Source organism: Oncorhynchus masou, chromosome 11 (genome assembly GCF_036934945.1).
Source record: "Oncorhynchus masou masou isolate Uvic2021 chromosome 11, UVic_Omas_1.1, whole genome shotgun sequence".
Classification (NCBI taxonomy): Eukaryota; Metazoa; Chordata; class Actinopteri; order Salmoniformes; family Salmonidae; genus Oncorhynchus; species Oncorhynchus masou.
In genome coordinates, this window is record NC_088222.1 from 58489496 (window position 1) to 58561584 (window position 72089).

Genomic DNA, 72089 nt, shown 5'->3' on the forward strand with positions numbered 1-72089 from the left:
TAGTCATTTTAAATATGACTATTATACACATCCACAAAAGACATTTTGTGTCGGAGGAAACACCATACACCTGGTGACCATGTTACCGTGCGTGCGCGTGGCCGCCACAGGGCGATGGGACAAGGACATCCCGGCCAAACCCTCCCCGAACTCGGACGACGCCAGGCCAAATGGGTCTCCCGGGTGCGGCCGGCACGGGTCTCGAACCAGCATCTGTCGCAACACAATTTGCACTGCATTGTAGTGTCTTAGATCGCTGCGCCACTCAGGAGGCTCCATCTCCAAAGTTTTTGATGCTTATCAATTGTCTTGCACGTAGTATCAAAATACTTAAATACTACACAGGACTCTTAAAGAATTTCATTTAATTGTTAATTGTATTTTGTTGATTACAGAAACAATGAGAAAATAAGGAAAAATAAATAATGGAATGTTAGTTATATAAAGCAGCCAGTGTAATCATCTGCCAGTGAGTAGCCCCAGTTGGCTGAGCCTCAAGTAATACATTTGGACCAGATAACTCACACTGGAATCAGCCAGAGCCCAATCCCCGCATCCTAGCTATAAGTAATACTGCCGAAGGTGGCCCAGACTCGGGCCACATACCTTCGGCGGAGTCTGACTCTCAGCCTAGTGCCCCGAATCTCTGCTGGAATCGGCCTAGATCCACTGTGCTAGCTGGGTCTGAATTTACGAGCAGAATTTGGCACTTCAGATTGAATTTAAGAACACAATTTTGTAATTGGTTATACTAACTAGCTAACAAGAGGTTAGCAACAGCATCAAGTTCCGGTAGACTGGCAAAGAGCTAGTATGCTCAACTGAAAGGATACTGTTTGTTTACAGTACATTAAAATGAACTAATATTACATAGTATGTAGTATATACTCATTAAGTATGTAGTATACAGTATGTTAGTATGGGTATTCGAACAAAGCTCTGGATTACAAAACTTTCAATGGAGAATCTCCAATGAGAAGGTTTTTTAATCCTGGTCTGTATCCACAAAGCATCTAAGAGTAGGAATGCTGATCTAAGATCAGTTTAGCCTTTTAGATAATAATAGCTGTTATATAGTTTGCATGGTGCCCTAGTAGCAGCATAAGCACAGAACTCATGTTAATGTGTACATATTTTGTTATTTTGTAGGTGTTTTTAATTGCTGATTTTTAATCCGCTTCTTTGTTTTTGATAACATTCAAATCAAATTCAAATCAGAAGTATTTATATAGACCTTCTTAGATCAGCTGATATCTCAAAGTGCTGTATAGAAACCCAGCTTAAAACCCCAAACAGCAAGCAATGCAGATGTATAAGCACGGTGGCTACAAAAAACTCTTTAGAAAGGCCAAAACCTAGGAAGAAATCTAGAGAGGAACCAGGCTATGAGGGGTGGCCAGTCCTCATCTGACTATGCCGGGTGGAGATTATAACAGAAAATGGCAAGATGTTCAAATGTTCATAAATGACCAGCATTGTCAAATAATAATAATCACAGTAGTTGTTGAGGGTGCAACAGGTCAGCACCTCAGGAGTAAATGTCAGTTAGCTTTTCATAGCCGATCATTGAGAGTATCTCTACCGCTCTTGCTGTCTCTAGAGGCTTGAAAACAGCAGGTCTGTTTAACATTGAGTTTTCATAGCATATATCTGATGTTTTTGAGACACAGATTTTCAGATTGACTAACAGGTTAACACTTTTGTCATGGCTTGCTAGCTGGCTAATGTTTTTGTTTGAAAAAATGCATCTGGACACAGTTTCACCTGGCTGCCAATTCCTGATCTTCTGAGAACATAATTTGAGGAGTAGGCTGAAACGCGAGAGGAATGGGAGAGAGAGGAATACAGCAGTGCTGAGGCAGAGGGCTGGTAGTGAGGATGACTGCCCACGATTCACCACTCACTTTGTGTGGTGAGTTTTCTGGCGCCCAGAGCTGCTGAGGCATCACCCAAGTGGGTGCTACATAGAATGGAAGAGGAGAAGTCCAGTGGCTCTAAGACTCACGTTGGTTCCCAGACTTGCCCTCTACAACATCATCAGCAGACTCAATCACCATCATTTACCATCCTCTGACCAGCTCTCTCTGCTCAAGCCATGAACTGACCCTCCCCATCTTCGGAGGATGCAGCTTTCAAAGACTCTGCCTCTATTGGTTGACCTGTTATGATATATTGCTTATTTGTTTTTTGCTGTTGAAGCGCTTTGAGATCTTATGCAGAGCGCTATAGAAATGTAATTATTATTATTATGATTAAGATTATATGGACAGACCCTTGATCAGCATTCCTACTCTGAGGGTATCCACTCTTTGAGGATACGGGCCCTGGACAAAGCTTCATCTGTGTCTGTGAAACCAGCCTATAAAATCCAGCAAGTTTCAATAGCTTTTGTTCTACTTGGAAAATATACAAATACATTTAGGAAGATAGTTTATAGATGGGACAGATGATGATTTTCTACTTATGATATCTTTAAAAATATATTAAAAACACAGGAATGTTTGTAAAAGTTTAAATGTGTGCAAAATGTTGTCATAAGTGTCACCATGTTACCTCAAAATAACTAATCCATCTCTTTTCGAGGAATTGAGACATCACATTTTTTGTCCATTGAGATGGCAGTTGAGAGAGTCTGATGTCAAAGACTCACAGAGCAATGTGTAGAATATCATTAATTAATGCCCTTATGACATTACACAAGTAACATGAAATAACTACTTGTTAATTATGGATGTAATAATAATATGTAATAATATGGATGTAATAATGACTGCTATCCTAACCTAGTAGGTAACTTAAAAAAAACTTTTCAGTATCTGGCTGCATGATTTTGATTCCCCCTTACATCTTCCCTCGGCTTCAAGATAGATCACTCAACTGAGACTGCTCTCCTCTGTCATGGAGGCTCTCCGCACTGCCAAAGCTGGCTCGCTCTCCTCTATACGCTGCCTCCTCTCAACCCTCTCAGGGCTGGTCGTCTCCGGCTCTGCACACTCTTTGATTGCATCCCACCTGGCGGGCCACTCCTACCAGGTGATGTGGAGAGGATCTGTGTGTGCACCACGTACTCTGGCTACTGGTGTCCCACAGGGCTCGGTTCTAGGCCCTCTCCTCTTCGCTCTATAAACCAAGTCACTAGGCGCCATCATATCCTCACATGGTCTCTCCTATCATTGCTATGCGGATGACACTCAACTACTTTTCTTCATTCCCCCTTCTGCCACCCAGGTGACGACGCATCCCTGCATGCCTGGCAGATATCTCAGCTTGGTTGTTGGCCCACCACCTCAAGCTCAACCTCCACAAGACGGAGCTGCTCTTCCTCCCGGGGCACAGAGTATATAAACCTTGACGTGACCCTAGACAACATCCTGTCATTCTCTGAAAACATCAAAGCAGTGGCTTTATCCTGCAGGTTCATGCTTTACAACAGGGGTATTCAACTTTTACCGTACGAGGTTTCTGTTCTGGTGGGAGGTGTTATAGGAGGACAGGCTCATTTTAATGGCTTGGATGGAATAACTGGAAAGGTATCAAACATATGGAAACCACATGTTTGACTCTGTTCCATTTATTCCATTCCAAAAACATCTGAAACCGTAACTATTCAAAGAATACCTTAAATAATCCCACAGCATGAACTAACACTAGCACTTGAGTCGTTTCCCCTCTAGCACTGACTTTGCTGATAAGTACTTTTTGAGGAAAAATGTACTTACTATGACTGAGATATGTGTTTGTCCCACCTAGCTAACTTAAGATGAATGACTTATTAACTGTAAGTCGCTCTGCATAAGACCGCCTGCTAAATGACAGAAATGTCAAATGTAAATACATTTAAGTGGCATTTGAGTGACATCTAGTGTCAAATTGTTGAAGCTGCATAGACTTTACTTATATTCATCAAGAACAAAATTCTGCAGTCCTTGCTAAATAACCAGGTAGTCTAATATTTAACAAGCAACCAGATGAGTTGAAGTCAGAGGTGAACTTTTGATCATTGATTAATCAATATTATTTCTCGACCTTCTCAAAATGGATGAATGTGATGCCCATCATGACATGCTCCATCATGACTAGCTACACCTCATTACATCCGGTGGATGAGGTCAATCTTTCCCCAAAGATCCGCCATTTCAGCCTCTGAGTTTTATATTGCAAATTACTTAAGAGATTTATTTTAAAACGCCTTGACAAATAAATTATAGATTTCTGGTTGCCACAATTAATTCTTAATTAAGGGGTTAACTGTATTGTTTCGTGGGAGTCTGTGAAATGTACATAGATGTAACGGTTTAAAGCGGTATCGATGCCATGTTTTTTTCCCGGAGCGTGTTCCTTAGTGAACCAAAGTTTTTGTATGAGTTGAATCCCGATTGCGAATAGGGAGAGGCGAGGGGAAGGCCTTGGATACTCGGAGTGGATTTGGAGCCATGGCCGGGAATTTTGATGCCGAGGACCGTGCTAGCTGGTACTGGGGAAGGTTGAGCCGACAGGAGGCGGTTTCTCTCTTGCAGGGTCAGAGACATGGCGTGTTCCTAGTCAGGGACTCGATTACCAGTCCTGGGGACTACGTGCTATCCGTCTCAGAAAACTCAAAAGTCTCACATTATATAATTAACAGCATCAGCAACAACCGGCAATCTGGATCAGGTAAGATAGTTAGCTGGCTAGCTCGCTAACGTTACACCAGACAGACATAGCTAGTTAGCTAAGCTAAACCAAAGACCGAAGCTATTTGTTTAAACACTCTGGCTAAGCTATGGACATCTAGTTAACGTTAGTTAGATGTCTACTGATGTTTGCTAAGGACTGAATATACTGTATTATTATGTTGTAACGGAAGCAACCCTCACGTTACGTCGTTAGCTGTGGTGGTCATGTAGCTAGCGTGTGCTTAGTGAACTACATACTGTATATAAGACTGGTGGTGGCTGTTTAAAACAAAAACTGTAATAGTGCGTTTCCAAAGGTCTGTTTTAGTTTTGTCAGCTGGAGTTTTAGGTACTTTCTGTTTAGTAAGAACCTGGTAGACGGAGTGAAAGGAGTGGGTTGGGCTGATCCTGTGAATGAATGGACATGCTGTCACAATTGGAGGATGACTATTCCGAATGGTGTGTGTGGAATGCCTGTGTTCCTGCCCTGTTTTATTTATTTATTTTTACACAGGCTCAGTTCTTATGTTACCTCATTCTGATATCGTAACGACCATCTGCACTGACAGATGGGATGCTGCCAATATCAGAAGTGACTTTACGCAGCAGGTTAGAATAATTCATGTAACATATAAGGATTATGTTTATGGTTAGGGTTAGTGACGTGCAAAAAGTCTCCCTGATGCGACTCGAATATGCAACTTTGAAATTAGCGCATCCCATCTGGACATGCGGCTGATATCTCTGATAACTCGCAAACACTGATATGATAAAGCTTTGGCGATATCCAGATTGTTATACCTTCATACCCAATACAAGGGGCGCTATTTTCAACTGAGCCTTTTTCATCCGAAGGTTAGCAATGCTAACAAGTACATGTACAATCCCATAGAGAATGCTAACGAGGGTAATTGATAACATTTTATACAGTCTCTGACCTAAAGTATTTGCAGGACAGACATCCCAGCTCAAAGTTATACAAGTAACTAAAAAATGCTGCATGCAGAAAACCAATATTAGACAGCAAGTCTCTTGATCCAGGAGGGAATTATCTGCTGTTACCAATAGAAGCTTGATTATGGAAGAAGCTAACCACGTAATTTAGCTATACTAAACCAAAATATTAACGCAACAATTTCAATGATTTTACTGAGGTACAGTTCATATAAGGAAATCAGTCAATTGAAATAAATTCATTAGGGCCTAATCTATGACACATGACTGAGCATGGGCGTAGCCATTAGGAAGCCAGGCCCATCCAATCAGAATGAGTTTTTCCCCACAAAAGGGCTTTATTACAGACAGAAATACTTCTCAGTTCCATCAGCTGTCTGGGTGGCTGGTCTCAGACGATGGAGGTGAAGAAGTGGAGGTCCTGGGCTGGCATGGTTACATGTGTTCTGCGGTTGTGAGGCAGGTTGGACGTACTGCTAAGTTCTCTAAAACGACGGAGGCGACTTATGGTAGATAAATTAACATAAAATTCTCTGGCAACAGCTCTGGTGGACATTCCTGCAGTCAGCATGTCAATTGCATGTGCCCTCAACTTGAGACATCTGTGGCATTGTGTTGTGCTGCACATTTTAGTGGCCTTTTGTCCCCAGCACAAGGTGCACCTCTAATGTAAAATGCTGTATAATAGAGGTCGACCGATTAATCGGAATGGCTGATTAATTAGGGCCAATTTCAAGTTTTCATAACAATCGGTAATCAATATTTTTGGACACCGATCATGGCCGATTACATTGCACTCCACGAGGAGACTGCGTGGCAGGCTGACTACCTGTTATGCGAGTGCAGCAAGGAGCCAATGTAAGGTGCGAGCTAGCATTAAACATATCTTATAAAAAAACAATCATTTTTAACATAATCACTAGTTAACTACACATGGTTGATGATATTACTAGTTTATCTAGCTTGTCCTGCGTTGCATATAATCTATGCGGTGCCTGTTAATTTATCATTGAATCACAGCCTACTTCTCCAAACGGGTGATGATATAACAAGCGCATTTGCAGAAAAAGTCGTTGCACCAATGTGTACCTAACCATAAACATCAATGCCTTTCTTTAAAATCAATAGACAAGTATATATTTTTAAACCTGCATATTTAGTTAATATTGCCTGCTAACATGAATTTCTTTTAGCTAGGGAAATTGTCACTTCTCTTGCATTCTGTGCAACAGAGTCAGGGTAAATGCAGCAGTTTGGGCCGCCAGGCTCGTTGTGAACTGTGAAGACTATTTCTTCCTAACAAAACCCACTGTTCCTAGGCCGTCATTGAAAATAAGAATTTGTTCTTAACTGACTTGCCTAGTTGAATAAAGGTAAAATAAAAATATAAAACTAGGGAAATTGTGTCACTTCTTAGGTTCATTGCACGCAGAGTCAGGGAATATGTAACAGTTTGGGCCGCCTGGCTCGTTGCGAACTAATTTGCCAGAATTTTACGTCATTATGACATAACATTGAAGGTTGTGTAATGTAACAGGAATATTTAGACTTATGGATGCCACCCATTAGATAAAATACGGAACGGTTCCGTATTTCACTGAAAAAATAAACGTTTTGTTTTCGAAATTATAGTTTCCGGATTTGACCATATTAATGACCTAAGGCTTGTATTTCTGTGTGTTGTTATGTTATAATTAAGTCTATGATTAGATATTTGATAGAGCAGTCTGACTGAGCATGGTAGGCAGCAGCAGGCTCGTAAGCATTCATTCAAACAGCACTTTTGTGCGTTTGCCAGCAGCTCTTCGCAATGCTTCAAGCATTGCACTGTTTATGACTTCAAGCCTATCAACTCCTGAGATTAGGCTGGTGTAACCGATGTGAAATGGCTAGCTAGTTAGCGGGGTGCGCGCTAATACCGTTTCAAACATCTCTCGCTCTGAGAATTGGAGAAGTTGTTCCCCTTGCTCTGCAAGGGCCGCAGCTTTTGTGGAGCGATGGGTAACGATGCTTCGAGGGTGGCTGTTGTTGATGTGTTCCTGGTTCAAGCCTAGGTAGGGGCGAGGAGAGAGGGACGGAAGCTATACTGTTACACTGGCAATACTAAAGTGCCTACAAGAACATTCAATAGTCAAAGGTATATGAAATAGTCCTATAATAACTACAACCTAAGACGTCTAAACTGGGAATATTGAAGAATCATGTTAAAAGGAAAAACCAGGTTTCATATGTTCTGAGCAAGGAACTTAAACGTTAGCTTTTTTACATGACACATATTGCACTTTTACTTCTCCAACACTTTGTTTTTGCATTATTTAAACCAAATTGAACATGTTTCATTATTTATTTAAGGCTAAATTGATTTGATTGATGTATTATATTAAGTTAAAATAAAAAAATTCATTCAGTATTGTTGTAATTGTCATTATTACAAATAAATAAATAAATACATTTTTAAAAAATGATCAGATTAATCGGTATCGGCTTTTTGGTCCTCCAATAATCGGTATAGGTATCGGCGTTGAAAAACAGTCGGTCGACCTCTACTGTATCATCATATTCTTGATATGCCACACCTATCAGGTGGATTGATTATCTTTACAAAGGAGAAATGCTCACTAACAGGGAAGTAGATACATTTCTGCATGAGAAAATAAAATGAGAAAAAAGCTTTTTGTGCGTTTTTGAACATTTGTCTGAATTAATCCTACCAAAAATGAAAAATCCATAGCTAATTTGACGTTTTATTCCCGAGCATGTCTTAACTACTTGATTTTACGGAGTTTAGTGGTTGTTGGAACAGTATTTGTGAATTTTGAAATGTGCGCGACAATTAGCTAGAAGCTATTGTGCTTGCTAGCTGAATCAGCCTCAAAGGGATGCAACGCCAGTTCACACACTCCATGCTGAATACTCCCTCTAGCCTACAGGGCCTTCAGAAAGTATTCATAACCTTTGACTTATTCCACATGTTACAGCCTGAATTCAAAATGGATTAAATATTTTTTTCTCGCCCATCACACAATACCCCATAATGACAGTGAACACGTTTTTATTAATGTTACCAAATATATTGAAAATTAAATGCATAAATATCTCATTTACTCAAGTATTCATCGCCAAAGGTTATAACCACCTTTGGTGGCGATTTACAGCTGTAAGGCTTTCTCGTTAAGTCCCCAAGAGCTTTAAACACCTGGATTATACAATATTTGCACATTTATTATTTTCAAAATTCTTGAAGCTCGGTCAATTTGGTTGTTGATCAATGCTAGACAACCATTTTCAATTCTTGCAATAGATTTAACTCCCCAGTCCTTAATGATTACAAGCATAACCATAACATGACTGTGCTTGAAAATATTTATTTAAAAAATATTAATAATATTTCACCTTTATTTAACCAGGTAAGCTAGTTGAGAACAAGTTCTCATATACGACTGCGACCTGGCCAAGATAAAGCAAAGCAGTGCAACACAAACAATAACACAGAGTTACACATGGAATAAACAAGCGTACAGTCAATAACACAATAGGGAAAACGTCTATATACAGTGTGTGCAAATGGCGTGAGGAGGAAGGCAATAAATAGGCCATAGTAGCGAAGTAATTACAATTTAGCAGATTAACACTGGAGTGATAAATGAACAGATGATGTGCAAGTAGAGCTACTGGTATGCAAAAGAGCAGAAAATAGCAGAGCGCGTGCTACAGGAGGGAGTTGTTATCGTGACCAGTGAGCTGAGATAAGTCAGAGCTTTACCTAGCATAGACTTATAGATGACCTGGAGCCATTGGGTCTGGTGACAAATATGTAGCGAGGGCCAGTTGACTAGAGCATACAGGTCGCAGTTGTGGGTGGTTTAAGGGGCTTTGGTAACAAAACGGATGGCACTGTGATAGACTGCATCCAATTTGCTGAGTAGAGTATTGTAAGCCATTTTGTAGATGACATCGCCGAAGTCGAGGATCGGTAGGATAGTCAGTTTTACTAGGGTAAGTTTGGCGGCGTGAGTGAAGGATGCTTTGTTGCGAAATAGAAAGCCGATTCTAGATTTAATTTTGGATTGAAGATGTTTAATGAGTCTGGAAGGAGAGTTTACAGTCTAGCCAGACACCTAGAATATGTGGACAACTACAAATACCTATGTCAGAACCGTCCAGGGTAGTTATGCTAGTCGGGCAGACGGGTGCGGGCAGTGAACGGTTGAAAAGCATGCATTTGGTTTTACTAGCGTTTTAGAGCAGTTGGAGGCCATGGAAGGAGTGTTGTATGGCATCAAAGCTCGTTTGCAGGTTAGTTAACACCGTGTCCAAAGAAGGGCCAGATGTATACAGAGTGGTGTCATCTGCATAGAGGTGGATCAGAGAATCACCAGCAGCAAGAGCGACATCATTGATTTATACAGAGAAGAGTCGACCCGAGAATTGAACCCTGTGGTACCCCCATAGAGACTGCCAGAGGTCCGGACAACAGGCCCTCCGATTTAACACACTGGACTCTGTCTGCGAAGTAGTTGGTGAACCAGGCGAGGCAGTCATTTGAGAAACCAATGCTATTAAGTCTGAATATGGTGATTGACAGAGTAGAAAGCCTTGGCCAGGTCGATGAAGACAGCTGCACAGTACTGTCTTTTATCGTTGGCGGTTATGATACCGTTTAGTACCTTGAGCGTGGCTGAGGTGCACCTGTGACGAGCTGGGAAACCATAGAGAGTGGTACTCAGTAATGTGTTGTATTGGATTTGCCCTAAACATAACTTTTTGTCCTGAATACAGAGTTTTTTGCTTTGCCACTTTTATTGCAGTATTACTTTAGTGCCTTGTTGCAAACAGGATGCATGTTTTGGGATATTTTTGTTCTGAACAGCCTTCTTTTTCACTTTGACAGTGACAAAACGCTGTAACACAACAACATGTGGAAAAAGTTGTGAATAATTTCTGAAGGCGCTGTAGCTATCCACTGTAGTGAAATTCCAGCTAATAGCACAGTTCATGTTTTAATGATAATGCAGTTTCTGTTCTGCCGTGACTAGTTCACTGTTCAATCTGCGATGTTATGGTACTGGCTAAATGTTACAGTAGCGAGGCACAGTACCAGCTGTCAGATACATGTGATTTCTGAGAACAGTCCCATAACTTTAGTGCCATAGAACTTAATCGGCAAGCTTGCAAATGAGCTACCACAATGGCCATTCAAACAAGCTAGAAGTAAGCTTCTAACTGGAGGAAGTTTGCACAGCTCGTCGAGCATGGTTTGCCGTAGTAGCCAGCCCAGTGTATCATAGTGGAGTGATTTAGGAACTAGTGGAAGCGGATGAGCAAAATCATGTTTTTCAGAGATTAGTTCCACGATTTGTAATACAGATGGCAACTGCGTATCACGTTAAAATGATGCCACTTATCGGAAGACAATGGTGTGACGATTAGCTATGCTTTGAAATTTAATAAAACTATTGAATGAGTAGGCCTGTGTCTTCTTAGACCCAGACACTGTGGGTGGCATTGAAATGTATTATGACGACGACCCCCTTAAACAGATTTGTTTTTCTGAATAAACTTGCAAAGAAATTGTGACTGGGAGCGTATGCATGCTGTATGTGAAGACGTGGGAGACTTAAATACTAACTATTTCAGCTTGACTTGACTTGAGACACATTTTTTGTTAAGGCTTCATTGTCAGAATCTTTTTTTAGCTGTGAGGCTCTTCCGGGTGTCGTGTCTTTGGCTATGTCGGATTAAGTGATATGACATGCTGTTCTGTAAAATAATTTCTCTGTAATTAATATTAGTTTATTGAGCTAATCGTGTAAATGTAATTTATTTATATTTTACCTTTATTTACCTAGGCAGGTCAGTTAAGAACATATTCTTATTTTCAATGACGGCCTAAGAACAGTGGGTTAACTGCCTTGTTCAAGGGCAGAACGACAGATTTGTACCTTGTCAGCTTATGGATTTGAACTTGCAACCTTTCGGACCAATGCTCTAACCACTAGGCTACACTACCGCCCAAGTAACTAGAGAGTCGGGCACCACAAAATAATATTTATAGAGCTGTTATCTTCCGAATAAACTCTTAAAGACCTGGTAATATTTTACATCAATAGCAGTCAATATTAACTGTCATCTTAATTCAGTCTCATCTGAAAGTTGTAAATTCTTGGTTATCTGCACGAACCCTGGCTAACAAGTTGAACCAGCAATACAAAATTGGCTTTAATTATTTATTTACTCAATACCTAACTAATCACACAGAATTACACAATTAAATCATAACTTGATTACAAATGACGTCATAAAGGAAAAGGTCCCTAGCGGGCGGAACAGATATGACAGCTTGTTACACAAAAGAAAAGGGGCTGGGTTTGAGTGAAAGAGCGGGAAGACTGAGGAACAAAGGGCGAAGCTGTGCTATCATAAATATAGTATCTTATGCATTCTAAATTACCGCCCATTTGGAAAAGGAAAATGCAATAAATATTTACTCTGAGCTGCACTTCGGTAGGTTGATGGTAGATGGAAGGCCGTGTTGCCCAACCGAGTCCTTTGTCCTTTTGAAGAATGTCTCTAAATTGAATACGTTGTAGTAACGTCGTTGGATGATAGACGGGATACTCTCTGTTCCTTCCTAACGCTCATTTGCAGCGGCTGTTGCTAACTCAACGGCTAGGAGGTATCACTTCTGTAGTGAATAAGAGTTCAGAGTTCATACCATTCGCAGCCAAAGCTCACGCTGATGTTGGCTTCGTTCTGTAGTTATTATCTGAACCATTCTAACATCGGACCGTTGTCCTCATGTCCTTGGAACAGCAGGTTATATTGTCGTTAAGGGTTTTATATAGGAAGGGAGAGGAGGGCGTGTTTGAAACGTTTTATAGCCCATGTCCCTTCACAGGGGTGGGCCACTGATTGAGCAGAGCCCTATCTTATGAAAACCCAAATCTCACATTTTAGAAGCTAAAATCACATTTCATCCCATCACGAATAATTTCATATTCAACCATTTAAATTTAACAACAATTCCATATGAATCCGATAACTCTGATGTGTAGACTTTCCACTGTAAAGTTTGTCATCTTATCATTGATGAGAGTGTATCAGATGACAACCGAACTGACATCATATTCATTAAGTACCACCGCATTTGTTCCATTGGTCGGATTACCAGAATATAGTTCATTCCCCCCACCTTCTGATGTTCCCAGAATCTCTATGTTAACCAAGGGTTTTGCAAATGTAACATCAGTAGGGTACAGAGAGGAAAAGGGGGGGGAAGAGGTATTTATGACTGTCATAAACCTACCCCCCAGGCCAACGTCATGACACAGGAGAGTGGTTTTCTCCAGAATAGGGTAGGCAACAGCAGGAGGTCACCTCAGCTTGGGATAACTCTATAAAAGCATGAGACCTAAGCCAACATCAGGTTTACATAAACAGTTTCAACAAAATGAATTGCATCAATGTCAGACCTTCATTTAGTACAACACTGCCATTGAGGCAGAAGGGAAAATCACCCTTTGGTCCACCATGCGTTGTTAGATCAGCCGGGGTAATAGCATGACATAACAAACTGCTCCATCCTTTCCCCCTGCCTCGCCCGCCAGGTCTGGCCCCCCCACGGTTCCGCATCGGGGATCAGGAGTTTGACGCCCTACCCGCCCTGCTGGAGTTCTACAAGATCCACTACCTGGACACCACCACTCTGATCGAGCCCATCAGCAAGGCCAAGCATGCAGGCTTCGTGAGCTGTGCCGCCTCTGCATCAGGCGGTGCCCTACAGGAGGCAGAGTTTGTTCGCGCCCTCTTCGACTTCCCTGGCAACGACGAGGAGGACCTGCCCTTCCGCAAGGGCGACGTGCTGCGCGTGCTGGAGAAGCCTGAGGAGCAGTGGTGGAACGCGGCCAACCAAGAGGGCCGTGTCGGCATGATTCCCGTGCCCTACGTGGAGAAGTACCGGCCTGCCTCGCCCAACTCCTTGGTGGCTCCGGCGGCAGGGAGGCCTGGCGGGGCAGGAGGAGTAGGCGGAGTACCGGCAGGTGTTGGAGCCAGCGCTACCGACGGAGCAGCTCCCCAGCTGCCCCCACCTCTGGGGGAGCCGGGCCAGTATGCCCAGCCTGTGGGCAATACACCCCTGCCCAACCTGCAGAATGGGCCTGTCTACGCCCGTGCCATTCAGAAGAGGGTGCCCAACGCCTACGACAAGACGGCCCTCGCCTTGGAGGTATTGGTTCGCCCCCTTTCTTCACTTTCCTCTGTCCCCCTGTTCTCCACCCGTCTATGGTGCTCTCTCCCTCTTTTCTGTTTTCTTTTCTCTGCTCTGAGAGGTGCTGCTGCAATTGCTTACTCTTGTCTGTATGCATACATATGCAAATGCAGGCAGGCACACTCGAACATACGCACGTGCAAATACACACAATAATAACATACATAATGGGTCCATGCATAGTTTTCCCTTGATTTTTGTTGTATTTGAGTCGTACAGTACAAATGGCAATTCCTGAGCAAAGGTTGCAATCTCACGGTTGGTAAAGAGCGTTCCTGTGAAGAAACACACCCACTGGTATACTGTATGTCATGAGAGGAACAAGTCCCAAATGGCACCTGATTCCCTATGAAGTGAAATGCTTTTGGGTTAAAGGTTCTGCACTATGTAAGGAATAGGCCAGGGTGCCATTTGGGATGCACCCATGTATTTGCACTGCAGAAAGTGAAGCAGCATGGAGATTATAGATGGGGCATGGGTGTAGTGTGTAACACAGGCTTAGTAGGACTATAGCTTATTATTTCGCTTACAGGGTTTGGGTCAATCCCATCCCTGAGTGTATTTGAAGTGGAAACTGACCTGGGTTAGAGATTATAGTTGATTGATTAGGCTACTTTAAAGGAGTAATTATAGAACACCAATAAGGGCTTTTTATGAGCCACACATTACAGACCTCTGAAGGTCTTGTTTCTTTCCAATATATCTCTATATTCTAACCTGTGTGTGTTTCTGCAGGTCGGAGACATGGTAAAAGTGACCAAGATCAACGTGAACGGCCAGTGGGAGGGCGAGTGCAAGGGCAAGCATGGCCACTTTCCCTTCACGCACGTCCGGCTTCTGGACCACCAACACCCTGAGGATGAGAGCTGAGAGACACACTCAGTCTCACTCCTCACTTCACAAAATCCCTCTGTGATTTGTTTCTCACAAATGATAGAAAGAGCACACAGGATATATGGGCTGGAGTTGCAACTCAGCAGCTGTTGTTGCCAATGGGGCTGGAGTACACTCCCCTCCCTTCACATACACACACAGAATAGAGTTTACACTTCCACCCCAGTATTGAAGCCCTGATACACGACACACAGCAGCGTTTATGACCCCTCTCCCATGTTATCCACGAAATCCTCCTCTACACGCACACAATTCAGATACTTGTGTATATGTGGCTTCTCTCACAGACTCACCCTTTTGTAGTAACGGACTGTGAACTTGGCAGTGAGAGGAGTAGCCACCCTGGCTCCTAATTTTGACTCCCTCTTGTGGAGACAGGTGCTCACTGCGACTGAAACCGACTCACAGACTGCAGGAGTTACCACTCCACTACTCACCACAGGGGCTCTAACCCAGCCCCTCTCTGCTACAAACCCCCAAGTCCTCTTTTTGTACTGAAATGAAAAATATTATGATAGAATTATGACAGGTACAGCAACTGCCAAAAGAAAGGAAACACTTGAGTAAATGATGGATACAAAGTATATTGAAAGCAGGTGCTTTCACACAGGTGCGGTTCCTCAGCAATTCCTAAGCAATTAACATCCCAACATGCTTAGGGTCATGTATAAAATGCTGGGCAGGCCCGGTTGCCCATTGTTTTGGCTAACATGGCTATGCCCCCATCCACAGGGCATTAATGGTCACTGAATGGTTCGATGAGCATGAAAACGATGTAAACCATATGATGTGGCCATCTGTCACCAGATCTCAACCCAATTGTACACTTATGCGAGATTCTGGAGTGGCGCTTGAGACCACCAACAAAACACCAAATGATGGAATTTCCCATGGAATGGTGTCACATCCCTCCAATAGAGTTCCATCCAGAAACGTGTATAATCTATGGCAAGGCACATTGAGGCTGTTCTGGCTCATGGTGGCACAATGCCCTATTAAGACACTATTGACGTTTCCTTTCTTTGGGCAGATATATATATATATTAGTACCAGTCAAAAGTTTGGACACACCTACTCATTCAAGAGTTTCTTTATTTTTACTATTTTCTACATTGTAGAATAATAATGAGACATCAAAACTATGAAATAACACACAAGGAATCATGTAGTAACCAAAAACGTGTTAAACAAATAAAATATATTTTATATTTCACATTCTTCAAATAGCCACCCTTTGCCTTGATGCCAGCTTGAACACTCTTGGCATTCTCTCAACCAGCTTCACCTGGAATGCTTTTTCAACAGTCTTGAAGGAGTTCCCACGTTGCCTGCTTTTCCTTCACTCTGCGGTCCGACTCATCCCAAACCATCTCAATTGGGTTGAGGTTGGGTGATTGTGGAGGCCAGGTTATCTGATGCAGCACTCCATCACTCTCCCTATTGGTCAAATTGCCCGTACACAGCCTGGAGGTGTGTTGGGTCATTGTCCTGTTGAAAAACAAATGATAGTCCCACAAAGTGTAAACCAGATGGGATGGCGTATCGCTGCAGAATGCTGTGGTAGCCATGCTGGTTAAGTGCACCTTGAATCCTAAATAAATCACAGACAGTGTCACCAGCAAAGCACCCCCGCACCATCACAGCTCCTTCTCCATGCTTCACGGTGGGAACCACACACGCCAAGATCATCTGTTCACCTACTCTGCGTCTCAAAAAGACAGCGTTTTTGCGACTGCTTTGAAACTTTCTATGTTCTTGAAATTTTCCAGATTGACTGACCTTAATGTCTTAAATTAATGATGGACTGTAGTTTCTCTATGCTTATTTGAGCTGTTCTTGCCATAATATGGACTTGGTCTTTTACCAAATAGGGCTATCTTCTGTATACCAACCCTACCTTGTCACAACACAACTGATTGGCTCAAACTCATTAAGAAGGAAAGTATTTCCACAAATTAACTTTTAATAAGGCACACCTGTTAATTGAAATGCACTCCAGGTGACTGCCTCATGAAACTGGTTGAGAGAATGCCAAGAGTGTGCAAAGCTATCAAGGCAAAGGGTGGCTACTTTGAAGAATCTTGAATATAAAATATATTTTGATTTGTTTACCACTGTTTTGGTTACTACATGATTGGTTACTATGTTCTTTTATAGTTTTGATGTCTACACTATTATTCTACAATGTAGAAAATAGTAAAAATAAAAACCCTTGAATGAGTAGGTGTCAACTTCTGACTGGCACTGTATATATATCATTACATGCTAAATATTATGTTTAAATGTTTTTTTTTTTTTTGCCCTGTGTGTGAACAAACCCTCACGCTTTGTGTGGTCACTGTTATGCGTCTATCTGAAACACTATGATGACTGTCTGGGGAGGAAGGGGAGACATTCCTTAGGACTGTCAGGTATCGGGCCTTTGTCCAGTCCGCCTCATTGTTTTTGGTCATATAAGGAGGGTATACAGTGGCCAGACAATGACAGAAAAATGTAAATATACCAACACCGCCCTCTCTCCTCTTACTTTGATTTGCCAAGTCCCCTCCTCTCCCATCCTGTCAGTCTCCTCCACCTGTCATTTGTTACATGGTCTGATCCATTTCCTCCCGGACCTCCCCTATGCTAAAGACATTAGAGGCACCTACAGATTACAGTTGTGTTTTAGTACATAAAGGCCTTTTGGCAGATGGAACCTGTTAACGTCACATTTGAAATGATGCAGACTTAGTTCCCAGCACTGTGATGCATAAGTTCACATTGTCACACTGGACAGAAAGCCTTAATCCTTTGGTGTCTCCCCTCGTTTTCCTCCCACGTGGTCGTAGCAAACAGAGTAAATATACATACACGTTCTTAAGTTGACTGAATTCATTGTTTCTGTCAGCTACGTTTCAACTGGGAGCTCGAAGTTAGGTCTGGGTTGTATTCAGTAGGGCACCATGTTGAAAGTGTTTTAAAAAGTTATGCAACAGAAAACGATATTGAATGTTTCTTATCGGACAAGTTTGGGTAGTACCTCCCCGTTTCAAAACCTTTCCTCCCGACTGAACATGACCACGTTAATTTCCCTAGTGTCTCCCTTTCGTGCCAATCTATCATCCTCTCACCCAGTACCTACCCTCTGGGCACAGTTATGACACATCCAGCCGCTGGCGTGCCAGATACACCGCAGTATGCTAAACGTCCTCGTCAGATGATTACACTACATTGCTAAAGGACTGTGTGGGTGAAAGGCACATCGATCATAGTAACATGGGTAGGTATATTGACCAATCGAAGGCACATGTGAGTGTTTTAGGCCAATCATCGTCATTTGGGGAGGATCTGTTTATTTTGTCCCTTCTACCTCGTCTGAATTGTTTTAATTGATGTTAATTGTCTTTCCGAAATAGGAAAATAACATGACCTGAAGTGCCAGGCGCAGTTCATCTGTATTTTTGTGGAAATATTGGTAGATTTTATTTCCTTTTTTTTTTGCCAACCGAACAATTATAGTCCAAACACTCTATACCCTGTGGTATTATTGTGTAAATGTGCATAGTTGCTCAACTTTCCCAACAGTGTAAGAACCCACGTTCCTTCCAAGTCCATGTCTATGAAGCTGCAAGACTTTTTAATAATGCTAAGAGTTAGAATATTAATTACAAACCCTGTGTAGATGTTTTCTATGTTAAAGTTTACAAAGACACTACCGTTTGCTCTATTGAAGGCAGCACTGAGGGCAATCTGCATAACTTGTGTTGTATTTACGAGACAATGAACAGTTAAAATGTGTCTGTAAAAGTTTGAATGGTTTTATGCTCTGTATGTGATATAAACAGAGTTCAGTGACAGGAGGAGTAGTAAGGCAAGAGGATGATTGAACTATGACACACTACAGAAAGCACCAGGGTTGTGTTCAGTAGGGTACAAAGTAGCAAAATGTTTTGCGAAGGGGGTAAAACAAACAGTTCTTACTGGTCAAGTTCAGGTAGTAGGCTACCTCCCAGTTTCACTGTTTTGTTTTCTCCCTACTGAACCCGACCACAACCAGACTCGTGTTGCCCGGGTTAAATAATATTTCTATATGTTTTAATGAATTAGAAATTATGCAATCTGTATTTAGCAATGACAGAGATTTACACAAATAAATGAATGACAAACTCAAACTGAAAATATGACATTAAACTGCCTGACCGAGTTCTCCTATTGCATAACTTTGAATGATTTGTTTAAGTCAATACTGCAGATTGGGAAGGGTGCTGTGGACATGTACCTGACACCTCTAATTTTCCCTTTCTAGTTTTCTTCAACTCTGTTGTCAATACTGTTTGGATTTCTTGAAAGGAAACAAATAATTGATGTGCTTTCTGTTGGTCTTTGGCTTTTTAATGTTGTCCTCTGGTATGGCACTGATGGGTATGTATTTTACCATTATGTTCATAGTGTAAGAAGTTGTTGTACTTTGTTTGGTTAACATTGCTCAAATGTTCTCGAATATTTCCCACCAACACCATTCTGCAATGTGTTGCCAGTTGAGCCAGGTCATGTTGTGTCTGTTTGTACTTGCATGTTGCATCCAGTGACACCCGTCTGTCATCCAACCATCTCAGGCTTGCCTTGAAGAGACTGTCTCCATTTCATAGAAGGCCATGATCATATGATACTGTTTTGTCTAGTGGAGTATAGGCCAGTCAGGTGAAGCAACTTTCGCCCTTGGACCAACGAATACTTGGATTTTAATGAGTGATTTTTAAAATGGTGTCCTTTCACATTTTTCAACGTTGAATCCCTTTTCTGCACCTTATCTCTTATATTGCCTCTGTTACTGATGATTGTTTTTTATGCCTCATCATCAACTGTTTTCATCCTCCTGTATTTTTGTAGGTAATTCCACAGAAACTGAATTACGCTGAGACTCTGGTTTAAAAAAATAAAGAAATGTTATGCCAAACAAAAAAACATTTTATTTTTAAGTTTAATAACAAACCATACAACTATGCACAATGACTAATTTGAACAATTTGAACAGTAAATTACAAACCAAAAAATAACATTTACTGGAAAAACTATCTGCAGTTTTTCCTGTAAATATTTTTTGGTAGTAGTCATTGTGCATAGAGTTTGTATGGTTAAACTTTGAAATTAACTTTTGTTTGGTAAACATTTTTAAAGTAAAATCTCAGCGTAATTCCATTACATGATATTTCCCTATCCCAATTACAATTTTCCTTTCGTGCCATCCCTTTTCTTTTGAAGAGGACAGGAGTGGGTGAAAATATAAATAATTGATTTTAAGATGTTCCATTGTGATATAACACTATTATTTGAAGTTCACATTTTAGCTTTTATTTTCTGTAGCATGTAATGTGTTAATATCCTTAGTAAATAAAAACCTATTACAATTGTGTCAATTTGCTGTCTTAATTTGTGTTTGTCTCCATCCAATGCCTGATGGGACTGAGAAGCGGCACAGACACATGCATACACACACAATAACATACACATGGATTTAGTATTGTAGATATGTGGTAGTGGTGGAGTAGGAGCCTGAGGGAACACAGTGTGTTGTGAAAGTATTGTAATGTTTTTAAAATTGTATAAACTGCCTTAATTTTGCTGGACCCTAGGAAGAGTGCAGCATCTAATGGGGATCCATAATAAATACAAATACAGGCATTCTTAAATTTTGGGCATTTTTTTGTCACTTATAGACTATGTCTCTGCTGACTGTCACCCAACGAAAGTGAAGTGATACAATACACACTGAATGTCAAGATCTTATGTCAAGATCGCAGATTTTTAGAGAAACAACAAATGGCGGTACATATAAGTGTCTTATATCAGCTGAAAGCTTATATTCCCAGAGATAACATGAAGTGTCGTTTTGTTAGATAAAATAATGTTTCATATCCTAAAGTGGTCCATATAGCATGCACGATCGTTTTGTATTTCCTCTCGTTCAATTTGCAAAGAAAGAAATCTGAAAATCTCACCCTAAACGTTGTTTCAACGAGACAAATCACGTTTGAATCTATTCCTCAGATATCCTAGAAGGTCACAAGACTTCACGATTTCATTAGGCGTGTAGTATATCCTATAGGACACCATATTTGGTCAGAGAGCGACAACCTTCATGGCACGCCGATGACGCGGGCAGCCATCACTTGAACGACTGTATCTTTGCCAAATAAGCACCAATTGGGGTCAAACAAAACTAGCTAGATAGCCAATGAGCTGGGCTTTACGGGAGTATCCGGAAACCATGTACATGTCAAATTATGTGGCTACTAACCTTGTATGACAGCATGCCTTTTCATTTTGGACAAAATTATAAGGGTATTCAGAGTTATGAAGTTATGAAAACTGGTTGTTTTGCTAATGTTGAACTTATAATATGTCTACTAATACTGGAAAAGCTAAATCAAAGTCCAAGAATAAAGATTTGACAATATTCTTGCAGAAAAATGGAAAATGAATACAAATGTCTCCTTCACGATTTGCCCAAATGTACCTGGGGACTTCACACTAAAAGACTTGTAATTCAGTCATACTTTAAGTTATCCATCTGAAACTTTGCATATACACTATCGGAATTACAACCAGAGTGATGGCTAGAACTATGAGCTTTCTTTTGCATTTCAGAGATGGTGGTAGAAAAAGACTGGTTGGTTTTTTCTTTATATTTTCTTCTACCAGATCTATTGTGTTATATTCTCCTACATTCAATTCACATTTCCACAAACTTGAAAGTGTTTCCTTTCAAATGGTGCCAAGAATATGCATATCCATGCTTCAGGGCCTGAGCTACAGGCAGTTAGATTTGGGTATGTCATTTAGACAAATTTCTTCCTTAAGAAGTTTGTTAAGATCCCAGACGCTCAGTCTGAACATTACCATGCATTGCTTGCTGTATAGTTTTGGAAGCATAAGGATATCATATCAATGAGATACAATTTGTTATACACACCTTGATACGGTTAGTGTTCCCACACCGCCATATCTACATGTTACAGCGCTTGTTTACAGAAAACAGACAAGGAGGCGACCACCTGTGCTAATTAGTTATATAGCAAGCTCCCCCGAACACCTTTGTGTAAGTGCAACTCGCGGAAGTGTATTTTTGTCAGATGGAGACACCCATAGTTGTATGGATCTGTGCAAAACTGATACAGTAAGAGTATATTTTTTATTTTAAGAATTCTCGCTGATGAAAGACATGTTGCGAAAGGTGATTATTGACTTTTCTAAACGTTAAATACAGCGTCGGGATTGTAGTTCACATGAGGCAGTCATGGGAGAAGTCATGGCTGAGAACTAGGGGAAAAGCAAAAATCAAATCAAATTTGATTTGTCACATACACATGGTTAGCAGATGTTAATGCGAGTGTAGCGAAATGCTTGTGCTTCTAGTTCCGACAATGCAGTACTAACCAACAAGTAATCTAACTAACCATTCCTAAACTAATTTCTTATACACAGTGTAAGGGGATAAAGAATATGTACATAAATATATGAATGAGTGATGGTGCAGAGCAGCATAGGCAAGATACAGTAGATGGTATCGAGTACAGTATATACATATGAGATGAGTATGTAAACAAAGTGGCATAGTTAAAGTGGCTAGTGATATATGTATTACATAAGGATGCAGTAGATGATATAGAGTACAGTATATACGTATACATATGAGATGAATAATGTAGGGTATGTAAACATTATATTAGGTAGCATTGTTTAAAGTGGCTAGTGATATATTTTACATCATTTCCCATCAATTCCCATTATTAAAGTGGCTGGAGTTGAGTCAGTGTGTTGGCAGCAGCCACTCAATGTTAGTGGTTGCTGTTTAACAGTCTGATGGCCTTGAGATAGAAGCTGTTTTTCAGTCTCTCGGTCCCAGCTTTGATGCACTTGTACTGACCTCGCCTTCTGGATGATAGCGGGGTGAACAGGCAGTGGCTCGGGTGGGTGTTGTCCTTGATGATCTTTATGGCCTTCCTGTAACATGGGGTGGTGTAGGTGTCCTGGAGGGCAGGTAGTTTGCCCCCGGTGATGCGTTGTGCAGACCTCACTACCCTCTGGAGAGCCTTACGGTTGTGGGCGGAGCAGTTGCCGTACCAGGCGGTGATACAGCCCGCCAGGAGGCTCACAGCCCACCAGGATGCGGAATGCCACCTAGAGTTTGAAAGCTAACAATGCATACAGCCGACCTGAGATTATGACAGACTGATTGACTACCCATGGCTCACATGGCTGGTGAGAAGAGGTTAAAATCACTTGTATTTTTTTATTTAACTAGGCAAGTCAGAACAAATTTTTAAAAATTAGAAAAAAAGTAAGAACAAATTCTTAGTTACAATGACGGCCAAACCCAGACGACGCTGGACCAATTGTGCACTGCCCTATTGGACTCCCAATCACAGTCAGTTGTGATACAGCCTGCAATCTAATCAGGGTGTCTTTAGTGAAGCTTCAAGCACTGAGATGTAGTGTTTTAGACCGCTGCGCCACTCCGGAGTAGTATTATAATAACAGTATTGACTCCAGCAATGACAAGGAGTTGTGAACCAGAGCCATATACTAAAATATAAATATGTGGCCCTGATGTGTGAACCACCATTATTATATGCACACTACTTTATGGAGTCTGGTCATGCTGAGTGGATTATATTTAACTGAATCTTTTTAATACTGACCTGTGTTTCACATTGAATTTCCAACGAATTTTGGTTGACATACACATTGTCTTTCAATAGATTTTTGGTTGCCATATAATCACACCATAAATACATGAGATGAAATGGGTAGTGGCCAATAGCTTGCACCGGAGTGTGTGAGAAAGAAAGGTGAAGAGCGGGGATGTGGTGTTGGCGTGGATTGCGTCAATTTCCCGGATTGAGTTCGGACGCCATCTTTAAACCAGTGCTACCGGTAGTTAGATAGTGGGGACGCTGAGCTGCTGCTCCACCAGGAACCGCAGTCTGAGACAGACCCACGGTCAAGCCTCTCCTTCAGGCCGCACATTATCGACAGCCCGACCTCGAACACCATGGCAGATCGAGAACACTTAGTATACCAGGCCAAACTCGCCGAACAAGCCGAGCGATACGATGGTAAGGGCTAAGATTTACTGTCAATGCGGAGTATGTCCCTCATTCGCTTGTCTCCCTCTCTAGCGGGGGGCTTCGAGGAGCGGATGAGGTGGTTTGAAGATGGATTCGTTAACTAGCTTGTAAGAGATCGTAGTAGAGACATATCGTTGAAGATAGGGTTTCCTAACTAGTTAGTCATTGAACGTTAGTGGTTTGATTGAACAAATATATCAAGCGATACACATGTGTATTACTGGGTTTTCGGCTATTCAGTGATTGCATGGGCATGGGTGATATTCAGCCCATGCTATCTTGAAAGCCGTTGGTTGTTTCTGCTGGTGGTCCTGTTGTTCCGACTTCGTTGTTAGTTGTCAATGGATGTACTAACGTTAACGTAACTAGCTAACGCTCGTTAACAAGAGAGCATGACAGCTAACGAACGTGAGCTAAAATCTGTGGTAAAATGGCGGTTAACAATGGTTGCCAAATTGCAATAGCTACCGTGTCATGGGTAATGGTTAAGGTTACCTAACCATTTGTTCACAAATGTTGGTTATTTGATGAACTAGCTAGCTATTTTGACAGTAATGCCATTACACTAGAAATAGCGGCTTCGTTGCCTAGTTCGCTAACGTTAGTCTTGAAGCTACTTTGCTAGCGACTGCAGTTTTGCCAACAATTTTTCAAGGAAAGTATAAGTTACTTGAGTTTGAGGTTTAACGGTACCCAGAAATGTTGTAGTACTGCCACCAACTAGACTGAAATAGAACCCTCTTATACTTTGTTTGGAAAAAGTACGGTATTTGTTTCGCCCATATAAACCTTAACCAATTAATACCCCACCACCCTACTCCACTATTTAAACCTATCTAGTCCTACCTCTGGCTTAAAGGACGGAACACCAATACTCAACATACCCGGTAACTCTATTGACGGCAAATCATACACCCAAATACTTCTCTGCGTCTGCCACCACAACCTCTATTTTCTGCGACTTGTGTTCCATCCCTGCAGTACTGTTGATAACCATTGCTATGAACAAAACCAATCTTACTGAAGAATATATCCAGGGATGCCATGTCAAGTAAACATGTCGAAAACTATGACTATTCAAAACCTGCACCAAAGGCTTGAAAACTAGCCCCATTTGTTCCCACAGCAAGTAAGGAGTTGCCATATCTAAACCATTTTCCATAAGTTATCGAGCCAATTAAGATATCATTGTAACTTGTAACAACGTGAGAAGCTAAATTTAGTTTTCCTCAAAATAATTATTGCAAGCTATGCCATGGTGTAATAAAGGAATTTGAATATGTGACATGAGAACTGATGTCGCCCTTATTTAACTTGCTAGATAAATCCACATCCATTGATGGAAAATTAACTCGCTTGACTGCTATGATTAAGTAATACGGCACACGAGGGTATGGTATATGGCCAATATACCACAGTGGCCAATGGCCAATAACCACGACGCAATGCGGGGTGCCTGGATACAGCCGTTAGGTGTGGGTATATTGGCCAATATACCACAGTGGCCAATAACCACGACGCAATGCGGGGTGCCTGGATACAGCCGTTAGGTGTGGGTATATTAGCCATATACCACAAACCCCCGGGGTGCCTTATTGCTATTATAAACCGGTTACCACGGATTTCAGCCAATCAGCATTTGGGGCTCGAACCAGGTTTAAAATTGTAAGTTAGTCGCTTTTGTGCATTTGCATAACAATACATAAATCCGACAGGAGAGTTTGAGTGATGAATGTTGGACAGAAGATCTCAATCTCTGAGCAAGAAACACTTTTTTATTTTTTTTAAATCTTTTATTTAACTAGGCAAGTCAGTTAAGAACAAATTCTTATGTTCAATGACGGCCTAGGAACAGTGGGTTAACTGCCTGTTCAGGGGCAGAACAACCGTGTCAGCTCGGGGATTTAAACTTGCAACCTTTCTGTTACTAGTCCAATGCTCTAACCACTAGGGTACCCTGCCGGATGAACATAAAAAAATCTAATGTTGGGCTACTTTCCGGCAGTTGTGCTGATGTTAGACCTATAAACCTTTATAAATGGCCCATTTGCGAGATTGACTTGTCATTTCAATAGGCATAGGCTTCAGACTCAAATCTGGGTTTATGATTCTAATCAAATGTTGCCGTAGTTTGCTTCGATAAAGGCAGGTAGCCTATTGCCCCTGATATGTTCTTCATCTCATTTCAGGCGGTCTACAGTAGCCTAGACAAGATATAGGCAAGATGTAAACTGAACAATTCGCAGCTTGCTTAGTTCAAATTCACAGACAAATTTGTTCAACATGAATAGCGAAGCAATTTCGCAATAAGAAGTGCTTGTTTCCCCAATAGCCTGCTGGAATAGGCTACTGAGGATGGGGTCATGATTTAAATCACTGAATGAAATATTAATAATGTCTTAATGAACTGAATAGCCAGTGTTTATTTTTTACATTTGTTTTATCTGTAGCCTAATCTGACTACTTTTACCGTCAATCTAATGCGTTCATAATAACACAAGGCTAAGGTAAATTGAAGTTACAGGCAAAATGATTTGCAATGACTCCAGTGATATCATCATTTCAACATTTATTGTATCAAATGGTAGCCGACAATGGCATATACATTAATTGGCTATTTGATGGCCAACAAAGGCAAATGTATAATTCTCCACACACTGCCTGTCAGTTTAATTTAGGACTTTTCCCCCATAAAAAGAACCGTGCGAGGGTGTTCCGTAGCTTCCATTTAAAATGTCTACTCATGCAGCCCCCGAGACCCAAGAACTGAGCATGCATGAAGCACTTTGTTTGATCCCGTTTGCTTTAAGCAGTCAACATTAGAATGCAGTTTCAACCACCCCAGAGTAGATTTATATAATGCGCCCCAAAGTCATTTTCCAGTGCTTTGTCGCCATTATTTCTTGATGTGCATCAGTTCTAGAGTATTAATGTTTCATGGAAAAAGGTTTGAAAATAGCTGTCTCGAATAATGAAAATCAAAAGTCTACCTACAACTGGTAAAAAGTTGTCATAACGTGTGCACGTGCTGGCTGCTCTCTCGCTCATGTGCCTCAGCCAATAACTGTAGTGCTTTCTCAACACACACACCCCTCCGGCCCTCCCCTCCCCACCACTCACTCAGCAACAGCCTGTCTCACTGCCTGACAGTCAGGAGCAGTTCACAGTGGGGGAATTTTTTATATATATATATGAGATGCCGCAATGCAAATACCTGCGAACCAATACATTTTCACTCGCAACTTTTTCAAAGTAGCCCAATTAAGTGTGGAAACTGCAAACATAGCAACACTGTATATATCACTGGCCTTCTCTCCATATTGGTATAGATCTACTACTCACAAATCCTCTCAGGATCCCTCCCCCTGACCCATTACTTTCTTCACTGCCTCAGCATATGACACCCTCTGCACTACTCTAACCCTGGAAACCTCAACCTGCCTCTCTCACACTGGACATTTCTGATCCGAAGCCCCTTGGGCACCCCTACCATTAACACATACCTCTTCTTTTCCCAATGCTACTCATTCCTTTGTCTCATGCCTTTCTGCACACTTCTCACACATGGGAACCTCCCTCCTACACAGTGCGCCACATGCCCATAAGCTTGACACCTGTAACAACTAGGGATGCACAATATATTGGTGAACATATCGGCATTGGCCCGATGTCTAGTTTAACGCCGATGTCAAAGCTGACGTGCATACCTATATAACGTAATGACGCCATGTAAAATTTTGCGCTTCACTTGCAACATTCCTAACCTAGCCCACAATGTCTGCTGTGTAGATCGAGCAGTCATTTGAAAGAGTAAGACAATTTCAGCGACTTAACTCAAAGGCGAAATCCATTAATGGCAAGATAATGGTATTTATTGCCCTTGACAATCAACCGTTCTGATGTCTGTGATGTTGGCTTTTGCCGAATGGTCGAGCACTAGTGCACATTATCAAGTGTGCTATTTTTCAGATGTTGCTCTACCAAAGTTACACACTAATGGCGTCACTGCTAAAAAATAAACATTGCGTCACTGCTATTAGCATTATGACTGACATTTGAACCAGCGATATCAGCCCTGTGAGCATGCTGAGTCTGACAGCACAATGTGTCGTTGAGGATTTCGGACTGAGGATGTTGCATGTCGTGAATGTGCCGGTTTGTCATACCGCCGCTGCCATTTCAATGGCATTTGAGAACATGTTTGAAACTTGGAAACATGAACACACTAGCAAGCTCCATTCAAACAACTGACTCAAGATATATGCTCATCCACTGCGCCTGCAGCAGATGTGATACCCTCTGTCATGGCATTAAAACGCCTGCTCGACAAAGCGATTCGGTGGCATTCTCTCTACTGTGTCGCCACTATGCTCAACGCTATGTACAAGGACCGCTACTTCGATGCAGACAAGAAACGGGGTTTACGTAAAATGTTACATACGCAGCTGGACAAGATGGAAACGGACACAGTGACAGTGCGCACGGAGAAAGAAAAGCCATGGACAGACAGTGGTGAAGTTTCAGCTCTATGTCATGAAATCCTGGTTGAGAATTAAACGACTGAACAACGAAACAGCACAGCTCAGCAAGTAAGTGAAAGAAATAGGTTTTGATTATTATGTTTTACTGGTAATGGGGACATGCATAAAAGCCTCAACGTTTTGGTGTGTGTAACCTTTATTTAACTAGGCAAGTCAGTTAAGAACAAATGCTTATTTACAATGACTGCCTTCCCCGGACGACACTGGGCTAATTGTGCGCCACCCTAAGGGACTTCCAATCACGTCCGGATGTGATACAGCCAGGATTCGAACCAGGGCCTGTAGTGATGCCTCTGGCACTGTATTTGGCACATTATCTCATAGGATATTTCAGTTATACCGTAACAGCAATTTGTCTCATTTAAATATTTTTTTGTTTTGTTTGTGCTGGACTCCCAATCACAGCCTGGATTCAAACCAGGAACTATAGTGTTGCCTCTTGCGCTGAGATGCAGTGTCTTAGACCGCAGCGCCACTTGGGAGTCTGGAACGAAGAGGAACTGATTAAATAATTGAAGGTTAAGGTAGATAAACTTTTTAGAAAATATTTGTACTTCAAAATAATTAAAATAATAAATAATTATTCATGCATGTGGAGTCATTTAACAACAAGGAACAGATTTTAAAAAGTGATGGGTGCACACACTCAGCAGCCGCCCAGCAGTGCCGCCGTACAGCTGCGTTCAGCCGAGCGGGCACACTCAAACAGTGATGTCGATAAATCCGCTAAGTCTCTCTCTGGGGCAGCCTTAAAAAGTAGTGTGTGTGTGTGGAGTCCACACAGGTTTTCAAACCCAGATTTGCGGCCACAGAGCTCTGAGGGTTGGGTTTCCTGCTAGTTATCTTGCTATCTATTATCAACGCTAACAGTAAGCAAACGTTAAACTCAACATGCTAGGCAGCTAGCTAGTTAATGTTAATTGGCAGTTTTGTAAAATGTTGTAGCTAGCTATCTAACTACGATCGCACCAGCTAACTATGCAGCGATGGGTCTAACCCCCTACCATCAGGACAGCCTCAATTTGTCGGGGCATTAACTCTACAAGGTCTCAAGCATTCCACATGGATGCTGGCACATGTCAACTCCAATGCTTCCCACAATGCTTCCCATGTCCTTTTGTCTTTTCTTGATACACGGGAAACTGTTGTGCCTGGCACCTACTACCATACCCCGTTCAAATGCACTTCCATCTTTTCACTTGCCCATTCACCCCTGGAATGGCACACATACACAGTCCATGTCTCAAGCATAAAAATCATTCTTTAACATGTCTCCTCTTCATCTACACTGGACAAAAATATAACCCAACATTTAAAGCCCATGTTTCATCAGCTGAAATAAAATATCCTAGAAATGTTCCATTTGCACAAAATGCTCTCAGAATTTCTCCCAAATGTTGTTTACATCCATTTTTAGTGAGCATTTCTTTTTTGCCAAGATAATCCATCCACCTGGCAGGTGTGGCATATCAAGCATGATTATTACACAGGTGCGCCTTGTGCTGGGATCAATAAAATGCCATTCTAAAATGTGCCGTTTTGTCATCACACAATGCCACAGATGTCTCAAGCAGAGAAGTCGGACTTGGGTGACTGGAGACAAAACTGTTGGAAAACCATTCCAGCTGGTTGAGAGAATGCCAAGTGTGTGCAAGCTGTCAAGGCAAATGGTGGCTACTTTTTAAAGAATCTCAAATATATATTTTGATTTGTTTCCCACTTTTTTGATTACTACATGATTCCATGTGTTATTTCATAGTTTTGATGTCTTCACTATTATTGTACAATGTAGAAAATGGTAAAAACAAAAACCCTTGAATGAGTAGTTGTCCAAACTTTTGACTGGTACTGTAGGTCCATGATGTCTGGAAGCTTGGCCCTAGTGATGTACTGGGCCGTACGCACTACCCTCTAGTGGTTTACGGTCCGATGCCGGACAGTTGCCATACCAGGTGATGCAACCGGTCAGGATGCTCTCGATGGTGCAGCTATGTAAGTTTTTGAGGATCTGGGGACCCATGCCAAATCTTTTCAGTCTCCTGAGGGGGAAAAGGTGTTGTCGTGCCTTCGCTACTGTCTTGGTGTGTTCTGACCATGATAGTTTGTTGGTGACGTGGACGCCAATGAATTTGAAGCTCTTAACCTGCTCCACTACAGTACAGCCCTGTCAATGTTAATGGGGTCCTGCCCGGCCCTCTGTTTTTAAGGTAGTCCACAATCAGCTCCTTTGTCTTGCTCACATTGAGGGATCGGTTGTTGTCCTGGCACCACACTGCCAGTTCTCTGACCTCCCTATAGGCTGTTTCATCGTTGTCAGTGATCAGGCCTACCACTGTTGTCAGCAAACGTAATGATGGTGTTGGAGTCGTGCTTGGCAACGCAGCAGTGTGATGAAGCCGGTGACAGGTGGTCTACTCCTCAATATATCCTGATGAAGACAGCTTGGCTGTTGAAACGTTGGTATTACATTTTTGCATCTGAGCTCCTAGAGTGTGCGGCTCTCTTTTATTTTCAAGTTTCTACTCCGCTAGCCAGCACCTCGTCTTAATAAGTGTGCGTTTATTTTTCTTCTAGATCGGTCTACTCCTCAATGCCATTGGATGAATCCCGGAACATATTCCAGTCTGTGCTAGCAAAACAGTCCTGTAACGTAGTGTCCGCGTCATCTGACCACTTCTGTATGTAGCGATTCACAGCTTTACTTTCTGCTTGTAAGCAGGAATCAGGAGGATAAAATTATATTCAGAGTTCCCTATTGGAGGATGAGTGAGAGCTTTGTATGCATCTCTGTGTGTGGAGTTTGTGGTCGGGTTTTATTTTTTAAATGTATATATTTTATTTTTCTCTGGTTGCATGTGACATGCTGGTAGAAATGAGGTACAGAGGATTTAAGTTTGCCTGCATTAAAGTCCCTGGCCACTACGAGCACCGCATTTTCTTTTTTACACATGGCCACATAGCTTGTGCCAGCATTGGTTTGTGGTGGTAAATAAAAAGCTACGAAAAATAAGAAACTCTCTTGTTAAATAGTGTGGTCTACAGCTTATCATGTGGTCCTCTACCTCTGTCAAGCCGGCTGCATATTATCCGTGTCGTCGTTCAGCCACGACTCTGTGAAACATAAGATATTACCTTTTTTAATGTCCTGTTGGTTAGGATAGTCTCAGATCTTCCGTTTACCTTCCAGTGATTGCGTGTTGGCCAATAGAATGGATGGTAGAGGCTGGTTACCCACTCACTGAATTCTTACAAGGCACCCCGATCTCCGCCCCCTGTATTTCTGTCTTTTCAATGTCAGGGATTTGAGCCTGTTCTCAGAGCAGCAGTATATCATTGGCGTCGAACTCATTTAAAGAAAAAACGTTAGTCCAGTTCGAGGTGAGTAATCTTATTGTGATAACCCTAAGCTCTTTTTGGTCGTAAGAGACCTTATCAGCAACATTAAATAAGTTACAAACAATGCAAAATAGCACACAAAATAGCACAGTTGGTTAGGAGCCCGTAAAACTGCAGCCCCCCCCCGGCACCATTATAATTTCTATTGCAATGACTATTTCCTCAGTGGATGTCGCTACACATTTGGGCTCCCTATCCCCTATCATTGATGCCTGTTAGTGCCCAATTATGCTGAAGTGATCCTTCAAGCTTCTTTTTTGAGTGGATTCTGAATTCCTTTTGGGAGCCTTCCCTGTAGAATACCACCATCTTTCCTTGACAAGTGTTTTGATGTGGATCTTGACTCGAGTTGAGAATTGCCAGGGACCATACGAGATTATATCTGTACTCAGGTGCTGATATGTATTGAGATTCTATATGTATTACAATTCGATACTGTGATTTTTAAGATTCGATGTTCCAAACATATTGCTCACATATCTGTTGCAGAGTGACAAGAAAGCCATGATAATGAGTTTAGATTAGTCATAGAAATAAAAGTACATAAAACAAATTGCTGCCCTATTTAAAAAAAAAAAAAGAAGAAAAAAAAAGATGGAGAACAAGCTATGAAGGAAAATAAGTAGGCACAGCCAACGAGTGCAAAATAATATTGCAATATTGTCAAAACGATATAGCATCAATAATATTCCGACATGAATTTTTTTTTTTTTTTTTCACTCGTCTTGAAGATTTTTTTTCTTCTCCTGACTTATTAGTACTTTAATTATCTGAACTGTACCTCTCTGATGACCCAGTTCATAAATTATGCAGACTTATCTGGGCTAAGACTTTCCCATGACGATGAATGCAGAGGAAGATGCCTTAGTTTCATTGAATTTTTTATTTTCCCCATTTAACATGACAGCAGTATTGCTGGGAAGGTACACTTAAGTGCTGTAGTAGTATCTGAGAGTTTTCTAGATTTTGATATCAAAGATCAGCAGTGCTACACATAGGCCATGCAGGTTCTTCTCTGATCTTTTGCCCTGCTATGAAACAGGATACTGTCCCCTACCAGCTCTAGCCTACAACCTCCCCCCACCCCTCATGTCCTTACGCCTGCTGAAAGAGGTCAATCACCTGGAGGGGCCGGCCACCCAGAGCCAGGATGATTCTCCCCTGCTGTGGAACAGGCCACTCCTCCTGAGCCCCCTTTGGCACAGAGGAATGTGCAAGGCGCATAGTGCAGCTGGGCTTAAGCCAGACCAGAGACTGAAAGGTATGTGCCTATGCAGCCACCCTGACATGGGGACCAAGGGACAGGAGGAGACGAGAGCAGCAGTGTGCTACTCTCTTATGTAAACCCTCTCTCTCTCTCCAGCCCAGGCGAGTCATCCAGCCCCAGTGTGTGTGTGTGCAAATAGATCACACAGGAGCTGCCTGCTTAGTGGGGATCTTTGCAAAGACTGTGCTCTCTTACCTTTCCCTCGCTCCCCTCATTGGTGCGTATTCTTTCAGGAAGTGCACTTATACACTGCTTCCAGCCACACCGGGCTCAGCAGTCCTGGTCTGTCACTCAACAGACCTGAACACGTTCCAATGTGGTGTCATAATGGTGGCAGTAACACCCCTGCCCCCATCAAACCTCAGTCACGTCTGTTCTCTTCTTTCTCCAGAGACTGAGTAGTATTCTTCTTTCCTTGCTTGATGGGTATTGATAGAACAGAGAGTATATTTTTTTAGACATCGATTGCTCTTGCAGTCATTTAAAATGTTAATTTGATTTTGTCGAGTTGTGCTAATCAAGGTGGCAGAATAGCTGAGCACAGTAATGTATGAAAGGCAAGCTGGTGCGAGTCTTGTTCATTCAAACTAGCTGAGATCTTCCTTTTCTTCATGTGTTCTCGATCACCCATGTCCCCCACACAGACATGACATTTCTACATTAAACGAGGCACCACACCCTAATAGTGTGAACCCTCCATTCTTAAATAGAAGTTTGGAACCACCAAGACTCTTCCTAGAGCTGGCCGTCCCGGCCAAATTGAGCAATCGGGGGAGAAGGGCCTTGGTCAGGGAGGTAACCAAGAACCCGATGGTCACGGACAGAGTTCCTCTGTGAAGATGGGAGAGAGAACCTTCCAGAAGGACAACCATCTCTGCAGCACTCCACCAATCAGGCCGTTATGGTAGAGTGACAAGACCGAAGCTGCCCCTCAGTAAAAGGCACATGACCGCCCGCTTGGAGTTCGCCAAAAGGCACCTAAAGACTCTCAGACCATGAGAAACAAAATTCTCTGGTCTGATGAAACCAAGATTGAACTCTTTGGCCTGAATGCCAAGCAACACGTCTGGAGGAAACCTGGCACCATCCCTATGGTGAAGCGTAGTGGTAGCATCATGCTGCTGGGATGTTTTTCAGCGGCAGGGACTGGGAGACTAGTCAGAATCAAGGCAAAGATTAACGGTGCGAAGTACAGGGAGCTCTATGATGAAAACCTGCTCCAAAGCACTCGGGACCTCAGACTGGGGTAAAGGTTCACCTTCCAACAGGACAACGACCCTAAGCACACAGCTCACGGCTCACTGGTCTTCTGCTGCAGAGATACTGTAGTGCTGCTGCTCTTCCTGGGCGCTGACTGTCGAGCATTGAGTTTCTGCAGCATGCTTTGTGGAGGTCTGCCATTGGCTGCTGTAGGTACACTCTGTCTCTAGAAGTCATAGGCTCTATGTATATGGCACACACTGTTCTGCCTGCCTGTGCTCCGCATGGCCACACAGTGCAAGACCCCATGCTTTCTGGGGGTTCCCCCTCAGTCCCATAAGCATTGGTATACAGCAATGGTAGTGTATTGTGTAACTGTAAACATATAGGGCTAGTACGGCAATATGTTATGCCGTAATTATTACGAGCAATATTTCTGTTCTAGCTAAGGACTGTTGTAACCACTTACTGTATTATAACACCCATATTGGACAGCTGCACAGCTCCTGTCATTTTCCTTGATCTGATTTACTGGTGTATCATTAAATGTGAAAGGCCCCCACCTGCAAGTTGCCTCACTTTGATTACACCAGCACTGTAATGGTGTCTCTTGACTACTGTGTTTTACAGACAAAAACCAAAAGTTATTTTATAAAAGAAATCTCCCAGACTTGGACACTGACGCAGTACTGAATTCGACGACGTTCTATGAGGGAAGATTCTAGAATTCCGAGACACTCCTCTGGTCGCTGGCTCAGCAGCCAACTGGGCTCTACTCCCACGGCCACGCCCATCTAGTGTTAATGTAGGTCCCCCCCCCCCCCATCTACGCTGGCAACTCCCCAGACACTCCATTAAGAGAGCTGGTGATGACCGGAACCTTTCACGGTGTCCATCTAATCTCTTCATACATCTAAATATGGAAGAGAAATGTGCCAGGAGACCCTGTTCTATACAGTGAGTGTAGTTGGCCTATGTGATCCGTCCTGATAGTCATTGTGTATGAAAACCCAGTGAACCGCTTTGGATTGAAGATAAATCCAACAATTTGATAATTTCTTAATGGTATTTAATAAAAATGGTAATTTACCTTGACAATTAGATTATTACACAAAAAAAATCAAAAACGTCTGTCAGGACCAATCCAGTTAATAACCCAAATAAAACTATCAGTAATCAAAGTGCAATCTGTGTACGTACACCAACAGATATGCTAAGAATATGTACAGCAGTAAATATATTAGTGAGCTTTGTCGAGAATCCAGTATATAACTACAGGCTGTGTTTTTGGGTCCTGTGTTCAGTCGGTAGAGCATGGCGCTTGCAACGCCAAGCGTCGTGGGTTCGATTATAAGTGGCCCCTACTTGTAAGTCGCTTTGGACAAAAGCGTCTGCTAAATGGGATATATTATTATTATTATTATTTTTATATAAACAGTATTTATAAAAATGCAATGTACAGCAGTAAGATAGTGTTTCCTCTGCCTTCATTTAAGTGTGGCGCTGCGCCACGACAGAATCATTGCCACCACACCTATTTCTACCAAACATAGTTTCTGTGGAGCACATCGGCTTTTCTTGGTAAATAGATCATCTGGCTTCAACACAGTTATGAAGGTTACTTAGCTCTTTGAGCTGTGGCAGGCAGCCTGCAACTCGAGAAACACAGCGTACCAGGGACCAGTGCGCAATACAAAAGCTCTGTGTCGCGAAACACAATTCACTTGAATCACCTCAGTGTATCCGTGTGAGAAACTGCAAAAAAGGTATGTTAGCTTGTTTGTTTGACTATCATTAGCCAGCCAACTAGTTAACTACAAACTATCTGTAACCTAAAAACTCTACTAACATCATTTAATTCTAAGTTGAAGTCAGAAGTTTACATGCACTTAAATTGGAGCCATTAACTAGTTTTTCAACCAAAATGTTCTTGTTAACAAACTATAGTTTTGTCAAGTCGGTTAGGGCTTCTGCTTTGTGCATGACACGTCATTTTTCCATCAATTGTTTACATACAGATTATTTCATTTATAATTCTAGTGGGCCAGAAGTTCACATACACTAAGTTGACTGTGCTTTTAAACAGCTTGGAAAATTCCAGAAAAGTATGTCATGGCTTTAGAAGCTTCTGATAGGCTAATTGACATCATGTGAGTCAATTGGAGGTGTACCTGTGGATGTATTTCAAGGCCTACCTTCAAACTCAGTGCCTTTTTGCTTGACATCATTGAAAAAAAAAAAAAAAAATCAGCCAAGACTTCAGAAAAAATTGTAGACTTCCTTGGGAGCAAATTCCAAATGCCTGAAGGTGCCACATTCATCTGTACAAACAATCGTACGCAAGTATAAAACACCATTGGACCACGCAGCCGTCATACCGCTCAGGAAGGAGATGCGTTCTGTCTCCAAGAGATGAACGTACATTGGTGCAAAAAGTGCAAATCAATCCCAGAACCACAGCAAATGACCTTGTGATGCTGGAGGAAACAAAAGATACTTTTGTGTATATATATCCACAGTAAAACAAGTCCTATATCGACAACCTGAAAGGCTGCTAAGCAAGGAAGAAGCCACTGCTCCAAAACCACCATAAATAAGCCAGACTACGTTTTGCAACTGCCCATGGGGACTTTTTGTAGAAATGTCCTCTGGTCTGATGAAACAAAAATAAAGCTGTCTGGCCATAATGACCATCGTTATGCTTGGAGGAAAAGGGTGGTTGCTTGCAAAACGAAGAACACATCCCAACCCTGAAGCACGGTGGTGGCAGCGTCATGTTGTGGGGGTGCTTTGCTGCAGTAGAGACTGGTGCACTTCAAAATAGATGGCAACATGAGGAAAGAAAATTGTGGATATATTGGAGCAACATCTCAAGACATCAGTCAGGAAGTTAATGCTTGGTTGCAAATGGGACTTCCAAATGGACAAGGAGCCCAAGCATACTTCCAAAGTTGTGGCAAAATTGCTTAAGGACATCAAAGTCAAGGTATTGGAGTGGCTATCACAAAGCCCTGACCTTAATCCTATAGAAAATGTGTGGGCAGAACTGAAAAGCGTGTGTGAGCAAGGAGGCCTACAAACCTGACTCAGTTACACCAGCTCTGTCAGGAGGAATGAGCCAATTTATTGTTGTGGGAAGCTTGTGGAAGGCTACCTGAAACGTTTGACCCAAGTTAAACCATTTTAAGGGCCATACACTCAATTATTTGGTAGCATGTAAACTTCTGACCCCCTGGGAATATGATGATAGAATTAAAAGCTAAAATAAATAATTCTCCCCACTATTATTCTGACTTGTCACTTTCTTATAATAAAGTGGTCATCCTAACTTACCTAAGACACGGAATGTTTACTAGGATTAAATGTTAGGAATGGACTTTAAATGTATTTGGCTAAGTTGTATGTAAATTTCTGACTTCAAATGTATAATATTGCTGCCACAATTGAAAACTGTAAGGCCAGCAATTGAATATCCACAAGTAACATTATGTTGATGATAGAAACATGATTTTTCTAACGTTTCTATTCTAGCAAGTTAGCAAGGTAGTTTGTTTGGAACTGTATCATGTGAAAGAAAGATGCATCTGTCTTCAATTAGATGTTTTTTTCTCAGGCGAGTTAATTGAAATCTTGTTAACTAGCTAACGTCAAATCAGTCTTATTTTTATGACACTTTTTTTAGTGAGTTATCCCTTTTTTAAAAAGCTTAAGCTATCCTTTTTATAATAAGTGTGTGACTTTACTAGACCTAGACGAGGCAGAATCCCGGGAGTGAGTTCGGGATGCATGAGGGACAAAATTTAAGAGGAGAGGAAAACCAGGAGGTAGATGGAGTAAGGCCAAGTGCGCGCTACCGGCAATCCAGATGTGACATAAAATTGACAGACTGAAGCCGTGGCTATATAATACGCCACATGGTTAGTCAAATGTCCTTTTAATAAATGTAAATTTAAGGGCTAAAAATGTTTGCATATTTAGTCTGTAGCATTATGTATTTATTTCTGAGCCAACTCCACCAGGACCTCGATGGCCCAATGGGTTTCTGGGTGCATTCAACATCGTGGAGGAGAGGGAGAAGCCAGGTGGACAAGACCAGGGTGCAGTTCTGGGTTCAGAAAGGAGGTAAAAACATTTGTTTTCAAATGCTGTGATTAAACCAATGTTACATCCTGTGTGTTGGATCCACTAAAACAGCTATTAATCACTTATTTTCTGTTTTGCGCTGTAATTAGGTAATGGATCCATATCCTGTTGGCCTTCAGACCGGAGGTTCCAACACCGGTATATTCTGGGGGCCTTCAGTCTGTTGGGACCTCAGCCTGCTTTCTCTAGTGAGAGGATAGACACCTTTAACCTGACCCTCTTCCCCAAGCAGTTCTTGCAACCGCCAGAGGCTGCTGTGCTGCAAGAGTGGTTGTCTTACACGCAACATGTGTTTGTTGGAGCATTCAAGGTATGGCTTTGAGTGTGAGTCTTTTGAAGAGAACATTTTAGGCCAGTGTTGCCCAACCCTTTTTCCTGTTGAACGACCACTCTTCTTTAATGTTGAATATCTTTTTGTTTTTAATGCATTTCAGGGGTTGGACCAGATGATGACAATGACAAAGCTGGCCTTTCAGTTTTGAGTGGAGGCTATCTACACTTGCCTTATCCAGCTGGCAGCAATCGCACTGACTATACCAGTGTCTTCCGTTAATTGTGAGAGGGACTTCTCTGCAATGGAACGAGTAAGAACATTTAAATGTGGAAGTAGATCCTCTTTGTCCCAGTCCCCCTCTTATTATTCTTTTGTTATTGCAGGTCAAAACAGACTTGAGGAACAGACTGCAGGGAGAGCATCTAGCCGTCTGCATGCGGCTCTGCATCAACACCCCCCCAATCAAGCAGCTCAATTACAGGAGGGAGTTGGAAATCTTTTTCCAAAAGCCCAGAAGAATAAAGTGCTCTGACAAAGGCTGTTACCTAAGTCAGAACTAGGTTTTTGTCAGAACCAGGAAAGAGATTTCCAACACCCTCCTTTTGTGATGAACATGAATCAGGGGACTCTAATTCATGTTCCTCTGTTAATTTTGTCAATATAAACTTTTTTAATTCAGAAAGGTCTCTGTGTTTCTTTAGATAGCTGCAGCACTCAACCTTAAGTTGCATCCTGTATACTATAATCATTTTACCAATATGTTATTGAGAACTTTCTAGAGGTAGGAATATATTTAAGATGGTTTGAGTGTTTTCCCCTTTGAAATGCCACCAGAATCAAGCTTTTCAGTACTTGTTTTGGGAGAGAGGACCCCGGAACACATGAGAATGAGCTATGTGAAGAGTTGAGTATATGAATAAGAACAGTATTTAATCCAGTATATAAATAATGTAACAAAAATGTAATAGATGTATTAGAATGAGCAATATGAAAGGGAAAGGAAGAACACACTATGAATACAGCGTTAACGACAGTATAGAGGAAACGGTCCAGTGTTTAATGTTTCTATACAATGCTTTCGGAAAGTATTCAGACCCCTTGAGGAAACAAAAATATAATCCATCTACACTACCCCATAATGACAGTGAAAAATGTTTTTTTTTATTTTCATGTTTGCAAATTTATTAAAGAAAAAAATGAAACCTTATTTATGTAAGTATTCAGACCCTTTGCTTTGAGACCCTAAATTGAGCTCAGGTGCATCCTGTTTCCATTGATCCTTGAGCTGTTTTTACAATTTGATTGTAGTCCATCTGTGGTAAATTCTATTGATTGGGCATGATTTAGAAAGGCACACACCGGTCTATATAAGGTCCCACAGTTGACAGTGTATGTCAGAGGAAAAATCAAGCCATGAGGTCGAAGGAAAGGCACAGATCTGGGGAAGGGTACCAAGAAATATATTCAGCATTGAAGGTCTTGAAGAACACAGTGGCCTCCATCATTCTTAAATTGAAGTTTGGAACCACCCAGACTTACTAGAGCCCGCCGCCCGGCCAAACTGAGCAATCGAGGGAGAAGGGCCTTGGTCAGGGAGGTAACCAAGAACCCGATGGTCACGGACAGCTTCAGAGTTCCTCTGTGGAGATGGGAGAATCTTCCAGAAAGACAACTATATCTGCAGCACTTCACCAATCAGGCCTTTATGCTAGAGTGGCCAGACGGAAGCTGCTCCTCAGTAAAATGCACATGACAGCCCACATGGAGTTTGCCAAAAGGCACCTAAAGTACTCTGACCATGAGAAAGATTCTCTGGTCTGATGATGGCAAGATTGAACTCTTTGGCCTGAATGCCAAGCGTCACGTTTGGAGGAAACCTGGCACCATCCCTACGGTGAAGCATGGTGGTGGCAATATCATGCTGTGTGGATGTTTTTCACGGGCAGGGACTGGGAGACTAGTCAGGATTGAGGGGAAAGATGAACGGAACAAAGTACACGGAGATCCTTGATGAAAACCCACTCCATTGTGCTCAAGACCTCAGACTGGGTCTAAGGTTCACCGACCCTAAGCACACAGCCAAGACAATGCAAGAGTGTCTTCAGGACAAGTCTCTGAATTACCTTGAGTGACTGAGCCAGAGCCCGGACTTGAACCCGATCAAATATCTCAGGAGAGACCTGAAAATACCTGTGCAGCGACACTCCCCATAAAACCTGACAGAGCAGAGAAGAATGGGAGAAGCTCCCCAAATACAGGTGTGCCAAGCTTGTAGGCCAGAAACTTGTTTATTGAACGTGTTTCCAGTGCTCCAGAGGACAATGTTGGTGAGTTTTACACCATTCCGGCCATTTCATGAAGCTCCCGACAAACGGTTGTGCTGACGTTGCTTCCAGAGGCAGTTTGAAACTCACTAGTGAGTGTTGCAACCGAAGACACACGATTTTTATGCGTTCCAGCACTCGGCGGTCCCGTTCTGTGAGCTTGTGTTGCCTACCATTTCGCTCTTCAACTGATCGCTACCCACCCGCCCGTCGAGAATCACTGCTCTGGACGGTTCTGACTTAGAATATGTCGACAACTACAAATACTTAGGTGTCTGGTTAGACTGTGAACTCTCATTCCAGACTTACATTAAGCATGTCCAATCCAAATTTCAATCAAGAATTGGCTAACTATTTCGCAACAAAGCATCCTTTACTCATGCTACCCAACATACCCTCATAAAACTGACTATCCTACCGATCCTAGTCTTCGGCAATGTCATTTACAAAATAGCCTCCAACACTACTCAGCAAACTGGATGTAGTCTATCACAGCGCCATCCGTTTTGTCACCAAAGCCCCATATACTACCCACCACTGCGATCTGTATGCTCTCGTTGGCTGGCCCTCGCTTCATATTCGTTGCCAAACCTACTGGCTCCAGGTCATCTGTAAGTCCTTGCTAGGTAAAGCTCTGCCTTATCTCAGCTCACTGGTCACCATTGCAGCACCCACCCGTAGCACTCACTCCAGCAGGTATATTTCACTGGTCACCCCCAAAGCCAACTCCTCCTTTGGCTGCCTTTCCTTCCAGTTCTCTGCTGCCAATGACTGGAATGAATTGCATAAATCACTGAAGCTGGAGACTCATATCTCCCTCACTAACTCTTAAGCATCAGCTTAAGCACTCTTAAGCATCAGCTGTCAGCAGCTTACCGATCATTGCACCTGTAAATAGCCCATCTGTAAATAGTTCCTTTTCACCCCAGTATCTCTACTTACACATTCATCTTCTGCACTTCTATCACTCGTGTTTAATTGCTAAATTGTAATTATATCGCCACTATGGCCTATTTATTGCCTTACCTCCCTAATCTTACTACATTTGCACACACTGTATATAGACTTTTTTATTGTGTTATTGACTGTACGTTTGTTTATCCCATGTATAACTGTTGTTTGTGTCGCACTGCTTTGCTCAATCTTGGCCAGGTCGCATTTGTAAATGAGAACTTGTTCTCAACTGGCCTACCTGGGTAAATGAAGGTGAAATAAAAAAAACATCACTTATATTTGACCGGGGCAGCTCTAGCAGGGCAGAAATTTGACATTGAAGGCGGCATTCCATGAAGGTGCCACGTTGAAAGTCCCTGAACTCTTCATTAAGACCATTCTATTGCCAATGTTTGTATATGGAGATTGACATTGCTGTGTGCTCGATTTTATACACCTGTTAGCAACGGGTGTTGCTGAAATAGCCGAATCCACTAATTTGAAGGGGTGTCCACATTTTGTATATATATTGTGTACTTGAATGGGAATATTGGCCGCCGTCTTTGTAGTAATGAAAAGTTAAAATAAATTAAATTATAAAGGTGTATGAATGGACAAAGCCATCGATCATTTGACACCATTCATTCCTATGTTTAGACTCGATAGCGCATTGAACTGTCGGTTAACATATTAGATGCGCAGTTTGTGCTCCTCCATGAAGTGACGTTTCAGGATAGCTCAGTGCTGCCCCATCTCATTGAGTAACTCAAGTTGAAGGCCTGACCGTGGCACTGCAGGCTGCCATTAGCAATTAAATTATCCGTAACTTCTGTATGCGATTACATTTTTTAAATAATTTGTTTGTTTTAAATAATCTGTTCAAGGACATATATCAGGTGTATTAGAACCAATTTTTGGCACCTTGATTGTCTTCTAAAATGTGTTTATTTGTATAAAGATTGACCACGTCATTTTTCCCTTCTATAATGGGGATCTTGTTTTCTGCTAACAATGCCCGCAGTACCACTGTCGGCCTTGAACTTCTGTGGAACCAGGTCTCTCAACTGAGACTGCTCTGCGGTCTGTCTCACGAATGCTCCCCTCACTGCCAAAGCTGACGCTCTTGCCTCTGTTCTCATCCTCCTAGATCTATCCACTGCCTTCGACACATGAACCATCAGATCTTCCTCTCCACGCTCTCAGGGCTGGGTGTTTCAGGTTCTGCACTCTCTTGGGTTGCATCCTACCTGGCAGGCCGCTCCTATCAGGTGACGTGGAGAGGATCTGTGTCTGCAGCACATGCTCACAATATTGGTGTCCCCCAGGGCTCGGTTTTAGGCCCTCTGCTTTTCTCTATACACCAAGTTACTCGGCTCCGTCATATCATAACATGTTCTCGCCAAGCATTGCTACGCGGATGACACTCAACTATTTTTCTCCTTCCCCTTCTGAACCCCAGGTGGCACACCCAGGTGCCTGGCAGATATCACTGCTTTGATGTCGGCCCACCAACTCAACCTCTACATGATTGAGCTGCTCTTCCTCCCGGAAAGGCCTGCCCGCTTCAAGACCTCTCTTCACGGTTGACTACTCCACAGTTGTCCCCCTCCCAGAGAGCAAAGAATCTGGCATGACCCTTGACATCTTTTGTTCTCTGAAAGAATCAAAGCGGTGACTCGCTCATGCAAGTTCGTGCTCCACAACATCCTTAGTGTTCGACCCCACCTCACACAGGAGGCAGCGTAGGTCCTCATCCAGGCACTTGTCACCACCTTCTGGACTACTGAAACTCGCTGTGAGCTGGGTTCCCCGCTTGTGCCATCAAACCCCTTGCAACTTATCCCGGATGCTGCAGGCGGCCTGGTGTTCACCTACCCAAGTTCTACCATGTCACCCTGCTCCTCTGCACACTCCACTTGCTTCCAGTCGAGGCTTGCATCCACTACAAGACCATGGTACTTGCCTACGGAGCAGCAAGAGAACTTGCATTTCATGAACAAACTGTCACATTTGACTTTTTCCCCCCTACTAGCACTGACTTTGATAACTACGTTGAGGAAAAATGTACTTACTATCAGTGAGATACTTGTGTACATGGGGACACCCCTTCAAATATGTGAATTTGTTTTTTTTTTCAGCCACACCCGTTGCTGGCAGGTGTATACAGTCGAGCACACCGCCATGCATTCTCCATAGACAAACATTGGTAGTAGAATGGCCTTACTGAAGAGCTCAGTGACTTTCAAAGTGACACCGTCATAGGATGCCACCTTTCCAACAAGTCAGTTCATCAAATTTCTGCCCTGCTAGAGATGCCCTGGTCAACTGTAAGGGCTGTCATTGTGAAGTGGAAACGTCTAGGAGCAACAATGCCTCAGCCGCGAAGTGGTAGGCCACACAAGCTCACAGAACGGGACCGCCAAGTGCTGAAGAACGTAGGGTGTCAAATTCGTCTGTCCTCAGTTGCATCGCTCACGACCGAGTTCCAAACGGCCTCTGAAAGCAATGTCAGCATAAGAATTGTTCGTTGGGGGCTTCATGAAATGGGTTTCCATGGCCGAGCAGCCGCATACAAGCCTAAGATCGCCATGTGAAATGCCAAGTGTCAGCTGGAGTGGTGTGAAGCTCGCCGCCATTGGACTCTGGAGCAGTGGAAACGTCTTCTTTGGAGTGATGAATCACGCTTCACCATCTGGCAGTCAACCGTCGAATCCTGTTTCAGCATGACAATGCCCCCGGGCACAAAGTGACGTCCATACAGAATTGGTTTGCTGAACGGTGTGGAAGAAATTGACCGGCCTCCACAGAGCTCTGACCTCAACTCCATCACACACCTTTGGGATGAATTGGAACGCCGACTGCGAGCCAGGCCTCATCGCCCAACATCAATTCCCAACGTCAGCTGCTCTTGCGGCTGAATGGAAGCAAGTCCCCCCAGCAATGTTACAGCATCTCGTGGAAAGCCTTCCCAGAAGAGTGGAGGCTGTTATAGCAGCAAAGGGGGGGAACCAACTCCATACTAATGCCCATGATTTTGGAATGATATGTTGAACGAGCAGGTGTCCACATACTTTTGGTCATGTGTATGTGGTTGTCCAACCAAGCCATCTTAAAATGAATGCACTAACTAAGTTGCTCTGGATAAGCGCTTCTGCTATATTATTAAAATGTTTAATTATTGCAGCCAGCAAGCAACTGACGATCCCCAGAACAGACTTCCTACCTTATTGAAAACGGGGTGTGTGATGGTTGAGGTTCATTCTTTTCTCTCTCCCCCTCTCTGTCAGAAATGGTGGAGTCCATGAAGAATGTGGCTGGCATGGACGTGGAGCTGACGGTGGAAGAGCGGAACCTGCTGTCGGTGGCGTACAAAAACGTGATCGGAGCCAGGAGAGCATCCTGGAGGATAATCAGCAGCCTCGAACAGAAAGAAGAGAACAAAGGAGGCGAAGACAAACTAAAGATGATCAGGGAATACAGGCAAACGGTGAGCCACCGGGACGGCGGTAGGAGAAGAATAGAATCGCCTTGCTGTCGAAATGTTAGTTACGTAATACATGTAGACCTATCGCATCGGAGGGATGGTGTGGGGCTCCTTTCAAAGTAGAGGTTAAGACTCAGGTCCTCTTTTAATCTTTTGAAGAGGTCAATGGTTATGTAAAAATGAGACTTCATAGTTGAGATGTTTTTTCCCATTCTCGAGTTTGTTGAAAACTGGTTGTGTGTGTTGTCTGCTCTGCAGGTGGAGACTGAGCTAAAATCAATCTGTAAGGACATTCTGGATGTACTGGACAAGCACCTCATTCCAGCTGCAAACACGGGAGAATCAAAGGTTTTCTACTACAAAATGTACGTCTGTGGTTGGGAGATATCTTCAAAAACTATATACCAGCGAGTATGTACGCCCTGCCCTGACTGCGGATTGAGAAAAGGCTGCCGTGGCTTCTCAGTGCAGCATTGTGGTGGCTTCTCAGTGCAGCATTGTGGCCGTTGCTCACACAACACTCGCTCTCTGGCAAGCAGAGCGTAAAACCTCTTATCTAAGCTGTAAAACAACAGCTACTCTGCATCTGTTTTCCACACTTTTCTGTGAAGTGTGCACTTGTGCGCAACCTTGAGCTTGGCCAATACACCCAAAATTATCAACACTGACCATACCAATCACTTATCTCAGACATTTTGCTGATGTCATTCATTACAATAAGCAGACTATACTAGAAAAATGTGACATTTTCTAATATGGGTGACTGTTAATGGGACAATTGATGGCTACAACCATCAAACTAGTAGGATTAACATTTGGGCTGCGCTGAAATGTGTTATATTTCCTCTCTGTTAAAATGAGCAAAACATTCTTCTATCCAAAGTGTCTTCAACAAGGACCTGAGGGCTGAAAATTTCCTCTCTGTTAAAATGAGCAACGTTCTTCTATCCACAGTGTTTAAAATGTTCTATGCTCCCCGACTGTCTCATTTTGTTTTTTATTAGCGAGCTGGACACAGTCAAGAAACTGTGTGAATGTAGGTCCATTATAATTTCTTTACATTTTCAATTTGGTGTTTGTCATTTTAAAGTATACATACGTGACTGACCGCCTCGATTTGGTCTTATGTATCAATTTTTTTTTTATGTTGGATAAGAGTGGAGACGCAGAGCTAGAAAATGTTATTATACACTGCAGTGAAGTAACAATGGGAAAGTAACTTGTAACAAACTTGTAACCCCACTTTTGAGAAAATGGCCCTTTTTGGTATATTCTTTGTCTTATCAAAAACAAAGTGTCCAGATAAAAACATTTTATGAATATTTTATCGTTATTAGATGGCGCTCACCCGACACACTTGTCTAAATTGATGGGTCATGTGAAGGAAATGCTAAAACATAACCTCACCCAGATCTTGCTAAGGGAATGGGTCACTATTGTCTACACATGTACACATGTTCATGAAATGCCATCGATGGTTGTATTCACCCACAGACGCAACTGCTAATTTGATGGGTCATATAATAATCCGGACGAAGTGGAGTCTTTTGTTAGACTTATAGCTAGCTAGCTAAACAATGAACCGGCATAACCCCAACTACTACCAATACAAACATTGTAGTATGCTGTAGTATGAATCTGCAGGTAGCTAAAGCTAACAAACTAGGTTAAATGTTAACTAGATAATATTAGGCTATAACTAGCAATGCAAATGGATTTCTGATTCAAATAATATAACTACACAGATCATACATGTAACGTTAGCTAGTGAGCCAGCAAGCTAACATTTGCTAGCTAACGGTCTGCTTTAACTTGCAATAAAAATGACTTTCTAACAAAATTTGAAACCTTTATCTGAGCTCGGCTCTTACCTGTATACATGGATGAATGCGTCACGGCAGACTGGAACTATTTTAATGCCGTTTTCTTTGTAGTCTTGTTTGGCCAGCTTTGTGTCAAGTCACTCGAGTTCACACTAAGTCTTGTTTGGCCAGCTTTGTGTCAAGTCACTCCAGTTCACACTAAGTCTTGTTTGGCCAGCTTTGTGTCAAGTCACTCCAGTTCACCAACTGAACTGTCGATAGTGCCTGTTAAATTCAGGGCATCAAAAACTTTTGTAGTTCTCGATGACTAACGTTATATCTTAAAAAATGGCACGGTAGAAAGGACTGTCAACATACTAAACAGCTCACGTTATAGACAGAAGCATGCTACATGGCAGACAAATTCAATCCCATCTCCTGGCCCATACATTATCTCAGCCAATCATAGCTAGTGAGAAGGTTCCTGTTGCACCCCCGCCCCAAAATAAAATCAATAAATAATTATACTATTGTATATATTTATTTTACCCCCTCACAAGCTGGATTTGGCCCACAGCCATATATTTCACATCCCTGGTTTAAAGAATCATAACAAAAACTCTGGTGTACATGGTTATAGACTTATTGTTCTATTAATCATTATAGCATCAATTCAGGACATTTATCGCGATAGAGATTTTTGTCCATATCGCCCAGCTCTCAAGGGCTCTTAATACCAGTCCTTTTAATTCCAAATAGGGGAGTTCAGTGCAGAAGTGCATACCTCAGGAAAAGAGTCCTATGTTAACATAAGGAGACCATGGATTCATTGTTGTTTTGTGGGGTTGTAATAACCATGGTCTCGTTCTCCCCTCTGTCCTCAGGAAGGGAGACTACCACAGGTACCTGGCAGAGTTCGCCACGGGTAACGACAGGAAGGAGGCGGCGGAGAACAGTTTGGTAGCCTACAAAGCCGCGAGCGACATCGCCATGATCGAGCTCCCCCCGACTCACCCCATCCGCCTGGGACTGGCACTCAACTTCTCCGTATTTTATTATGAAATTCTCAATTCCCCTGACCGCGCATGCAGGTGGGCCCCTTCTCTCCTGTCTTATCTTCTCATCTTCTCTCTCTTGGGGCTCATATCTGGTGCTCCATCATGCCATGGTGAAATTTTCAGACTGGGTGTGCAGTACAGTCTCACCTGCACAGTACATTGAGGAAGTCACCTCATGCCCTGGCTAGTAATATATATATATATATATATATATATATATATGAATACATTTTATTGTATATTCCATACATGTTACTAGATGTTCAGCCCATTGTTGATGTGTGACTTGGATGCTGTGTGAAATCCAACCTTTGACCCTTCTGCTCTGCCCACGCTGCCGCCCTCAGGTTGGCGAAGGCGGCATTTGACGATGCCATTGCAGAACTGGACACGCTGAGTGAGGAGAGCTACAAGGACTCCACGCTCATCATGCAGTTGCTACGCGACAACCTTACATTATGGACTTCAGACATGCAGGGAGATGGTGAGTGTTCCATGCTTCTTCACCTGTTATATGAAGCACAATAGTTGGACTAAACACACTCCAGCGTCTCTTTTCAGTGTTGTTCAAAAGTATGCTGCTACATCAGTTTGACAGCAAACAAGGTCACGTAGAGGATGGGTGTTTTCTAGCTATTGACATTACTGACTGCCGGACTTGTGTGGTGTACACTTGACCTTCTCTAACTTCCCTCAGGACAGTGGTCCTTCTCTAACCGAAGCACCTCTCCATCTCTCTCTTTCTCCCTCTCTTTATCTTTCTCTTGTCTTTCACCTTCCTCTTTGTTTCTCTCCCTTTTACTTTTTTTGTCCGTCTGTTGAGCTGTACTCCCTTTCACTGCTCTAATATCTCTCTCCCATCTCTCTCGTGTCTCCGTTTTCCTCTGTGTAGATTCTTAAGGACAACCCCTCTTCATTCCCTCTATAGAACTGTATTTTGTAAGTCATCTCTTTCACCTTTCTTGGACATACCTCTTGCTCCCTCACTCAGACTTGCTTCCCCTCACTAACCCTTTGTCACTGCATCGTCCAGTGCCAGGTTGGGTTCATTAGGGCACACCGTAGCAAAATGTTGTGCAACGGGAACAAGTGTTTCTTATTAAATAGTGCTGAACATTGAGTGCATTTTTAGGTCTGTTCAGCTTCAGTTCGATAATGAAAAAATGTTTTATGACATGCATTAAGTGCATTAAATGCTGTAACACAGAATAAAACGATGAATAAACGTCCCATGATGGTAGGGACTTCCCTTTACTGCTTATCACTTATTAACCCCGTAAAACAATACACACCAATATCTGTCTGTTTGTTTTGCATGGTCTGTGTCTCCATCTGCTGATTTTGGCCCTCAGCATCTGCGGTGGAAGTTGGCAGTGTTTGTCAGTCCAGGAGACATCCCGAAAATCTGTCTTCTCACAAATGCCTGTCGCGTCCAAACGGTTATAGCCTCATGTTGGCTAGTTAACATTGAACCTAGTTTGTTAGCTTTAGCTACTTGCAGATGCATACTATAGAAAAACTATGACCCCTCTATGGAAAGATGACTCTTAAGAACACAATGTTGTTCTCTGTTCGACCCCAACAGCGTCACAGGACCTGTCTGAAGTCGGTCCCGCCGATCTGCCAATTTCTGTCTGTAGAGTCCGAACAGTTTGGGCTAGAGGTCGACCGATTATGATTTTTCAACGCCAACACAGATTTATTGGAGGACCCAAAAAAGCCGATACCGATTAATCGGCCGATTTTTTTTTTATATATATATATATATATATATATATATATATATATTATTTTTTTTTTGTAATAATGACAATTACAATACTGAATGAACACTTTAATTTTAACTTAATACATCGATAATCTATTTAGTCTCAAATAAATAATGAAATATGTTCAATTTGGTTTAAATAATGCAAAAACAACGTTTTGGAGAAGGTAAAAGTGTAATATTTGCTATGTAAAAAAACGCTAACGTTTAAGTTCCTTGCTCAGAAAATGAGAACATATGAAAGTTGGTGGTTCCTTTTAACATGAGTCTTCAATATTCCCAGGTAAGAAGTTTTCATTTTGAAAAAAAAAACAGTTTATTGTTTCAGTGAAATACGGAACCGTTCCGTATTTTATCTAACGGGTGGCATCCCTAAGTCTAAATATTGCTGTTACATTGCACAACCTTCAACGTTATGTCATAACTATGTACAATTAGTCTTTGTTAGGAAGAAATGGTCTTCACATAGTTCGCTATGAGCCAGGCAGCCCAAATGGCTATATACTGCTTGCACAGAACGCAAGAGAAGTGACACAATTCCCTAATTCAAATAAATTAATGTGAGCAGGCAATATTAACTAAATATGCAGGTTTTAAAATGCGCTCGTTAAATCATCAACCGTTTGGCGAAGTGATTCGATGATAAATTAACAGGTACCTCATCGATTATATGCAACGCAGGACAAGCTTGATAACTACACATGGTTGATGAGATTACTAGTTTAACTAGTGATTATGTTAAGATTGATAGTTTTTTAAAGATAAGCTTAATGCTAGCTAGCAACCTGCCTTGGCTCTTGCTGCACTCGTGTAAAAGGTAGTCAGCCTGCCACGCAGTCTCCTCGTGGAGTGCAATGTAATCGGCCATAATTGGTGCCCAAAAATGCCTATGACCGATTATGATAACTTGAAATCGGCCCTAATTAATCGGCCATTCTGATTGTGTAACAGATCTACACACAATACCCCATAATGTCAAGGTTGAATTTTGTTTTGCATAATTTTTTTAAATGAAAATGAATAGCTGAAATGACTTGAGTCAATAAGTATTCAACCTTTTGTTATGCCTAAATAAGTGCAGGAGTAAAAAATGTGCTTAACAAATCGCATAATAAGTTACATGGACTCATGTTCAATAATAGTTCACTTGATTTTTGAGCAACTACCCCATCTCTGTACCCCACACATACTATTGTCTGTAAGGTCTCTCAATCGAGTTGTGAATTTCAAGCACAGATTCAACCACAAAGACCAAGGAAGTTTTTCAATGCCACTCAAAGAGCACTGATCAATGGCTAAAAGTAGCTGAATGTCCCTTTGAGCATGAGGAAATTATTAATTAAGCTTTTCATGGTGTTTCAATACACCCAGTCACTACAAAGATGGAGGCGTCCTTCCTAACTCATTTGCCAGAGATGAAGGAAACTGCTCAGGGATTTCACCATGAGGCCAAATGGTCATTTTAAAATAGTTATAGTTTAATGGTTGTGATATGAGAGCTGATGGAACAACAACATTGTAGTTACTAACCTAAATGACTGAGTGCAAAGATTTGAAGCCTGTACAGAATACAAATATTCCAAAACATGCATCCTGTTTGCAACAAGGCACTTAAGTAATACCTACTAATAATATTAATAATAATACTGCAAAAAATGTTGCAAAGAAATGTACTTTTTGTCCAGAATACAAAGTGTTCACTGAGTTACATTACTGAGTCGCCATATTTTCAAGCAGGGTGGTGCATCATGTTAAGGGTACGCTTGTCATTGGGAAGGACTAAGACATTATTTTAAGATAAGAAACCGAATACAGCTAAGCACAGGCAAAATCCTAGAGGGAGAAGCTGGTTGTCTGCTTTCCAACAGACACTGGGAGACAAATTCACATTTCAGCGGGACAATAACCTAAAACACAAGGCCAAATCTACACTGTATTTTCTTACCAAAATGGCATTCAGTGTTCCTGATTGGCTTAGTTACAGCTTTACTTAAATCGTGAGGCACTTATTGATAGCAATGCGTACATGTTTCATTGATTTAATTTTTATTTAACCAGGCAAGTCAGTTAAGAACAAATTCTTATTTACAATGACGGCCTAGGAACAGTGGGTTAACTTCCTTGTTGAGGGGTAGAACGACCTTGTCAGCTTGGGGCACAACGCTTTAACCACTAGGCTACCTGCCGCCCCAACATGTCCAAAGTTATTATTTGTAAGGAAAACAACAATGAAGGCAATGCGAGTGCCATCCAGAAAATGTGTCGGTCAATTCGTGCAAATAAACCATTTCAGTTAATTATTGCGCAAGTTCATATATGTTTTCCATTTCATTACCGTTTTCTTCAGTTTCATGCCTAGTGAACCTGTTCTAATCTTAGTCTAGGCCAGATGAGACTGTCTCTGGCCTAAAGTGCTCTGTGATGTCCACATGGCCCAACTCAACCAAGTATCTGGGCTGCATTGAGAACAGTGTTTTCGGGTGTGTGTCTGTGTGTCCATTAAGTAGAAGCTAGAGATGTTCCCCTCTCATTCGGCATGAGTTGAATGGGGTGTGGTTAGTGACACTGTCTGACTCACTGAAACGCAAGTTCTACCAACACCGTCTGTCTGGTTTTGAGCTAAAGGTAAGGGACTCCACTTATTAAAATGGCTGAACACGGTACACTCAGTCTTCACACTGAAACGCAAACGTGCGGTTGATGTGCACCAACACACTAACGACATGTAGCTAAGATGTTTAGTTTTTCCTCCCCTCACCATCTCACATGTATGGCACTAGTCTGGGTGATGTCAGAGGACATGGGGCGGTCCAACCAAGCAGCCTGTAGAAATGATAATGGATCTACATAAAGTCCTTATCACTGGAAGCCTCACTGCCCTGTTGTCATGGTAACAGTGGGTGGGCTCTGGATTCTTGTCCATTTTTAAAATGTTTTTTTTTCATTTGTGGTGAATATGACAAACTGGCTTTTTTAATTATGAGCATTTTAATCATTTTTCCTCTCTTCAGGTGAAGAACAGAGTAAAGATGCACTGCAAGATGTGGAGGATGAGACCCAGCAGTGAGACTTTACGGCCAATTCCCTCTCTCTTTCTCCCTCCTATTACCTCCCCTGTCTGCCCCGCTAGCCCCAGGTCCGTGTCACAGTGAGAGCTCCCAAACTTGGCTTTTACTCCGACGTCCACTCGCTCAATTTCTCCCCACCTCTTCTTTCTTTAATTCTTTCTTTATGTTCTATCACTCTGTCTGTCAGCTCACAGCCCCTCTGTGCTTCCTAGGGCTATCTCTTCTGGTTTTTATTTTCTTATAAAAGAATCCCATTAAATTCACCTATTTCAGTGGACATAATATACTTCCACGTTAAAACACAAGAGAAAATGTAAAAACTAAAGCTTCGAGCTGTTCCTGGTTGTTACCTTTTATTGATTTGTATAACTCCTGTTGCAAAGCCTGTAAGGTTCACATCGTTCCCTTTACTTTGTTTCATTTTTCGTTTACAATTTCGTCAACGTTCATACAATTAACGAGTTGATTTTTAAAACACAAACGTTTGCTGTAACTTTTTCCATAACTGTGATGTCTTTGTGCTACTTTACGCTAATCGCCTAAGCTTTTGGTCGCAAATTAGGGATGGTTGTGAATTGACGGTTTTTAAAAGGGACATTTTAATGCCCTCTTTATTTGTGAATCTCTCTCTCGCGCTCTCTCTCGTTGCAAGACTCTGTTTTATCAATGGTGATCGCTGAACTTCCCATGAGTGTCTCTTTGCGATCACCCCTCAAGTCCAGGGCATGGACCACGCATTTTTGTGCTCAAGAGGCTGTAGCGCTGCTTTTTTACTCATTGCTGACGTAAGGACACGATGGCTTGTAGCAGTTGGAGGGGGAAAACACAAGATTCTCCCTCCCTCTGATGTTAGGTAAAGCAGGTTTGCATTGGCACTGTCAAAAGAAAAACAACCTTTGTTTAAAAAAAAGAAAAACCTGCTTATTTCATCTTGTATCCTCATTCTGTTCCAGAATGTTCCCTTTCTCTCTCTCTTTCTTTCTCTCCGTCTCTGTCCTGCCCCCATATTTTCTCTCTTCTTCAGTATGTGTAACTTGAATCTGATTTGTACTACTGGATATTCTGACTGGAGCACTGTCTGTATTCTTACTGAAACACAGCATGGAAATTAACATTAAACTTCAAATTAAAAAAAGGAACTTAAATTAAAATGCACCTGTCATGTCATTTTTCGCCTCAAATGCCAGAGACCGACAACAGTTTACCTTCTGTTGTTACTGTCATTGAAGGGTAAGGTGCTCATTCAGTGCACTGATCAGGAAATTAGTCCCTCCAACAGCAGCAACAGAATGTAAACTGTCGTCAGTTTCTGGCTACCTTTTGATTCTGTGGATCTTTTTCTTTTGGAGTACCGAGGTTGAAGAGGGAAAGGCATAAGCACAACACACATTTTTGGAAAGATGTCTACTAATTAAGTATCTTGTTTTTGGCCCCACAGATTATTTGTACTTATAGTCCAATGACCAGAGAGCCAAATTTCACATGTTACAGTCCATGTATGTGGGTTATATTTTGGTATAATACCCACGTTTAGCTACCTCCGATACATGGGTATCACTGCATTATTATGACCCCTATGCTGTTATTTGGGCCAACAGGATTGAAGATATGAAATGTAATTTTGTATTATGATCTGTAAGGCAATTTGATAAGTTAACTTCATAATACAACACATTAAAGTGTGAAACAATTGGAATGGTGATGTCATCTCTATATCGAGCTAGAATGGACAGTATTGGAATGTGCTCTACTATGACATGGTATCCTCATAACTTTACCAAATTTCACACATAGTTTCACACATTTTTGGTAATTGATCCTACCAAAGGGGCCGCCAGTTGCCCATCCCTGCAACAGACTATTACAGGTGATAACTAGAAAACCAATATGCTACCAGATTTCGATCTTTTGGACTTGAATTATTTCCATGTATGACCAATTTCCCGGTAAACGAATACAGTGCATTTGGAAAGAATACAGACACTTGGACTTTTTCCACGTTTCGTTACTTTACAGCCTTGTTCTAAAATGTCGGGGTTTTTTTTTCAATCTACACAATACCCTATAATGAAAAAAGATCACATTTACATAAGTATTCAGACCCTTCTCAGTACTTTGTTGAAGCTCCTTTTGCCGCGATTACAGCCTTGAGTCTTCTTGGGTATAACGCTACAAGCTTGGCACACCTGTATTTGGGGAGTTTCTCCCATTCTTCTCTGCAGATTCTCTCAAGCTCTGTCAGGTTGGATGGGGAGCATCGCTGCAAAGCTATTTTCTGGTCTCTCCAGAGATGTTAGATCAGGTTCAAATCCGGGCTCTGGATGGGCCGGAAGGGTCTCTCTGTACTTTGCTCTGTTCATCTGTGCCTCCATCCCGAATAGTCTCCCATACTTATGTAAACATTTTTCGGTTTTTATTTTGAATACAGTTTCAGAAATGTCAAACTGTTCAATTTCTCATTATGTGGTATTGTGTGTAGGTTGAGGGAAAAACATTGAATCCATTTTAGAATAAGGCTGTAATGTAACAAAATGTGGAAAAAAGGTCTGAATACTTTCTGAATGCCCTGTAGTTCTGCTATTCGTAACGTTGTTTCAATGATGAGTCAGTCTAGGTAAATCATCATAGGTAAACCCAAATGCTTCTTAAGGTGAAATTCATTCCAGCTTGTCTCAACATGATAGGTTTTCATAGGGAGGTTCCTTTTCTAACATCGGTCCAGTTCCTGTAACACATGATAATCATCATTGGGCTTGTTAATGCACGTCATTGTTGCAGCCAACTGCAAAATACACTTCAATTGGATGCTCTGATGCCACTTAAAATATTGATTGGGTGTAACTATTTCCTGAGGAATGTTGCTGTTTTTCTTGATTATTTGATTGGTCTATGAATTGTGTGTGCAGGATTCCCTTGCAAAATAGACCCTGGTCTCAACGGTGCCCCCCTATTTAAATAAAGGTCAAATAAAAAGACTACTATCCTTTGTGGATCAGTCTTATCAATCACAATTAACACAAAAAATGTCTGCTGCAATTGATGGACGAGCCCCTTTCTGTTGTGTATGTGGGCTCTGCGGCCTGAAGTGTTTCCCTCTCCTCTGAGATTTCTGGTTTTCTCATGACCTCTGGTGGTCAGTCAACTGCAATCGCGTATCAAGTGTTGTTCAAATTGAGCGAGGGCCCAGCCGATATATTCTTATCCAGCGATTCTCAACTGGTAGGTTTGGAGTGTCTGAGTTAAACACATGTAAAAAAATACTCCAGTTTGAATTTAGTTAAACCAGGTTGAAAGTATATAGAAATGATAATGAATTTAATTATACATATTTGTCTATTTTTATATAGAGCTATTAGCCGTGCCATTTTGGTAGATTTTTTTGGGGTCTCACCAGTGTGTTCAACAGTCTTCATCAAGAATATGGGCAGATATCGATATATGTTAGAGGGATACTGAGACATTCTGCCATTAAGCCCTTGTTCTACCCAGAGTCTGATGAACTCGTGGATACTATTTCGGTAAAGCTGGTTAGCACTGCCTTGAGAAACTACAGCTAACCTCCTTCATAATGCATGCAGAAACACAAACATGGTATCCACAAGTTCATCTGACTCTGGGTAAGTAGAACAAGGGCGAAATGCCAGAATCTCGCAGTATCCCTCTAATTATTTTGCCAAACTTTGCATATGTACAGAGAAGTCTGTGTTTATAGTGCACCAAATAACACATCTTAGTAGTTTTTAAAGAATTGTGTTGAGAGAGGGGGTCCTGAAGGGTTCCAAATCCTCATTGGTTAGTTCTTCTAGCCCACTAATCATGTCTGTAATTCTCCCCGTGACCCCAGAGACGAGAGCTAGCATCGTGACGCAGCCAGGCACGGATCTTTCTTCCCTTGTCGCTCTTATCTCTTATTTTTGCCGTCCTGCGCTCTTTCATCAAAGCTATCTGTCCGCCGCTCCTGCATCACTGTGTATGTGTGCATGCATGCTAACGTTATCAGCTAACAGAGCTGTTACATTGCAGGCGTACAGCAGGGTGGGAAAGGCGGATACCTAGTCAGTTGTTGAACCTTCAACTGAAATGTGTCTTCCGCATTTAACCCAACCCCTCTGAAGGGGGGGGGGGGCCCTCAGTTACTGGAGGCATCAGTATCTGTCTGCATCACACACACACATCACTGAACCAAGGCACAGCCGAACAATTGGGCTATAAGGGAGGCAGGAGGCTGCTATGGGCGGAAGATGAAAGATCTTGGAAATGGCTAATATGCTGCTGTTGCGGCTCTGCATGTCGGCCATTTTGGTGCAATGTTGCATCAGCTGATAAGAGACCCTTCCTAATGTGTACTGTCTGCTCCCGGTGGAGGAGCTGGATGAGGTTAATATCGATCGGTGATGATGAGGCCCAGAGGGGTGTCTGCCTGCCTGTGTCCGTCTGTCTGGGTCTGTCTGTCTGTGTGTGAGCATGACACACAAACATAATATAACATAACCACTGATTGTCAACAGGACAGGAGAGCTCATGAGGTTCTTTTGAGGCTACCATGATTTATTGATATTATCCTGTACTGTTCTCATCCGCTACCCTGCTCAATAGGTTACTAGCTGCCCTGTCAGGGTAGGTGACTTACTAGCCCTAGAGGAGAGTGTGCAGTGCAGACACATCATATCCCTCTCTATGTCTGTGTAAGGGCACTGTGTGTGTGTGTGTGTGTGTGTGTGTGTGTGTGTGTGCGCGTGTGTCACATTCTCCTCTATATGTGCGTTCGCGTGTGTGTGAGAGAACGTGTGTGTGCGCGCGTGTCATGCTCTCCTCTCTCAAACCTGCCCTCTCTCAATTCCACACCAGAATGGGTACCAGGCCCGAGTAGTTTAAGGGCCACTTACCTTTTTAGCTGACCAAATGTCAATGTCTGTTACCCATGGATTTTTGGAGTGTAGAAAGATTGTGTTTTTCATACAGTTCAGTCATGTGGAGATGACTCTCACCTCATGCTCACAGCGTGTGTGTGTGTGTGTGTGTGTATGAGTGTGGCTAGCTTGAGCAAATTATTTAATTCTGTTATCATCGTGATTGATGTCCTAAAACTTTAGGAGTACAGAGAGCATGATGTCTTTAGGCTCTGCTCCTTCAGCTAAAACAGGTTGGAGGACTACTAAGACATTTGATCTTTCTTGAATTGCAGTGGCTGGCATTTTCTGGATTGTTTTGCAAGGCAGAGGTCTGAGGTTTGAGCAATCGGTATCAGCTGAATCAGGAGGAAGTGTTACTTGCTAAGCCTTTACACCACCAGCAGCGTTCGGTCAGGACACTTGCCTGAGACAGTCTGTCTCACCCTAACTCCATCTCCCTACACACGCACAAACACAATACACACATCCCCTGGGCTTTGGGGGCTTTGTCAAGAGGCTCTGTTGTGAAAGTCACTGGATGCCTCCTTGGAGAGATGTAAGAGAGAGCACCTCTTTAAGATCAGACTGAGAGACGGTGTGAGAACAAAGCGGGGAAACACATCAAAGTCCAGGATTTAAGAGGATCAGCTACAGACAGACTTCAGGTAAGGAGTCCTCAGGTAAACCCTGTGTGTGGCAGTGCAGTGCAGTCTGGGCGAGCTGACACTGTCACTCTCCCCCAGCATGCACAAGTTCACCAGCCCCGCTCACTAACCTCCACTGGGAGTGAACTCACACAAAGCTTGTCACTGGGGAGAATGTTTGGGTGAGGATTTTGTCTTGTCCACACGTTCTGCTTTATATCACACTAGGCCTGCTACAGCTAGTTGGGTAACATTCTTCTTTACTAAATACCAGCCATTTTGATACGGAAAGAGTCATGTTATACAGTATATAGCCTACTTATAATACATTCTAAATCATTATACCTGCAGGCTTTACGATCTGACCCTTTTTTTCAATTATTCGTCTAAAATGACCCAAATCTAACTGCCTGTAGCTCAGGACCTGAAGCAAGGATATGCATATTCTTGATACCATTTGAAAGGAAACACTTAGAAATTTGTGGAAATGTGAAAGGAATGTAGGAAAATATAACACATTAGATCTGGTAAAAGATACATACAAAGAAAAAAACATGCATTTTTTTGTTTGTTCTACCTTTGAAAAGCAAGAGAACGGTCATAATGTACTATTCCAGGTTAGGTGCAATTTCGATTTTGTATGCGCAAAGTGTATGCACAAAGAACCATTGATCCAATGCATTTCTGTTCAAAATTTTATTTTACCTTTATTTAACCAGGCAAGTCAGTTAAGAACAAATTCTTATTTTCAATGACGGCCTGGGAACAGTGGGTTAACTGCCTGTTCAGGGGCAGAATGACAGATTTGTACCTTGTCAGCTCGGGGGTTTGAACTTGCAACCTTCCGGTTACTAGTCCAACGCTCTAACCACTAGGCTACCCTGCCACCCTGTCAAATCAAGTCTGCCCAAATAAACCTAATTGCTTTATTGATACATTTTCAAGTTCATAACTGTGCACTCTCCTCAAACAACAGCATGGTATTCTTTCACTGTAATAGCTACCCCCGCGGGGGGGACACTGATCCTGTAGAGAATGATGCTGGTTCTACTAATAGCACTGTTTAGGACATCACACTATTACACTATTGCTATTCATATTACTACTATTTTCAATTAGCAGAGAGCCAACCAGACAGAAATACCCTTTTCACACGACCATACCAACTTGAACCTTACTGTGCTGGCTCTGATATTTTCTTTTCACACGACCATACCAACTTGAACCTTACTGCTCTGATATTTTCTTTTCACACGACCATGCCAACTTGAACCTTACTGCTCTGATATTTTCTTTTCACACGACCATGCCAACTTGAACCTTACTGCTCTGATATTTTCTTTTCACACGACCATGCCAACTTGAACCTTACTGCTCTGATATTTTCTTTTCACACGACCATGCCAACTTGAACCTTACTGCTCTGATATTTTCTTTTCACACGACCATGCCAACTTGAACCTTACTGCTCTGATATTTTCTTTTCACACGACCATGCCAACTTGAACCTTACTGCTCTGATATTTTCTTTTCACACGACCATGCTAACTTGAACCTTACTGTGCTGGCTCTGATATTTTCTTTTCACACGACCATGCCAACTTGAACCTTACTGCTTTGATATTTTCTTTTCACACGACCATGCCAACTTGAACCTTACTGTGCTGGCTCTGATATTTTCTTTTCACACGACCATGCCAACTTGAACCTTACTGTGCTGGCTCTGATATTTTCTTTTCACACGACCATGCCAACTTGAACCTTACTGCTCTGATATTTTCTTTTCACACGACCATGCCAACTTGAACCTTACTGCTCTGATATTTTCTTTTCACACGACCATGCCAACTTGAACCTTACTGTGCTGGCTCTGATATTTTCTTTTCACACGACCATGCCAACTTGAACCTTACTGCTCTGATATTTTCTTTTCACACGACCATGCCAACTTGAACCTTACTGTGCTGGCTCTGATATTTTCTTTTCACACGACCATGCCAACTTGAACCTTACTGCTCTGATATTTTCTTTTCACACGACCATGCCAACTTGAACCTTACTGCTCTGATATTTTCTTTTCACACGACCATGCCAACTTGAACCTTACTGTGCTGGCTCTGATATTTTCTTTTCACACGACCATGCCAACTTGAACCTTACTGCTCTGATATTTTCTTTTCACACGACCATGCCAACTTGAACCTTACTGCTCTGATATTTTCTTTTCACACGACCATGCCAACTTGAACCTTACTGTGCTGGCTCTGATATTTTCTTTTCACACGACCATGCCAACTTGAACCTTACTGCTCTGATATTTTCTTTTCACACGACCATGCCAACTTGAACCTTACTGTGCTGGCTCTGATATTTTCTTTTCACACGACCATGCCAACTTGAACCTTACTGCTCTGATATTTTCTTTTCACACGACCATGCCAACTTGAACCTTACTGTGCTGGCTCTGATATTTTCTTTTCACATGACCATGCCAACTTGAACCTTACTGCTCTGATATTTTCTTTTCACACGACCATGCCAACTTGAACCTTACTGTGCTGGCTCTGATATTTTCTTTTCACACGACCATGCCAACTTGAACCTTACTGCTCTGATATTTTCTTTTCACACGACCATGCCAACTTGAACCTTACTGCTCTGATATTTTCTTTTCACACGACCATGCCAACTTGAACCTTACTGCTCTGATATTTTCTTTTCACACGACCATGCCAACTTGAACCTTACTGCTCTGATATTTTCTTTTCACACGACCATGCCAACTTGAACCTTACTGTGCTGGCTCTGATATTTTCTTTTCACACGACCATGCCAACTTGAACCTTACTGCTCTGATATTTTCTTTTCACACGACCATGCCAACTTGAACCTTACTGCTCTGATATTTTCTTTTCACACGACCATGCCAACTTGAACCTTACTGCTCTGATATTTTCTTTTCACACGACCATGCCAACTTGAACCTTACTGTGCTGGCTCTGATATTTTCTTTTCACACGACCATGCCAACTTGAACCTTACTGCTCTGATATTTTCTTTTCACATTGTCCTTGTCAGCACAGGTCCAGAAGATATTGTGGAAGTGAAACCAGGAAAGATTGGCTCTGCTTGATTCAGCACAGCTCAGTAGTATGAAAAAGGTCAGTGTGCCACCAGAGGTTGTCCCTTGAGTCTGGTTTTTAACAGGAAATGTTGTACTAAGACCTGGGGCCATGTATTTAACCTTTATTTATAAAGGGAATCCCTAATGAGTCCAGGGTCTCTCTTTCAATGGTGTCCTATGTTTCAACAATCCAAACAGATAACATTAAATACAGAGCGGAAATTATATACCGAGCAAAATGATTCGACTTGTATAATAATATATGTCATTTAGCTGAAGCTTTCATCCAAAGTGACATAGTCATGCTTGCATACATTTTGCATATGGGTAGTCCCGGGAATCAAACCCACGAGGATTTTACAAGTGAACTTTTTTTGTCCAGTGTGTTTTTTGTGATTCCACTTGATTTTGAGAAACTTACCCCACCATCAATAGACTTCCTCATGCTCGTTCTGCAGTATCGGTATCGTGTGTTAAAACATGAACAAAGGCTCCAAAAACACCAAAATATGTGATTCAGGTCTTTAGATGTTATACTCGTGAAATTATGTCATTCCGAACTTTATCTGCAACATTATATTACATTTTGTTGCACTCAAGAGATACTTTTCCATGCACATGCTTTCTATCAGCACAATGAAAACAAGAAAGCATGCGCATGCTCGCACACAGGAAAGTATTGCTTGAGTCCAAACAAAAATGGAATATAATGTTGTGTTCAGAATGGCAGCCTTTCTCTCCTCACCGCCCCATAGGTCCGCCCCATAGGTCCGTCAGTAAATGAAGTGTCTTTTTTCTCTCTGTGTGGAGAGACATTGGATTCATGCAAGGCACAGTCTACTGCTTCACTTGACTATTGATCGTAACCGAGCTCCTACATTGACTGGCTGTATGTGTAACTTTTAGGCTGCATCCTAAATGACACCCTACATCAAATCAAATTTTATTTGTCACATACACATGGTTAGCATGGTTAGCAGTGGTTAATGCAGGTGTAGCGAAATGCATGTGTTTCTAGTTCCGACAGTGCAGTAATATCTAACAATTCCCCAACAACTACCTAGTACACATAAATCTAAAGGGGTGAATGAGAATATGTACATATAAATATCTGGATGAGCGATTGCCGAGTGGCATAGGCAAGGTGCCATAGATGGTATAAAATACAGTATATAACATATGAGTAATGTAAGATATGTAAACATTTTTAAAGTGGCATTATTTAAATCAGCATTGTATAAAGTGACTAGTGATCCATTTATTAAAGGGTCTGTATGTTGGCAGCAACCTCTGATTGTATAAAGTGACTAGTGATCCATTTATTAAAGGGTCTGTATGTTGGCAGCAACCTCTGATTGTATAAAGTGACTAGTGATCCATTTATTAAAGGGTCTGTATGTTGGCAGCAACCTCTGATTGTATAAAGTGACTAGTGATCCATTTATTAAAGGGTCTGTATGTTGGCAGCAACCTCTGATTGTATAAAGTGACTAGTGATCCATTTATTAAAGGGTCTGTATGTTGGCAGCAACCTCTGATTGTATAAAGTGACTAGTGATCCATTTATTAAAGGGTCTGTATGTTGGCAGCAACCTCTGAGTTAGTGATTCCTGTTAAGCAGTCTGATGAGATAGAAGCTGTTTCTCAGTCTCTCGTTGCCATCTTTGATGCACCTGTACTGACCTCGCCTTCTGGATGGTAGCGGGGTGAACAGGCAGTGGCTCGGGTGGTTGATGTCCTTGATGATCTTTATGGCCTTCCTGTAACATCGGGTGGTGTAGGTGTCCTGGAGGGCAGGTAGTTTGCCCCCCGGTGATGCGTTGTGCAGACCTCACTACCCTCTGGAGAGCCTTACGGTTGTGGGCGGAGCAGTTGCCGTACCAGGCAGTGATACAGCCCAACAGGATGCTCTCGATTGTGCATTTGTAAAAGTTTGTCAGGGTTTTGGGTGACAAGCCAAATTTCTTCAGCTTCCTGAGATGAAGAGGCGCTGTTGCGCCTTCTTCACCACACTGTCTGTGTGGGTGGACCATTTCAGTTTGTCTGTGATGTGTATGCCGAGGAGCTTAAAACTTTCCACCTTCTCCACTGCTGTCCCTTCGATGTGGATAGGGGGGTGTTCCCTCTGCTGTTTCCTGAAGTCCACGATCATCTCCTTTGTTTTGTTGGTATTGAGTGATAGGTTATTTTCCTGACATCACACTCCGAGAGCCCTTACCTCCTCCGTGTAGGGTGTCTCATCGTTGTTGGTAAACAAGCCCACTACTGTTGTGTCATCTGCAAACTTGATGATTGAGTTGGATCTGTGCATGGCCACGCCGTCATGGGTGAACAGGGAGTACAGGAGAGAGCTGAGCACACACCCTTGTGGGACTCCAGTGTTGACGGTCAGCAAAGTGGAGATGTTGTTTCCTACCTTCACCACCTGGGGGCGGCTTGTCAAAAAGTCCAGGACCTAATTGCACAGGATGGGGTTGAAACCCAGGGCCTTCAGCTTGATGATGAGCTTGGAGGGTAATATGGTGTTGAATGCTGAGCTGTAGTCAATGAATAGCATTCTTACATAGGTATTCCTCTTGTCCAGATGGGATAGGGAATTGATGGCGATTGCATCGTCTGTGGGCCTGTTGGGGCGGTATGCAAAATGAAGTGGGTCTAGGGTGGCGGGTAAGGTGCAGGTTTTAAGTCTCTCAAAGCACTTCATGATGACAGAAGTGAGTGCTACGGGGCGGTAGTCATTTAGTTCAGTTATCTATGCCTTCTTGGGTACAGGAACAATGGTGGCCATCTTGACTTATGTGGGGAAAGCAGACCGGGACGGGAGCGATTGAATATATCCGTAAACACACCAGCCAGCCAGTCTGCGCATGCTCTGAGGGCGTGGCTAGGGATGCCGTCTGGGCCAGTAGCCTTGCGAGGGTTAACACGTTTAAATGTTTTACTCACGTCGACCACGGAGAAGGAGAGGTGGGGGGTGCAGTCTTTGTTAGTGGGCCGCGACGGTGGCACTGTATTATCCTCAAAGTGGGCAAAGAAGGTGTTTAGTTTGTCTGGAAGCGTGACATCGGTGTCCATGACGTGGCTGGTTTTCTTTCTGTAGTCCATGATTTCCTGTAGACCCTGCCACATACGTCTTGTGTCTGAGCCGTTGAATTGCAAGTCCACTTTGTCCCTGTACCGGCATTTCGCTTGTTTGATTGCCTTGTGGAGGGAATAACTACACTGTTTATATTCAACCATATTCCCAGATATTTTTCCATGGTTAAATGCGGTGGTTCGAGCTTTCAGTTTTGCCCGGATGCTGCCATCTATCCACGGTTTCTGGTTAGGATAGGTTTTAATAGTCACAGTGGGTACAACATCTCCTATACACTTCTTTATAGACTCACTCACCGATACAGCGTATAGATGTTGTTATCAGAGACTGACCGGAACATGGTGCACTACTTTTGTAGATACTGTAGATGAAAATCCACTTCGTCTGAGGATGACAGAGAATTAGTGTAGGGGTCATTGACCCTAATATGATATACCATCTGACTCCATTATCATATGAATGCTATATGCCCATAATCATATCAGGTGGATGTGAGGGCTACAGTTCGTACCTATTTAAAAGTAATCCGATTTATTAGTTACGCAACAAGAATGCAACGAGCAAATGGTACATACCAGAAATCTTCACGATAAAAAGAATACCAAATATTCTAACTTTTAACGGCATAGAAAATTCACCACTACGACGTACATCAGGAGATCGGTTTACCAATGACTCCATGATCAAAGTTAATACCCAGCTTTTACATCTTCCATGAGCTTCAAATCCCTGTATCCCTCATCGTCTAATTAACGTCACTTTGCATGGCCCAAAACATTAAAACAAAAGTCATCAAACTTTACATACATTCACTAATCTAATCACCACACCTCAAAACTGTACAATAAGAGCGAAACCCTGCGTCGCTCCTCTTTGATCTATCCACTGTCCAACGAACAGAATAACAGTTTCTCTGTAAAAAATAAATCTATATATATATCTATATTACAGTACAATGAAACATGTCAAAATGCATAGTTCTTTATGAACTCCTGAAACAATCCAAACATGACAATTTCATTCACACAGTAACATTCATTTAGTCAATTCAAGTTTCATAAGTCTTCACACCTCTCCTGGCGTATGTATTAATGTGACTGTATTACTTTAATGGCATTACAGGTAGTTAACAGTTATTAAGGGGTGATAAACCAACCAGGATTTGTGTCTCACTGTCAGTCATAGATGAGAGGATTTATTTCCAGCTCCTTTCGGTCTTTCATTCATTCTCTTTCTCTCCTCCTCCTGTTTCTCATTCCCCCTCCTAACTCTCGTTCTCGTTCCCACTCTCTCTTTCCAAGTTACCACGAGACTGAACCATTCATTCTCTTTCTCTCCCCCTCCTGTTTCTCATTCCCCCTCCTAACTCTCGTTCTCGTTCCCACTCTCTCTTTCCAAGTTAACACGAGACTGAACCATTCATTCTCTTTCTCTCCCCCTCCTGTTTCTCATTCCCCCCCTAACTCTCGTTCTCGTTCCCACTCTCTCTTTCCAAGTTACCACGAGACTGAACCATTCATTCTCTTTCTCTCCCCCTCCTGTTTCTCATTCCCCCTCCTAACTCTCATTCTCGTTCTCACTCTCTCTTTCCAAGTTAACACGAGACTGAACCGAGGTAATATCATTGCCACAAATGGAAATCCACAACAAACCACAATCCATTAATGCAATCTCAATTCTCATCTGATCTGTTAGTGGGAAACCCCTTGTCGTGGTATCCGAAAAAGGGCCCACTTAACCCAATGTGTCAGAGGAAACACCGTGCAGGAGTTCTTCTTGCCACTCTTCCATAAAGGCCAGATTTATGGCACTGCATCGCAGTGCTAGCTAGAGATTCTGGGTTCGAGTCCAGGTTCTGTTACAGCTGGTCGTGACCGGGAGACCCATGGGGCGGCGCACAATTGGCCCAGCGTCTTCCCGGGTTAGGGGAGGGTTTGGCCGGCAGGGATGTCCTTGTCCCATCACTCACTAGCAAATCCTGTGGCGGGTCGGGCACAGTGCATGCTGAAACAGTTGCCAGGTGCACGGTGTTTCCACCTTAAGTGGGCCCTTTTTCGGATACCACGAAAAGGGATTTCCCACGAAAAAGGGGTAACCCTTTTTCACTGGAGACAAATGTGAAACCAGTCGACACCACGAAAGCATATAAACATACTTTCCCACAGTAAAGTTTCTGAAATGCTTTTCTGCTGAATTTAAATTGTACAGACTCTTTTTTTAAACTTTTACCCATTTTTCGTGGTATCCAATTGGTAGTTACAGTCTTGTCTCTTTGCTGCGTCTCCCGTACGTACGGACTCGGGATAGGCGAAGGTCGAGAGCAGTGCAGCTTGGTTGGGTTGTGGAGGACACACTGCTCTTGACCTTTGCCTATCCTGAGTCCGTACGGGAGACGCAGCGATGAGACAAGACTGTAACTACCAATTGGAGACCACGGAAGCTCTTATTAAGTTGTAAATTAAAGTGCATGGAGAAGAAAAAATACATGATTTTACAACTTGAAACAGGTTGGTTCGCTCAACTTTATTCATGGTTTCCTCATGGTGTCGGAATTATTAGGGAATATGGTCAGAAGACAGTCTATCTGAAGACCACTCCGCCACACCTTCATTTATTCAATCTCCACCCCAAACGAATAGCTGGTGAATAGCATGCTATTCTCATGCTTAAATTCAAGTTCAGAATACACAGAGACAAAAGTGCATAAAAACGTTCCGTTTACACTCACTTAACTTGGGTCGGAATCGGGCCCTTATAGAATATCCAGTTATCACAGGATCCCCTTCTGACAGATGCAGTAAACCTGGGTCATGTTCCTTAGGACATGCAACATGAAATGTTGTGCATGCTTTTCTTATTGGACAAGACCTGTTTCAGTCACTTTTCTACTGTTTGGTGACGAATGAACACGACCCTGATCTCTGTGTGTATGGCAATCTGACATTTCTGCTGTTGCAGCAAGTGGCCATATGGTGGCGCCAGCGGACAGCAACATCCACTCTCTGCTACGCTCTGTCTGATGGCTGCAACATTTGCAGTGGGGTGAGTTGAGATATTGAATAGATATTGCAAAGTCATAACATACCCAAATGAATGCGCCAAGAGGGATAATGTTGTACTGTAGGCTATTGCTTGAATGGCATTTTCTAATCATCTCTTTTTAAGACATCAGGCTACACACACACTTTTGGAGGTTCAAATGCGATCATGACTGTTTGTTTTTTAATCAATCAAATAAGATTTATTTATTTATTTCAAAAAAGAATTGCATGAAAATATGTCTACCTTATTGATTAGGCATAGGGAGTGACAACCCTTGCAAGAACTCAGAGGCCCTCATGCATTATCAAAGCTCCGTGACATTTTACCTAGGTAAAGATCGAGGATTAGCTTCCCCACTCCTAACCTTATTTGTTAGTTGGGGAAATGCAAAACTGACTCGACAGCGTCTAGGGACAACTTTACCCTACACCGTTACATTAAGGAAAGAGCCAAATACAGTATACAGTATTATATATCTTTATATATGGCTCTGTCTCAAACTGTACACACAATCAAAGATTCATATTACTGCACAGTAGTGGATTGAATATGTTTCCTACTCATGAATCCAAAGTGGATGAATCAGCAATTATTCATTTTGACAAACGAAGCTGATTTGCAACATCCATTTTATCGCTGTCTGTCTCACCCTTCAAAGCTTTGATACAATGCCTATGATACATGACTACTGGGAAGTGGAAACTCAAGGTCACAGAAACTGAATAGAAACATCCTTCAAACTAAAATTCATAAGCGACTTTTAGTCATTAATCAAGACATACTGTCACTGCTGTATCCTTTCATAGGTGCGATTAACCTATATATCAAGAATCGAGTTGTTTTCTGAAAACGAAATTGTTTTCATTCGCTGCGACCCCATTTCTTTCTCTCCCCCTCACTCCCCCCATTTCTCTCTCAATTCAATTCAAAGGGCTTTATTGGCATGGGAAACATATGTTTACATATATATGTTTACATTGCCAAAGCAAGTGAAATGGACAAACAAAGAGAAATAAACAATAAAAAGTTGACAGTAAATATTACATGAACACAAGTTCTAAAATAATAGACATTTCAAATGTTATTATATACAGTGTTTTTAACAATTAAAAACCTAAGAAAACTAAACATAAATATGGGTGTATTTGCAATGGTGTTTGTTCTTCACTCGTTGCCTTTTTCTTGTGGCAACAGGTCACAAATGTTGCTGCTGGGATTACATACTGTGATATTTCACACAAAAGATATGGGAGTTTATCAAAATTTGGATTTGTTTTTGAATTCTGTGTGGGTCTGTGTAATCTGAGGGAAATATGTATCTCTAATATGGTCATACATTTGGCAGGAAGTGCTACTCAGTTTCCACCTCCTTTTGTGGGCATGCTGACCGTTCTCAATAGCAAGGCTATGCTCACTGAGTCTATACATAGTCAAAGCTTTTCACAGTGGTCAGGTATTCTGCCACTGTGTACTCTCTGTTTAGTACCAAATAAAAGTATAGTTTGCTCTATTTATTTGTTTATTCTTTCCAATGTGTCATGTAAGTAATGATTTGGTTGGGTCTAATTGTGTTGCTGTCCTGGGGCTCTGTGGGGTCTGTTTGTGTTTGTGAACAGATCCCCAGGACCAGCTTGCTTAGGGGACTCTTCTCCAGGTTCATCTCTCTCTAGCTGATGGCTTTGTTATGGAAGGTTTGGGAATTGCTTTTAGGTGGTTGTAGAATTTAACGTCTCTTTTCTGGATTTTGATCATTAGCGGGTATAGGCCTAATTCTGCTCTGCATGCATTATTTGGTGTTTTACGTTGTACACAAAGGATATATTTGCAGAATTCTGAATGCAGAGTCTCAATCTGGTGTATGTCCCATTTTGTGAATTCTTGGTTAGTGAGCGGAACCCAGACCTCACAACCATAAAGGGCATTGAGTTCTATAACTGATTCAAGTATTTTTTGCCAGATCCTAATTGGTGTGTCAAATTTTATGTTCCTTTTGATGGCATTGAAGCCCCTTCTTGCCTTGTCTCTCAAGATCGTTCACAACTTTGTGGAAGTTACCTGTGGCGCTGATGTTTAGGCCGAGGTATGTATAGTTTTTTGTGTGCTCTAGGGCAACGATGTCTAGAGGGAATTTGTATTTGTGGTCCTGGCAACTGGACCTTTTTTGGAACACTATTATTTTGGTCTTACTGAGATTCACTGTCAGGGTCCAGGTCTGACAGTGCAGAAAGTCTAGGTGCTGCTGTGGGCTCTCCTTGGTTGGAGAAAGAAGCACCTTCAGCAAACAGTAGACATTTGACTTCAGGTTCTACTAGGGTGAGGCCGGGTGCTACAGACTGTTCTAGTGCCCTTGCCAATTCATTGATATATATGTTGAAGAGGGTGGGTCTTACACATCTAATCAAATCAAATGTATTGGTCACATGCACATGGTTAGCAGATGTTAAAGCGAGTGTAGCAAAAATGCTTGTGCTTCTAGTTCCGACCATGCAGTAATATTTAACAAGTAATCTAACAATTTCACAAAAACAACCTTTTACACACAAGTGTAATGGAATTAATAAGAATATGTACATATAAATATATGGATGAGCGATGGCCGAACGGCATAGGCAAGATGCAGTAGATGGTATAGAGTACAGTATATACATGATCTGAGTAATGTAGGGTTTGTTTGATTGCCTTGCGGAGGGAATAGATACACTGTTTGTATTCGGTCATGTTTCCGGTCACCTTCCCCTGATTAAAAGCAGTGGTTTGCTCTTTCAGTTTTGGGCGAATGCTGCCATCAATCCATGGTTTCTGGTTGGGGAAGGTTTTAATCGTCTCCGTGGGTACAACATCACCGATGCACTTGCTAATAAACTCGCTCACAGAATCAGCGTATACATCAATGTTGTTCTACAATGCTATCCGGAACATATCCCAGTCCATGTGATCGAAGCAATCTTGAAGCATGGAATCTGATTGGTCAGACCAGCGTTGAACAGACCTGAGCACGGGCGTTTCCTGTTTTAATTTCTGTCTATAGGCTGGGAGCAACAAAATGGAGTCATGGTCAGATTTTCCAAAAGGAGGGCGAGGGAGGTCTTTGTATGCGGCGCGGAAGTTAGAGTAGCAATGATCCAGAATTTTGCCGGCCCGGGTTGCGCATTCGTTATGCTGATAAAATTTAGGGAGCCTTGTTTTCAGATTAGTCTTGTTAAAATCCCCAGCTACAATAAATGCAGCCTCAGGATATGTGGTTTCCAGTTTACATAGAGTCCAATGAAGTTCTTTCAGGGCAGTCGAGGTGTCTGCTTGGGGGGATATACACGACTGTGATTATAATCAAAGAGAATTCTCCTGGTAGGTAATGCGGTCGGCATTTGATTGTAAGGAATTCTAGGTCAGGTGAACAGAACGACTTGAGTTCCTGTATGTTGTTATGATCACACATCATTGTTATGATCACACATCATTGTTATGATCACACCACGACTCATTAATCATAAGACATACCCCCGCCCTTCTTCTTACCAGAGAGATGTTTGTTTCTGTCGGCGCGATGCGTGAAGAAACCGGGTGGCTGTACCGACTCTGATGACGTATCCCATGTGAGCCATGTTTCCTTAAAACAGAGAATGTTACAATCTCTGATGTCTCTCTGGAAGGCAACCCTTGCTCGAATTTCATCTACCTTGTAGTCAAGAGACTGGACATTGGCGAGTAGTGTAATCGGGAGTGGTGGACGGTGTGCCCGTCTACAGAGCCTGACCAGAAGACCTCTCTGTCTGCCCCTTCTGCGGCGCAGTTGTTTTGGGTCAGCTACTGGGATCCGATCCATTGTCCTGGGTGGTGGACCAAACAGAGGATCCACTTCAGGAAAGTCGTATTCCTGGTTGTAATGTTGGTAAGTTGACGTTGCTCTTCTATCCAATAGTTCTTGCTGGCTGTATGTAATAAGACTTAAGATCTCCTGGGTAACAGTGTAAGAAATAATTCATTAAAAAACAAATACTGTATAGTTCCTAAGAACGCGAAGTGTGTCGGAAGTAAATGGGTGGGGTCGAGACTGCATCCCTGTCTCACCCCATGGCCCTGTGGAAAGAAATGTGGGTGTTTTTTGCCAATTTTAACTGCACACTTGTTGTTTGTGTTTCCGTCAATTTCCGTC

General features: G+C 42.2%; 2 protein-coding genes across 4 annotated transcripts; both read left to right on the plus strand.

The window, feature by feature from the left end:
* The first annotated feature begins 4117 nt into the window (after window positions 1–4117).
* LOC135548885 (adapter molecule crk-like) lies at window positions 4118–20161 on the plus strand. The gene is made up of 3 exons (XM_064978946.1): window positions 4118–4653; window positions 13217–13833; window positions 14611–20161. Exons 1-3 carry the CDS (start codon window positions 4434–4436, stop codon window positions 14743–14745), a joined length of 972 nt encoding a protein of 323 aa, XP_064835018.1. The 5' UTR covers window positions 4118–4433; the 3' UTR covers window positions 14746–20161.
* Window positions 20162–23631: 3470 nt separating this feature from the next.
* LOC135548886 (14-3-3 protein epsilon-like) lies at window positions 23632–54288 on the plus strand. 3 transcript variants are annotated; one of them, XM_064978948.1, is made up of 10 exons: window positions 23777–23867; window positions 38303–38405; window positions 38516–38736; window positions 38861–39010; window positions 39084–39603; window positions 45245–45444; window positions 45700–45806; window positions 48128–48334; window positions 48649–48785; window positions 53081–54288. In XM_064978948.1, exons 5-10 carry the CDS (start codon window positions 39525–39527, stop codon window positions 53134–53136), a joined length of 786 nt encoding a protein of 261 aa, XP_064835020.1. In that variant the 5' UTR covers window positions 23777–23867; window positions 38303–38405; window positions 38516–38736; window positions 38861–39010; window positions 39084–39524; the 3' UTR covers window positions 53137–54288. The 3 variants fall into 3 exon arrangements, with proteins under 3 accessions (XP_064835022.1, XP_064835020.1, XP_064835021.1); XM_064978949.1 differs by having other exon boundaries at window positions 23794–23867; window positions 38290–38405; XM_064978950.1 differs by lacking the exons at window positions 38303–38405; window positions 38516–38736; window positions 38861–39010; window positions 39084–39603 and having other exon boundaries at window positions 23632–23867.
* The last annotated feature ends 17801 nt before the right edge of the window (window positions 54289–72089 follow it).

Coding starts and splice junctions, on each gene's coding strand:
- LOC135548885 (XM_064978946.1), top strand. CDS start 4,434: ATGGCCGGGAATTTTGATGCCGAGGACCGTGCTAGCTGGTACTGGGGA. Junction 4,654..13,216: donor CAACCGGCAATCTGGATCAG/GTAAGATAGTTA, acceptor CTCGCCCGCCAG/GTCTGGCCCCCCCACGGTTC. Junction 13,834..14,610: donor AGACGGCCCTCGCCTTGGAG/GTATTGGTTCGC, acceptor GTGTTTCTGCAG/GTCGGAGACATGGTAAAAGT.
- LOC135548886 (XM_064978948.1), top strand. CDS start 39,525: ATGCCACCAGAATCAAGCTTTTCAGTACTTGTTTTGGGAGAGAGGACC. Junction 39,604..45,244: donor GAGAATGAGCTATGTGAAGA/GTTGAGTATATG, acceptor CCTCTCTGTCAG/AAATGGTGGAGTCCATGAAG. Junction 45,445..45,699: donor TCAGGGAATACAGGCAAACG/GTGAGCCACCGG, acceptor TCTGCTCTGCAG/GTGGAGACTGAGCTAAAATC.